Genomic DNA, 63,242 nt, shown 5'->3' on the forward strand with positions numbered 1-63,242 from the left:
CAGAGAAAATGGCGGAAATGTTCAGCCGGTCAGGCAGCATCATTGGAAAATGAGGATGGTGGTTCCCTGTTACCGAAATGAAAAATAAATCGCTAATGATTCTCGTTATGGGCTTGAGTATTAACCCAATTAGTGTTACTGCTGATAGCGACTATAAATAAATATGATTAGAAGAGTCCACTTCAATTGAAATAAAGTTTTGGAGAGCTCTGCTTTCCTAAAAAATGCCAAATTTTTTAAAAAAATCTCCGGAACCAACGCACGTTTTCACTTGCTGATATATAAACAATAACACATTTGAACTATACCAGTTTTATTTTCAACGTTGAAAATAATTTTCCTTATAAATAGCCATTAAACATTACGGGGTGGTATAAGAATTAAGGTTATTCGGTGAATCTCGATCAACGTACGGTTCAATAATCAGATCATCAAAAGCATACAACACAATATACTAGATTAAAGTTATCCACGGTTAAATTAATTGCGACGACATTTTTACTGGCCTGGGTTATATCTATTATTGCAATATTGAACTGTTATAAAAAGAGATCCATTTTAAATTGTACATTTAAGACATGTCGAATGCGAAGCGATAATGAAATTGTGCCAGGATCGTGAGGGACACAGACAATGTTTGCCTTATTTAAAAAAACACCAAGTCTGGGTGCCCTGTTTTCCGGGTAAACATTTTCCGCGCTAACCCGACATAAAATTAAGCAGCCTTTGGGAACAAGCGCAACAGATTATAAACCAAACCTCAAAAAAATGTGTCCCAGACGATTTAATAAATGGGAATGTAGAGTGCACAAGTGCTGACTGTAGCAATTTTACAACTTATGTCAGTACAACATTCCGACGGAGTTGAATGTTCCCAAACTGCTCCCGGGGTTGAAAATGAAATATCCCACAGACAGAAGCAATTCTCACTTCGCGTGACATTTCCAGAGATGTGAAGAACCACTGAAAAGTGTTCGGTGACCATTAATACAGCAAATCCGTTAAAAAAAAAACGCTGAAAGGTAGACCACTCTATTCTAAATATAACTTGCAAATAAATACATTTAAACCGCTGATTGTAAACGTATATACAAAGCTGGAATATTAGACACCAAATAAACCTTAGTTTGCCCGTAATATATAGTTACCATCCCAGCAAGTTCTCCCGTTTTCGACCTGCAGTTATATATCTACTATTTTGGAAATTAAAATATTGCAATTAAAGATGTTCAGTAAATTATTGCCTGTCTGTAAGACAGTTCCTCATTATTCGTGACATGTTTGAAATAGAATGTTGAAATGCATAGAAACCGGACAACCACCACAGCAAATATTGTCTGCAAAATAAATACATGACAAGCAATGAAGTAAACTATGCTTTTAAATATTAGAAAGCGACATAAAACTGGACGTTTTCCATCAGATGACAGGAACCCTGTATGTTTAAGTCCCAGACTGGCTAATGAACGACTGTCAGCACAAGTTTTTTTTTCATGCTTTAATGCATATTCTGAAATATATCTAATAAATTGTCATTTTTATATTTAAAAATAATCCTTTAATCTGGTTGTTAGCGTGACGTCGTTTTCCTTGAAAGAACAAGTTAGTTATGGGCGTCCAGTTGGCATTGTTTTCACCCTTAGGTCCATCCGCTCAGAATTCGGCCCTTGATCCTTCGAATTCGTCAGTGAACCATTTCATGGGGCCAGTCTGGGCCATTTTACAGACGGAATTAGCTGCCGCTTCCCCACCTCTCCCCTCTCCCCAATAAAGCGTGGCTGTTATTCCGAGTGTACTCCTTGCCTATTAGGTTCAGCATTGCCCTGCTGGTCTGGACTGATAACCCGCCAGCATGCAGGTGGTGTTGGAAGGTCATTGAACAGCAATGTTATTCACTTCCACTTTGGTCAGACTTTATAAAATGTATGTTTCAGTAGGGATAAAGTCCATGTGCTATTGTGTTTTCTTTGGCTTAGTCAATTAGTTTTTCAATTAGCTCAAGTATAAGATGAACTATTTCAGCTAAGGCAGAGTCCCCTTTGGAGTCTCTAGTTCTAGGGGTCCCTGTGGAGCTCTATTTTTCAGGGGGTGGGGTCTGGGGTTGGAGTGAGTGGTGTTACTTGCAGACGAACTGATCCACTACTTCCGTGCACTTCTTGCACTTGACATAGCAACACCAGTGGAACTTGCAGTGACACCGCTCCGTGCGCATGGTCTTGAACTGGTCGTAGCCACGGCCGCAGCACATGAGCGCACACCCGTCCATCCCCTCTGAGGTCTTGTTGCACAGGCGCCCTTGGGTGCCCAGAGAGCCGGTGCTCTCATTGCGGATGCAGTAATCAGGGCTCTGGTCGACATAAACCAAGTCCAGGGTGGTGGGCGCGTTGAAGCGGCTGTTGACTTGCACCAGTTTGCCGCGTCCATTCAATTTCATGGCCGTGGCGCTGTCGTATTTCTCCTTCAGCGCATCGCCCACTTTCCTGAAATCCGCTAGCTGCAACCAGCAGGTCTTCAGGCTGCAGGAGCCCGACACCCCGTGACATTTACACGCCACGTCCGCCAGGTTGTACACCGTCTGCAGCAAACAGAGAGGGGTCACGTTAAAAGAAAATCTTAGGCAAACACAATAAAGTGAAGGCATGAAAAATAATTTTAAATGACTGCAGATGCAGCAAATCTGAAATAAAATCAGAAAATGTTGGTAGTAAAGACTCAGCAGGTCTGGCAATGTCTGTGGAATAAAAAATGTCAATGTTTTGGGTCTGGGGCATTTCATCAGAAGTAGTTTACAGTTAACTTCAGTCCCTTCAGGACAAGGGAGATGACCTAGCTTCCTGAATTTTCAGGCTCAGGGATTTCCCAGTGATCCTCTTCCCCAGCCCTCCAAACTAAATGTGCGGATTCTATCACCACTCTGTTGACGTGTACACACCTACAAACTACGTTTGCCAATTATATGAGTGTTTTCCAACTGCAAAGGCTAAGTACTCTACCCCCATCTCCTTCAGACTCCTGCCTTTTACTCCTATGGACTCAACCTACAGAGTAGATACCACACCCTGCTGGAAACCAAGCCTTCTCCTCACCCTCCACGAGGGAAGACTTGCAGTAAAATCCCACTGCCAAGATATACACTCCCAATTCTCTCTCATCCCCAGCCAGCAGTGGCTCCCAGTCCAACAGACATCCCCACGCCGCCTCAGTCCCGTGAGGCTCTCAGCTCCACTTGTTTAGCAGTTTATGAAAGAAGGCGTCCTTTCAAAACTATTCAAAATCTTTGGATGCAGAGCTGTGCATCTGCATTGCAACCAGCTAATAATCTGCCAAAAATGTGCTGCACAAACACCTGGCTAACTTAAAGTCACTCTAGTCTGCTCAATATTTCAGGGTGGAAAGAAATACACACTGGAAGCAAAATCAAGTACAGACACAGCATTCAACTGGATATAGTGAACGCCAGGCAATGTTTCTACAGCCAATTAAAGGTGGCATTTTTGATTAAGGCGGCATTTTGGTCACTATATTATACCTGGTCACAGGTGTGTGACATACCCAGAATACTGAAGTGCAAATAAGACTTCACAGTATAACGCCAAAGGAGTCACATTGTCACGTTTTATATTTGACTTACACAGGTGATTCTGTTTAAGCAGCACACATAGAGGCATTGAATTACAGATATATTAATAAATTTACCAAATAGATTAAAACTTTGGCATAGGTATTTCAATCTAGGCAAATTAAATTGCATTTTTAGAGTTAGAAACAATGGATGTGCAGTTAGAAGCAATTATGTACAGTTCTGGTCACCTAACTATAGGAAGGATATCAGTAAGATTGAAAGAGTGCAGAGAAGATTTACTAGGATGTTGCTGGGTCTTCAGGAGTTGAGTTACAGGGAAAGATTGAACAGGGGTAGGACTTTATTCCTTGAAGCGTAGAAGAATGAGAGGGGATTTTTTTTTTTAAAAAAAGGTTTACAAAATTATGAGGGGTATAGACAGTAAATGCGAGTAGGCTCTTTCCACTTAAATTAGGAGAGATAAATACAAGAGGAAATGGCTTTAGGGTGAAAGGGGAAAGGTTTAGGGGGAACTTCTTCACTCAGAGAGTGGTGGGAGTGTGGACCGAGCTGCCATCTGACATGGTAAATGTGGGCTCACTGTTAAGTTCTAAGAATAAATTGGATAGATACATGGATGGGAGAGGTCTGGAGGGTTATGGACTGGGAGCAGGTCAATGGGACTAGCGGAATAAAGTTTCGGCACAGACTAGAAGGGCCGAATGGCCTGTTTTGTGTCCTGTAGTGTTCCATGGTTCTATGGATGCCCAAAAAGATACAAGACAAATGTGCATGAAATTTTAAAATATGGAGAGTTGCAGAAAATGATCAAAAAGACCATTTGATGATTTTCTAAAGGTCCAGAGTACAAGAGGGCAGAAGGTATTCCGTACTGGTAAAAGTCCCATTAGATCATACCTGGAATACCCTGGGCAACCCTGTAGAAAGGACATATTGGATTTGGAGAGAACATTGCTACCAGGATAATATCTAAACTCCAAAGTCAAATTAAAAGCATAAATACCAAACTAATTTGGTATTGTTTGTAATTGAGATGGTTAAAGGGTGATTTGATCAATGATATTAAGGGAAACTGATAGTATATATAGAGAAAAATGATTTTCACTGATTAGAGAATCCAGGCCTACAGGGCAAATATGTAAAGTTAGAGCCAGGCCTTAGTAGTGAATTTACAAAACTTAGAAGTAGAAGTTTGTAACTCTCTTCAGCAAAGGCAATTGATGCCAAGTCATTTGTCATGGCCCGGAATGTCCTAAAATACAGCAGTTACAAATTATGGAGATGTTTGGGATGCTCAAACAGTTTGCTTCGTGTTTGAGCAAAAGGGAAAGATAGATCATCTGATCAGCCATCTCTGATCCCAGGCGAAGTGCAGACTTCTCACAGCCCTACCACAGGAATACAAGCATCTGACTATTTTCCACTATTTAGAGAAGGAATTTCCTTTCTCATTATTGAATTCAGTTAATTGTGGTGTTTTTTCATGGTTATGTTTCCTGAATAGTTTTATCTTATTAATTTCTAGTTTTCAAGAAGTTGTGAATGCCTGAAGACATGGCTTAACTGGCCCTCAAGGCAAGTCTGGTGGTGGAATCTGTTAGTTTTTGATCAAATATGCTCTGCACTCCCCTTGGGAACTCATGAACCTGCTGATCAGAGACAGCTTCCTATAGAAAACTGCCCAGTAAACTGGTCAAAGTTAAAACAGGCTTTGAAATTATGAATTATCACCTCAGAAAAGTTACAACTTGTTGGTCATAAAAGATCCAAGTCAGTTTGTAAATCTGAGATTGAGTAAGTTTTTTAAACTAAATATATTGAGACATAGGGGAAGATAATGAGTCAATAAAGTAAAGTGAAGGTCATTGCTGACAAAACAAGATCGAGGTACTCCTGTTCCTTTCATCCTACACCCCTAAATTCTAACACTAATCTCCTATCCAATGCCTAATTTCTTATTCATATATAACTATAAACTGATTAAAATTTAAATATATATTTGCTTAATAAGGTAATACTGATTGTGCTTTTATAAATATTTTGATTCATGTGGTCAACTGTTCATCTGGGCATTATAAGCAATTATGACAAGAATTCTGCTCCTGAGCATAGTGATATTTATAACTGATTGATACAATTTTCAAATCTTAAAAAAGTGAAAATTCTTAGTTATCAGTCAAAAACTAGATAATCAATACATTTCTTTCCACATACTCAGCCCATAAAAACTTAAACCAAGTCCATATTGGATCAATAATTTTGCACAGGGACAGCAATTTAAGTGAGAGGATTCCCTACATCCACTACGTCAACAGCAATTTCAAATATAGATAGATCGGGGTCTGGACAAAAAAGACATACATTCTCAATGACCTTGAAACCAGTCTCAAAACTGTTCATCTATTTGTTTGATTAATTAAAAGCAAGGTATTCCACCATGTTTTATCAATTAATATGACGTAGCATAATTGAACCTTGGTTTAGATGCACGGAGCGAGTGTTGTGTTAATCTCAAGATTAACTTTAATAATTTCATTATTTTGTTGTTTTATTCACCTCCTACAGGTTACAAGAAGAGCACTTTGAAAATACAAATACATAACAGAGAAAGCAATACGGAAATGGCATTAAAGTTTTGTTTACAAAGACCTGATTAACTAGACGTAGCAAATTCCTAACAGAGGCGCAAAAACAGTTCATCTACAGATGCACAAATTTTATGATCAATAAAATACCCATCAGTTAATTGGTTTTGGAAAGGCAGCAAGGAACATATGACTGCCAGAAGACTGAATAATTAAGGCACTCCTGTGTACCTGAGTGAGACACATTTGCTCCCATAATATAATGCTGGAGCAGAATTAGGTCATTCAACCAATTGAGTCTTCTCTACCATTCCATTATGGCTGACGTATTATCCCTCTCAACCCTATTCTCCCCATAACCGTTGATGTCCTTGCTAATCAAGAACCTACCAACCTCCACTTTAAGCATACCCAATGACTTGGCCTCCACAGCTATCTGCGTCAGTGACTTCCACAGATTCACCACCTTTTGGCTATTTTTCCTTCATCTACGTTCCACTAGGACATTCTTGTATCCAGCAGCTGTGCCCTCTGATCTTAGACTCTCCCACAATAGGAAACATCCCTCCACCAATGACCCATATAGGATTTTCTCAATCTTTCCTTGCTAATATAGAAAACATTTGCTGTGAAAGCAATGATAGTCAAGCAATAAATTTAAACCAATTGAAACCCCACAATTATGAATCTTAATTATAAATACTTCGCAATAGTAACAAGATGTTATCTATGAAAAAGTTACAGTACTCAGTTTTCTGATCCTATATTTGAGAAGAACATTCTAAAGCTGTTCCGGACAACATTTTATAATGGACACAATCAAAAGGCAACTATTTCCTGATCAAAGAACCTAGATAAGCACAATTGGTTGCCATGTTTAGTACAAATACATTTCCTTCAAGAGTAATTTGGATGAGGGAAATTATACAGTACTGTATAAATACCAACTCCTTTCAAAATTGGAAAGAAATACGAATTAACATTTCAGCAAGCAACTCTCTAACAGAAATTGGGACCAGAAATGCTTTAAGCCAATTAGACTGAAACATTTCATGGCAATAAAATTAGTATTAGTTGCCAATTGCCTTTTCTTGCAAATCATGGTGAGAACATGGTCTGAGAAGCACTCTAATACTTTTGGATGGTTAATAAAACAATGATTTACAGTGGAGTTTTAGAAGTGTCACTTTTGCTTTCAACAGATCAACTGAAGCAGTTGAATACAACATTAGAACACAAATTGAGAAAATAGTTCATTTCCATCCTCTGTCGTGTATACTTCTAGGTAAATTCTGTTTAGGTACTACTATATCCAATATACACAATGGAGGAATTCATTGGTATGTCCAGTAGCCAAACGTGCGCATTTGAAAAAATTGTCTCTATTATGTGAATGCAGCTTAAAGTGTCTTTTATCATGAAATGGAAAGTAATATTCTTAAGAACAACAAATAGGTTTATTTTACTCAGTATTTCTTTTGAAAAATACAATATAAAACTGCTAGCAGATATATCAAATAACAAGCAATTCAATCAATGGGAGGGGGGGCAGGTGAAAGTAAACACGAATTATCTTGCTTCGCCATAACACTGGATGATGTTATTAGAAGAACATTGCTTCCAGTTCTTTGTCCAATTTACTAATTACTTTAGTGAACCAAAATATTTCTTTAACAAAATGGCCACATCTCCGCTGTTCTAAATTACAAAGGAAAGAACAGGTAACGTAGTTTTTCATTTCGTATATAAATGATAAACAAAATAGTAGCAGGTTCGATGCTTATGACACAGGGCTTGATAAGACAACATTATTTTATCTCTGCTGACATCAGTTTGACTGGCATTTGGAAAATTGGTGGGATTACAACTTCTGAGAAAAGTTGGGACTGTAAGAAATCACTTAAACCTATACTGAGAAATCTGACCAACCTCCTCCCTTCATCAGCTCCCAAAAAAACCTACACTTTGATATCCTATTATCAATGCTTTAGAATATAAATAAATTCAACATAAAATTGGCAGTTTCATTTTATGCTTAAACTATATTCAACTCTTGCACCTGATGATTTGGCTAAAAGCAGAAGTAACCCCAGTAGTACATCTTTGCAAATCATTGGTTAGGCCTATAATTCTTTCCCTTACCCAATGTTTAAATGTGGTTCATTTCGAAATGATATATCATTCTCAAAATTGGCAGGGAAAATTACAGGAAAATTAAACTTAGTGAGTGGTCAAACTGCAGAAGATGAATTGCCAATATGGAGTAGTCCACCAGGTCCAAAGGCAGCATAGGAGAGTCTTTTTTAAGGAAGTAATGGATTTTCTTTGGAGGAGTAAATGGACTTTGTTCTGCTCTTTACATTAAACATTAGCATGCAAGTATAAAAATGCTTTAAAAAAAAATGTCCTTGATCTCTAGAATGCTGGAATGATGAAACAAAGAATTTATGCTTCAACTATCAGATTCTTTAAGTAGTACAGATTTCAGTTTTATCCTCTAGGCCACAAGATACATCATGCCATATTTTGCTAGAGTGTTCAAAGCACATTTAATTTTTAAATCATTTGCCTACAAATTTGTTACATATTGAAAAACAGCACAAGAAGCCAAGGCACCTCAGGTCTTGATAAACAATGGAAGAAACAAAAGATCCTCGTAGCTAAGGAGAAATAAATGGAGGGGGGACTGAAAGGGAGGATGAATAGGGCCGGATGTTTTCACAGGACATACTTTGCTAACCAGATCCCCTTGAACCGTATCCCTGATTCACCCATATACTTACCCTCATGCAATGCAAAGGGTCTACTTTCCTGTCCCTCTGGATGACATTTGCACACCCTGTTACTGGAGTGTCCAAAACTCCAGCAATATGGCCTTTGTGAAGGCAAGGTCTTCAATGGTACACTAAGGATGCTGCATTTGCAAACCCTCCTCCACACTACCAGCCCCACACCCTCCAAGAGTTTTGACAGCAGCTAAAAGCCTGTCACAAATTTTGTCACCTGAGAAAGCTGACAGTGATTTTTAACAACCATTTTTGAGCCTCTGAAATTTGGAGATGTTCAAAATCTGTTGAAATTAAACACTTGAACAAACTAAATAGTTTTTGCTTTAAAGTCAGCTAAAATATTGAGAAACACAAATTAAGTACCATTAAACTAAAGCAGCTTTTAAAGTAAATTCACCTCCCCTCAGCTTTCCAAATCTCATTTATACAATTCCTATTGAATGCAATAGGATTTCAGATCTTGTGCCAGTAAAAGAGGCAATATTTCACTGTAAGTGCTCATAATAGTAAGTGCATATCAAAACCACTGGCAGAGTTAACTGACAGGTGCAACACTGAATGCATTAAAGTACTGGACATTGCCCAGGAAATGGATAAATAGCAAATGGTTCCATTTGGAATTGGCAAAATAATGCACCCAAATCCAGTCCATCATTTAATCAAGTCCAGAAAGAGAAATAGAATGAGTGAAAGGAAGCATGGATTAAGAGAGGGGAAAGAAAGCAAAAAAAATGTATCAGATATAATTTTTAATTTTGAAATGTCCTAAACAATGAGACAGCTCCCCTCTCCATATAGTTTACTTTCTTGTGAAAGGAAGTTGATTGGCTTATATTAACAATTGCCATGACATTAGAAGGTACTTGACTATTATTATTCACCAGAATTAACTTTGTGGGAAGTTTATGAGGCAACTGATGTGTAATTGGAGCAAATTCATGGAAATGATATTGGAAGAACCATTCTCTGAAGCTGAGACTGGAGCATCCCTACCCATCTAGCAAGTCATGGAATACCTCCTTTTTGCTACGATTTCCTGCCAGACCTCTACGTATGTTAGTGATAGCTTATGCAACAAAGATAATTTAATGTTTTCAGTAAAATGTGGTTTGAAATTGGCTTTAGAAGGGAAACATCATGGATTCACTAGAATGAAATTAGAGTTTAAACAATGATCTGCGAGGTAGATTTCATCAGCATTTTTGAATTTTCTTGACCGTCGATGGTTGAATCAGGATCTAATTAGTTTTTTTTAAAAAAGGTAAATAGTTTTTTTTTTAAAAAAGGTAAATGAATTTGATGGGATTGCGCAAGCTGCTAAAACTAATTATTTCCTATTTTAGTAATGTAATGAAGAATTACAAAATAAAAGTTAAATTATCCCTTCATGGGCCTCAGACAGATTCTCATCATTGTATGAAAAGTTTGTTAATTGGTGTGAGATATAATCTTGCTCTTCTGATAGAAGGAAATGGTGACCTACGACTCAAAAGTCTTAATTTATGCTACTCAGGACCCCAAAGACAACTTATCAAGTTAATTTTCCAAACTGTAGGCTCAAATTCTATTGCTTACTATGTCCAAATAGGAAGAACAAAATAAAGAAACAGATTAAGAACAACCAAATGTAATCTGTTTTATTTTCTCAATTAAAATTGAGTGTTGTGCTGATGTTACTATGATATACAACAGTTTATTTCATTTGTCTGAAATCCAAATTTCAATAAACCAGCTTTCGGATTCAAGTAGTCAAGTGTAGGTAGGTGAACTTAAAATTCTTTAATAAATAGTTGGCCTCTAAAATCTGGAATGTCTTTAGATTCCATGACAGTTTGAAAGTTAACACTAGAAAGTAAAATCTTGCTCAATTTCCATTCTGAACAGGGAATAATTAATTGTAATGCAGTTGTGACTTAATAATTTAATCAAGCTGCATTTTCTTTCCCCTTTTGAACATTTCGAAGCTGTCAGGGTGCCTTTCACACCTCTATAAAACGTCTACAGTCCTCCCTGGGGACACCATGAATGATGTATCGTAATCCACTATGAAAAACTGTTCCTCTATATAAAAGTGTCACAGAATTTAATAATTTTTCCAATATAAAATGTCCAAACAAAAATCCAGCAGACTTGCCAAATGAGAAGAGCTTATTGTAAATAATGATTTAGGCAAGTGTCAAAATTCGAACAGGTCAGACAGAGCGCTTTGTCTAATGAAAATCAGACAAGTATCTGCTTTTGAAAATTTAACATAACTATCACAGTTACTAGGTTTGCAAATCTAATTGTTTCCAATGCATACAATCATTCAATAATTCCATATATAGCTTTTGTGCCTCAGTGCTTAGTTAGGGAATGAGAAAGAAGTCCCACTGTTTGATTTATGAACACTGAAGTACAGTCCTGAGAGTATTGTTACTAGAATTTGAAAAAAACTCAATTGTTTCCATCATAGTGGAGATACTGTGCAAGCACAGCATCCACTTACCATGAAAGTTTCTATTAAATTCACTTTAGCACCCAGATTAATCACATCAGTATGATCAAACTGCAGAATACAACAATTAATATCTGTTAAAAAACAAGTACAATGTTCATGGTGCTGTGTTAATCCTTAGAAAATGTACCATCAAAATTCCACTTTAACCCGAGGACAGGCTTCTGCAGTCTTTTCGAAATTGTCACAATTGTAAGCACATGCTGGTACCTATAGTCAGGGATTTGGGATTAATGTTGGTATTTGATTACTCATGACATTACAGTAATGGATTTCCATACTCTAAGTGTATTGTGCAGAGTGGTTTGCAGTCTCAGAATCTCCAGGATGTGATGGGAAGTGTTGCTTAACAAAACAAACCAGCCCCTGGCTTCTTTATTAAGGTGGTATAGTGGCTCAGCTCCCTCACATCTCCAGTAACCTGCATTCAGTCCTGACCTACTGCGCAATCCATCTGGAGTCTGCAAGCTCTCCTTATAAACCCTTGGGTTTCCTGCAGGTGCTCCAGTTTCCTCCCAAATTCCAAAAACACATGGTCTGACAGGTTGGTTGTCCATTGTAAATTGTCCCTAGTACGTAGCTGACTGGTAAAATCTGGGAGCAATTGATGGGAAAGTGAGGGGAATAAAATGGAATCAGTTTAGGATTATTGTAACTAGGCGCTTGAAAGACCATACATTGTAACACTGTGACTCTAATCATTGTTGGCAAGTACTTTTATCAGCACTGGTGAGAGAAAGCTGGAGGCTGTGTTTCTTCCTGTAGTTGAATTAATAATATTCATGTTTTACAGTGCATGTAGCTGAGTAAGATATTAGAAGTTAGAAGATACATATCTGATTCAACATGTCATTATCTTTAGGAAAGGAGGCAATTAAATCAAATTTAAGAAATTTAGGAGATTAAATTGGACAGCACGAGAAAGCCCTGGGATCAGAACCTGCAAAATATTCAAACAAACAGCATTCTATTTTGCTTGTATGTTGTCATTATCTCAATGGCGAGACAATATTAACATAGCTTATTTTGCCTTACAGCATCACCACAGAGCCTGATTTGGGAGTATTTCAAGCTAGCTTAAGCTCGAAACACCTCATCTCTTAGAACATCTGCCTTTGAAGAAGATGTGGCAGTCATTATTACACGTGGTTTCATTGGAAACCAAGACTAAATATGGCCCAGTTTAGGCTCCCAGATAGTGGAGTGCAATACTGGAAGGTTTGGTATACGAGAAGCAGAAGAACAGAGGTGCCATCTGCTGCAGAGGACCACAAAACCCCCCAGGTCATGGGAGGAGTCTACAATCAAGATCAACACAAGAAGTAAAACCTCACCAGTATGGACACAAATCTTCTCCATTTATCTCACACATGTACTACGGTCACAAACAGTCCTCATCAATCACCTTTAAACATCACTCAATTCTTCACACCTACGTCGCTCACCTCACTGCATTCCCTGTCCGTAACATTTGAGACTCACCATCGAGCTGCTGCCCTGCAGGAGTGCCAGTAGACCTGTGGGGGAAGAACTTGCTGACCTCTCTCAGGTGAGCGCTCTTCATCATTCGGTCACTGGTACTCGTCAGGTGATCCCACTGATGCCCAGGGGGATACTTAGTGTAGGGTGCTCGTGGTGTAAAGGTGCAGGTGGTACTGTGTCCTTTAGAAACACAGCTGCTCCAATTTGTCCTTCAAGGCCATCTGCAATTTCCTCCACAACCACAAACCATGCTACAGCCATTGGAAAGGCAGAAAGATAGGAGATCCAGGCTAGATGATAGGCACTAAGGGCATCGGTAGGTACTTATGTACTTTTGTGACATGGTTGTATTTATGACAATAACTTGTGAAGATTTTCAGATTAGGATACTCAGATTTATTTGTCACATGTACATCTAGACATACAGAGAGTCATTTGTGTTAACAACCAACGCAACCTGGGGATGCGCTGGGGGCAGCCCACGAATGGCTCCACACATTTCAGCGTCAACTCAGCATACCCACAATGCTCAGCAAAACAACACAGGACGCAACAAACAACAACAGCAAAACCTCAGCCGCACCCCTCCAGTTCCACAATAGGCTTCCAGTGATCAGGCAATTTAGTGATAAACAACCAGAGTAAGGGAAATTAAAACAGTGGTGCACATGAGAACTGGGTTGTGATTGGTTGAAATGACAGCTAATTAATTGGACACAGATAGCTCAGATAGGGTCTTTTATTTTTCCTCTTCCTCTTTCTTCAAATTCCCAGGTTGTCAAACATACAGCTTTCAGCCAGGAGTTTGAAGTCTTGCTTTTCACAATGAAAACACTGCTGGAGTATTTCAGCCACGTGATTGACAACACTGGGGTGACAGTCAGCCACCCATTGTAGGCACTTGCTGCCCTTTTGCCTGAATTTTAGTCTGGACTCAGCAGCCAATTTGTGAGACTATAGCTCTTGGCTCCAAGTCGCAACCCTTTGTTCTGGCACGCAGGTTCATTAATACAGACATCCCACCCTGCAAAAACTCATTTCAGGGAGGTAGCACCATCAATTTGCAGGAGACTCCCGGAACTTCCGGAAGAGGTGGGATGTCTGCAATTGAGTAGCTCCTTAGCAGCTAGTCAGCTAGTTTAAATAACGTTAGCTATGCTAATGAATGAATGACACCTGTTAAACTCACCTCAACACATCTTTTATAGTCTTAATCCACCATGGGCAATAGAAAAGTCACTGTTGCAAACAGTGCAGTGAGCAACACTGTCATTATTTTTGACCCCTATTAGGCAGGGGTACACTTTAGTGTAGTCTGGGATGACATACGTTTTATATTTTCTTTTTTTGGAACACTCTGCCATGGCACGCGCTCTCTCCCTCACTCTGAAAAAAAATAGATTTTCTGGGATATTGTATACAATTTTCAGGCATCAGGAAGCCACTATTAATACGGGGGAGACTCCCGGAACTTCCAGGAGAGGTGGGATGTCTGATAATAAGAGTCAAAGCAGACTGTTTCAAAATGAAAGTGCTGTAATTTCTGCTCAGGTATTAGATAGTCTAAATTTGGTAACAAACTAGCTACATACTCAGGGAATGCAAACTTTTCCAGTAACAGAACTTCACAGGACTGATATGTGATGGCCTCATCGGAGCAGTCAAGGATTCCCTGTACAATCAGACAGCCGATAATCCAGGCAAGTCCTTGTTCTCCTGCTGTCAGCAAGAGGGGAGGATATTAACTTGGCTCCCACAAAGCTGGAAATAACTGGTGGATGTGTGACGAAAGCCATACAATGGTATTGCTATCTTCTGCATCATCTGGAAGGGTCTAGGGCATAGCTATTGATAGCTACCATGATGTGCACTGGCACTGACACTGCAGTTCTAGGCCTGCTCTGGGCTCTGCTTGGGGCTGCAGTAGAATCTCCTAGGTTAATGCATAACTGCTCCTTAGAAACACACTTGGGGGATTGGGGGTGGGGAAGTATGGAGGTTGACCTGTGGTTTATCTTCCCCTCTCCACTACTCTATTAGTTGCCCGATGCTCCTCACTTTTTCCACCATGCTGCACACTGAAAAGAATGGACACAGAGGCCCGTCTGCCAGATACACAGTCTGGGCGAAGCCAGCAAAATGTTCCAATCTGCAGTAGCACTCCATGTAGCCCTCAGAAACTCTGACAGTACTTGCAAACACCAGCAAGTATTTGACACATCAATCACCAAAAGATCTGCAGATCTTTGATAAACAAGAGAAAATCTGCAGATGCTGGAAAACACACACACACACACACACACCTCCGCTTCCCCCCGCCCCCACCTTTTAAATTCACTCATCAGCTTTTTCTCCCCAGTCCTGCCAAAGGGTCTCGGCCCAAAATGTCGACTGTACTCTTTTCCATAAATGCTGCCTGGCCTGCTGAGTTCTTCCAGCATTTTGTGTGCTTTGCCGATCACTGATGATGCACTTAAACAGAACTGGCCAGGGGCTGTGTCTCCTCTGCTGGCCCGTCAATGCAAGTTGAACACATGACACCACCTGCATCTTGGCAGTCCCGCTTCCAGCATCAGCAATAAATGTAAACAGCATTATAAAACAGATTTAAAGTGTTCACAATGCTGTGCAGCAACAGGCATAATTGGGGTGGGGGTGGAGGGCGCTAACTAAAATGGTTGATCAGATTAACTGGGGAAAGAAACTTCTCAGATGCCGTGATTTTTTAAAATTTTGTTTTAATAACCCTATAGCACTTTGCAGAAGGGAGCTTTTGGAAAAGGCAGGCGCTGGAAGGGTATTGTCCACAATACCACTACTGTCTGTTTGTGTCTGTGCGCGCACATGATACTGAAAATACAACGCAGAATGGGGCGGGGGAGGGACTACTATGCCCAAACAAATATAAAGGTATGGGAGAGGATTCAATTTATTTAACTGCAGCACTCAAAGGAAAATTTTTACTGAGCAGGCCATGCCTCATGATCATGGATTTTATTCATCCTGCTGACACAACAGAATGCTCAGGAAAATCAACAAGAATGGAATTTTCAAAGGTATGGTTGTGTAAGCAAAAAGGTAAGCAAACAGCTATTTTTTTCTATGGAAAAAATGGTTTATGGAAAAATATCTTGTGTCAGGTTATTTCCCGTACACCAAAATCTATTTTTCATATACTTGAGATTACAGACATGTATCAAGTGCAGCCTGATCCACATGAGTTGCTTAAAAGCTACTATTATAACCCACTTCATCTACTATGGATGAAATTTCTTCTATTCTAGATATAAAATTACAGCTTCAATTCAACTCTGCTGCACACAAAGCTTATACTGAATAGGAAATAAATGGATCTCAGAAAAGTTAAGACGATAATCCAATCAAAAGGTTCAGATAACCTAAAGCATACAAGAAAACAAAGCCATTTTAGTTCTCCAAAGCAATAATAAATCTTAACTCTTACAACACTGTGGCGGAGTTTACTTATTCATACGCTATCAAATAACTAGAGGTGTTGCAATTCACTTATCAGTAACATACCCTCCCCTGTTCTGAATGCCATTTTCATAAAAAGTCAACCTGAGTATACCAATATTGCCACTACACACCCTGGAGAACCCTAGCTGTCAGCTGCATGGAAATTCAGCTCTCAAATGGATTTGCAGTGCCATTATAAACATTGAACAAAAGAATTTTCTACAAACTACTTGCGTAAATATGCCTATATCATATTATGCCATATGTGATTTCCCCCCCAAAGTCTATAAATAATAAAAAAAAGCAATAGTATAACTGACTGAATAAAGCAGTTAATATTAGCTGCATTTAATTAGGTATTGGAAATAATTTTTTATGTAAAGGCCTTAAACCAGGGATTCCCAACCTTTTTGTGTCATGGACCCTTCTACCATTAACCAAGGGGTCGGTGGACCCCAGGTTAGGAAGCCCTTACTTAGGCAAAGACTAAATCTTCCAGCAACCGAAGTGCCAGCACAGAATCATATACTCTTATCTGAGGAGCAAGGCCACGTTTCAGTTTGTGAACCATGTTGTACATCGGGACTAGTTTTGTAACTGCTCATCTTCATTCTGAAGATCTATTAGCATAAAATTTATTAACATGGCCTAAGAAAGTGGTAGAGGCCATTTTTTTTTCCGAACCCGGTGTTTTCTGCATGGTGCAAGGATCTGTTGATGCGGTTATACAGCTTGCTAGATCAATTTGGAGGGTAGATACTTAAAATACAACACATGCTGATATAAAAGTGTTAAGTCACAACCCACACTGAATGTGAATCAGCTGGATCTTTACAACACAGTAACCTTGTTTTAATTTTATTGATGCTAGCCTTCTAATGCATTTTAAAAGGAGACAATTCAAATAGTGAATCTGTGTATTGAATATTAACTTTGATCCGGGATTAGTCAGGGGTTCTGGAACAGTTGTACAATCATAAGGATATATCAAAAACACTGGAATACTGAACTGACAGGTGTAGCACTAAATGCATTAAAGTACTGGACATTGCCAAGTAAATAGCCAATGCTTCCATTTGGAAGCGGCAGCATTGTCCAGTTAAATCCAGCCTATGATTTAATCAAGTACTGAAAGAGAAATAAAGCAAGCGAAACCAAGTAAAGACAGGGGGAAGAAAGAGTCAAATATTTATCATTTTATAAACTCTCAAAATAATTTGCAAGTTTAAACAGTAAGATAGCCCTTTTATCATTAAGAAAAATACTATAACAAATAACTCATAGGCCTTTATGAGCTTTAGACAATATTGCACCACCAGAGATTACGCCAGTCATTGTAAGGTCCAGACTCAATCATTACATAGTTGGTTATGCATAATAGTGCCTATTCAGACAAACTATAAACTATTTGGCTTGGATGAAAGAGAAATGTAAAAATGACTATAATATTGAGTTTGAACAATTTCTGCTCCTGCCAAATTCAATTAGATGCTCTCAGTATTTTTGTATAAAGCAATTAAAAACATCTAAAACAACTGCTATCCTCATCCATTTGGTAGTTTTGAAATCAGTGAAGTACAAGACTATTGAAATATTTTATTTGAAGAACAGATCGCTTATGGTGGGCATATTAAAAAGTCAGTATTTTTTATTATTTTCTTCCACTTTTCATATATTCTTCAATTTCAAAGAAAGAGAATATTACAACTTATGTTAGAATGTAATTGCTACTATGTGAGTAAGTGTGACCACTGAGTTTGTACCAGCAAGATGTCGCAAGCTGAAAATTGGATGATTAGTCTACTTCTGGCGTTGTCAGTTCAGAAAGAAATTTTTCCAAAAAGGGAAATATCTCAATTAATAAGATTTCCAACATCTACCTAACTCTATCTTCACTAAAACAAGTCACCACCTAACATTTCCAAATCTATGGACAGACATTTTCACTACCTCCTATTATTACCTTTTACTAAATATTATTACATTTTACTACCTCCTATATTATTCCCTGCTTCTTCCAGTTAAAATTGCTGAACCTGCCAGACGGAAACAATTCTCTCAAGCGTACTTCAAGTGCTCTCCTTTGAATTCTCTATTACTCAAGTTCCTAATCCTCCAGCCTTTCTGGTTTGCGGTTGTCTGTAATATAACCCTAAACAATACAAATAGAGACTGACATTCATAAACAATGAGCTTCCCCTCTTTTACCTCAGCACTAAGACATGTATAACAAGATTAAATGAACTTTAAATATGGTGGGAGAAATTTGCACCTGTTTTTATCAGCAGTGTTTACACCCCAAATGTACCATCCTGATTACATACTTAAGACTCCTGTTTAGAATTACTCAATCTGATATCATGGACCATATTTTTGTTACTAATCATATGTATAATCAGATGAATCACATTCATGGAAATCAAATTTGTGATGTGGCCATGATTGAATTTCCCAGGTCATCTACTCATCTTATGTACAGTCGGCCCTCCTTATCCGCGAGGGATTGGTTCCGAGACCCCCCACGGATACCAAAAAATGTGCATGCTCAAGTCCCTTATTCAATCTGTCTCATATGGTGGACCTTAGGACCCAGCGGAACCCCAGACCTCATTTAACCTGTCTCAATGCGGTGGACATTAGGACCCAGTGGCGGAGCTCTGAATCCACAGAGTTTCTATTCACAAAAATAATCACAATTGAAAATAAAGTGGAAATAATAAAGCGATCAGAAAGAGGTGAAACACCATCTGTCATCGGAAAAGTGTTAGGCTACAGTCGGTCAACGATCGGAAGAATTTTAAAGGATAAAGTGAGAAAGACCTGCCCCAATGAAAGCTACAATTATTACTACGCAACGCAGTGGTTTAATTATTGAAATACATATGTTTCTTAAGTGTTTTATATGCATAGAAAGGTAAAACATATACCATATACTAAGACAAACGTTTGACTAACTGACGCTAAACACCACCAGATGTACCTGTTCTGACTTACTTAGTAAGAGAACTTCTGGTTTTTTTTTTCCCCCAATCGCGATAACCTACGCACATCCTCCCATATACTTTAAATTATCTCTAGATTACTCATAATACCTAATATAATGTAAATACTATGTAAATAGTTGTTATACTGCATTGCTTAGGGAATAATGACAAGGAAAAAAGTCTGTACATGCTCGAACAACAAGTGCTGGAAGAGCACTTCCGGGTTTTCTTGATTCGCGGTTGGTTGAATTCGCGCATGCGGAACTCACAGATAAGGAGGGCCAACTGTACTTGCATAAAACACTACCCCATTGTTTTCCAAATTACAAAATATAATATAAAAACTATGAAAATTGCTTAGCAATACATTTTCAATCTACGTCTACAGATGAACTTTGGAAATTTATATCAGAAGTGAAAAGAAATGAAAGGTGATTTACCCTTCTTCCAGCCTCATTGTTATGCAGATTCATAAATGTCCTGGCACTATCATAGGTTCCTTTCTGATAGATCTTCTCTCTTTCCCTGGCATCCACGAACTCCTTTGCAAACCTGTAGCCATACTCTACGTTATCACCGCAGCCACCCCACAGCCAGTCACGTGGTAAATCCTTGGGCCTTGCAGTGCGACTGCAGCCACACGTGGCCAGCTCCCCCTCACGACAAGCCCGGCTGATAGCATGCACCACTCCAGCAGCAGAAATCCCGTAGGTGAAGGCAGTTTCTCGGCTTCCTAATAAAATAATACATAAATGGATTCAATGCAGATGAGTAAATCAGTCAGCTGTGTTTAAAAAAAAGACTAATTCAAATCAGTTTAATAACATACTTTCTCTTTATGTCAAAGCTATCTGTGGAGAATCTTGAAGGACTTTTAGTAGTTTCATAAATTAAAAAGTTGTACACTTTACATATTATCCAAAAAGGGAGTATGTTTTCCTGCTATAACAGAGCAAAATAACCATCTCCCGCAATTGCTTGTAGTACAATTCTGAAGTACAGTTAAGAATATGCTAATTATTTACAGTTTTAATATTTAACATTTGAACCAAAATCTCCACGTTAAGTTGAAACAACAAAAGCAAAATAAGCACTTGAGTAATTTGCAACCTTGTCCTGATAGATCTTTTGATCATTTCCAACGGAGGAAAGATCTGCACTGCAGATGTTAACTCAGCCAAGAGTTTTTGCTTTGGACATAATTGACAAACTGGGTATAAATTGTGCTCAGATTTGCCCTGCATATAAGTAGGCTATTTTTGGCTCAAATTTCTGCTCAAGTTCATTTGCATATCATCTACCATGAAACCTTCCACGAAGCAGCCGAATCAGGAAGCAGTCCAAGTCAATTATTGTAAGTTCCTCTGCATAAATTCAAGAACACTAAATGGTGTCTTTTTATTATTACAGCTAAAAATATATTTATACTGCACAAAGTGCAAGCATTTTAATTAGTCTTGTCTTCTCCCTGCAACCCAAGTTTTAACAACTGAGGTGATTGAAATTACCACAGGGCCAGTTACTGGTTACTGGCAAGTACATAGAAGGTTTAAAGCAAAATGTGTTCAAAGTATTTAACATTCGCATGCTAGATTCCTTCCAAATACAAGTCAGGTTCTTTTGGATGCTGCACAGACAGAAGCAACTCCTAGGAAGCTGCAAAATGGGTTACTCCACTGAAGGCATGTGGTCATTGTTATAGGGGAGGCTAGCCTCCAGCATGATGCATTTTCCACGAGCACATTTGAAGTAACTCCTTTTCTTACATTAGTTTAGCTGATATAGTGTGAATTCAGCTGAAAGAAATGTGCCCTATTCAACCTAGTACATAAAAACTGAAATTGAACAAAAATTCTGGAAGAGAAAGAACATAAACTTTACTCTCCTTGTGATTGGTACAGAAATATAATGCAATTTTTACTGACAAAATGTTCGAAAAGGTTGCTTGCCATTTGGGAGTAATAAAAGTCCAGATTAACTTTTCACTTGTCATTTTAACCCAAGCAAATAAAATTGAATAAATTATAGCTTTGGTGCAGGCAAGGAGTTTTCCTGTTGGTCGGAGAAGTGCTATAAGAGGCCACATAAGGATCAGATGGAAAAGAAAAGCAAAGAGACTGTGAGGGGTTCCAGATGGAAGAATGCAACTTGAAAGCAAGCTAGTTCCTATGCATTTCAGCTGACCAAAGCTGGAAAGTAATTAGCCCAAGGCATGTTGCCAGTGGTGCTGCAGAATAACTGAAACCAAAGTTTAAAAAAAAAAAGGAAAAGCAATAAACGTTCTATTATATAAAATGAATCTGAAATAAAAGTGAATCTGAGTTATTATACCAAGTTTCAAACAGGACATGAAGGACGGACAATTTTTTTTTGATGTTTTACATTAATTTCCAACTGGTCTTCAAAAAAAAGGCTAAAAGTTATTATAATTCTCAATACTTCAAAACAGAAAATTTGTTGTGTTACCAGACACTGGCTAGGAATGGACTTGGGAACTGTAGCTGTGATGATCATAGTCCTGCCCAGGATTAAGTGTGCTTTTAAGTGGTATTGTTTAATGGATTTAAACATATTGTGGATAATTTGGATGAAAATTAGTTTGAATCAATAATGTCATTCCATGACAGCAGTTTGAGATTAGAAGTAATGCTTCACACATATTATAAAAAGACAGCTTGAACTTTTTATGACTTTAGGTCATTCCTGAGTGTTTTCAGTGAATTAGTTCCTTTGTTTAAAGTTTAGTTATTGAAGTAATGTAGGAAATGTGGCAGCCAAGTTGTTCACAATAAGTTGCCACAAATATTAATGTGATAATGATTGGATAATGATATTTTTAGTGGCATTGATTGGAAGGGTAATTGTTCAATTCAATCACAGAAGCAAGCTGTTAAGCTTGAAGATGGTAAAACTGTATGAATCAAAAAATTCATTTCAAATATACATTTAAATAGCAAAAACTGGAAGATGTCAGAAATACTCAGCAGGTCAGGACACTGCACAAATGCTGAGCATTGGCAGTATTTTCCTTTTGGATTTCCAGCATTTGTAGTTTCATGTTTAATACCTTTAACTTAAATAACATACCACTCCAACTGGTTCAGTGAAACTCTCTTCCTGAGTATGGCCTTCTCAAAAACTCACTCAAAACCAGCTGAGGAGTAAACTTCACCATCAATAGCCTTCAACTTCTACAATTGTTCAGCTCCTAAAAATATCCAAATGCTCTCACCAAGATATGAAAGCCAAGTAGGTACCATAGCTTTGATGAAGGTAATCAGTTTGAAGGGGCTGGGTTTATAACAAAATTAAATTACAAGTACAAGCTTCTTTTTGCTTAAGCTTTTACAGACCTTCATCTTAATTTTCAGTGAAACAAGCATTTCTATCCAGATTCTCTTAACATTAATACTTGAACATCAAGTCTCAGAGCTTTCACAATGGAGATATCTGATGGTAAGGAATTTACAAAGTTGTAGTATAACTTGAGCCTTGCAACTACCAACAGTAATTTATACCTTTTGGTCTCAGAACACAAGGGCAACCTTTCCCTGGTAATCTTTTTCATTAAATTGAGTATTTTGAATTGTTTGACTGATTTTGTTTTACTTTAAATGAAACAAAGCAAGATGGTGAGATTTTATGATGATGGGATATAGTGGAAAAGTAAAGAAGAACTATTCCTGGATGAAATCAGAAGACAAAAATACTTCCCACACCATAAAAGAAAAAAAGTCAAATTAACTGACAAGAGTGGGAAGACTTCTGGCCCAAAACTAAATGGCAATGCTTAAAACAGATTTTAAAAAGGCTGAGGATAACTAGAATGAATACCAGTTCTCATTGGTTTGAACATGCAGGGAGGGAAGCAGGCAAATAATATGACAGACAAAATGTCGACACAATTTTTTTCCCCCAGTTTGTAGAGTTACATGAGCAGGAAAAGCAGCGATCTTCAAAAGTACACATTTAAACAGGTACACACACACACACACACAATTCCTAAAGAGACACTGCATATATCTGGAGAAAGTATACCTATCTGCATGACCCTGCCGAAGACAGATGTGTTATCAACCGTGCTGCAGTTCCACCGCCGGTGTCTGAATTGATGTTGACATTCCTTGATGCCAGTTTTTGCACCCTCTCCAATGTATTGCATGTGATCCCGGTACAACTGGCAAAGCTTCTTCTGGCCTTGAGAAAGCCCAGCCAGCTGGCTACACAAAGGTTGAGCTCCTATAATGTACACTTCAGGTATCTGAATTGGATTCATGGCTAAAGACCTGGAGTGGGGGGGGGGGGGGGGGAGAAGAGAAAAAGTTTAGAAGGTAACATTTCTATTCACAGGCATTGTGACAACTGTAATCTGTAGAAAAATGGCCCATGCATTGGGTTAAGTGCAAGATATATGAAATCTGTGGGGCATTTAAAAGGAGGACATGTGTTGGCAATTTGAAAGATCTGTTACCTGGAGAGTTGAAGTCCTCAGTAAAAGCTAAGATGAATATACGATATTGTGAAATGTTTACACAAACGTCTTGCTATTTGGAAACGATATTTACTTATTAGAAGTTACTGATTCATTATTTTTATCCTGCAATTATTCCAGTTTCCATCCATTCCTGGAATACTGCAATTTAAAGTAGAACACATCACCAGATCAGCAAATATTTTTATAGCTCAATTCAATTCCTTAGAATTATTCATCAACTGAAATTTGGTGTTTATGTAATCATATATCAGTGTACTGTAAAACGCATTTAACGCTGTGAATGCTGCACCGATGTTTATTTTTAACATAGTAATTTTATGGAAACATCGTTGTGCTTCCCCCCCCCCAGATAACAAAGATCTTTTCCCCTTGTAAACAATCATTTCAATGGTGATTTTGAGTTTTTAACATTGTTCCGTTACATGTAACAGAAATAACCTAACCATGCATTCAAATACATCGCCTCTGAGCGACAATACAGCAAGATGTAATAAAGATATGTGAATATAGCTTGCTTTATATTTATTTTGACAAGCATGGGAGAAATAGAAGATGTCACGAAATTCGAAAGAATGACAACTCCATCGCGGACCAACTCAGACTTTAACAATCAAGGCGAGTTCGATTCCCTAACGTAATAACATTAAAAACTAACAGGAAGATTCGTCTGTACGAGGAACTATCCTCTTTTTAACATTTCCTCTGAAGTCGTCTGAAACATCATGCTCTGTTTTAGGACATTGCATTAATGGGCAAGTCGCCGCAGGATCACTGGAGCTGCTGCGGTTCTACGGCAAACGAAGCGATTTCCAATTTCTCCACCTCTGAAAGAAGCACTTTGCTGTGGACTTGGACTGCGCAATTAAAACATTTCAAGGACCTTACGTGAAACGAATATTGCTTCCCGTCGAAAGAAAAATTACAGTCATGTACGATAGCTGAGGCACCGAGATAATATCGACATGTATATGTATAACATGGCTGTGTTAAAATGGATTTACCCGACAATCTAAATACACTAGAGATAAACCCGTACCCAATGACATTGAAAGCTAATTTGTGTTAGAGATAGATTCCTTTTCAGCAAACGTTTACTCACCACCACGAGCTTGCTTCTACCAGGACGTGTTTGCATCCCGATAAGAGAGTGACAGTAACCAACAGGTACCTCCAGGCCATGGTACTTTTCAAAGCTGAGTAAACCGCTCCTTGCACTGTCTCCGTTCCAATCTGCATAACATAAATCATAACGCATGCACATCAAGGAAATCAGAGAGCATAGACAAACGTTCATCAGAATTTTGACTAGCTATAGAATAACGCTAATAAGAACCTCAAGGTGAAAAGGTGGCTTCTTGTGTTCAAGGACCATCTTTAATCTCTTATTGGCTGACCATCAATTACACTGATTCATAGACATCTGGTATAATTTAACAGATGTGTTTGAATCACCGTAATTGGCGGACAATTACAATCCAGTCTTAAAAGACCATTTGTCATAAGGTTGCTGTTACGCCTCAGTAAAACAAAGGCTAATATCTGACGTACTTGGAATAATATTAGCAGGAATATTTTGATAGCGTGTTCTAAATCACCAGCAAAATCGGGTAATACGGTAACTCTGGAACGTGGAAGTCATTTTCAACATATCAATGAATATTTCGCGCATTTAAAAATTCCCTTGATGTTTGCGGACTGTTTCCAATGATCGTGTACCTATCTGTTTTTGATGGTTTTGAGTTATGGCCACAATAACGAAATCAAAAGGGAGAACTCCCCTAACTATTCTCGTAGGAGGTGATAATTTAACAATAAATACTCGCCAAGAGGCAGGAACTCCTACCCTGAGGTTTGGCGTACAAAATACAAGAATTGATCTATGGAAGGAATTTGACAACATGTTGAGGCGGGATTCTTCAGAACACCAGAATCATTCTAATCTTCTGGAAACGATGCATAATTGGTTATCATCGCGTAACTAATTTCACTCGTATGCCCGCTGGTTGTTATCTTAAATATTAGTCATGACATTGATCGTCACGAGAATAGGTCCAAGTCTATGCGAGTTTATACAAAAGAAAGACGGGACTCGGGCACAAACACTGTACCCAGACTTTTAACAAAAGATCAAATAACTGTGAGAATAAGATTTGCTGACACGGTAAGTATTCATTTCTCCTGGGTAAGAATATACTTCTATTTAGAATTTCAATTACACAAACTCGGGCAATCACTTTAAGGATGCTTTTTTGAAAGGTAAAATACTAAAAAACTTTTAACTCCACTCATTTAGCATTGTCTCAACTGACTGAACGATATTTCCCTCAGGATGAAAGGTGACAATTACTCAGAAAACTTTCAGAATCAGAATCAGGTTTAATATCACCGGCCTATGTCGTGAAATTTGCTGTATTTGCGACAGCAGTACAATGCAATACGCAATATTAGAAACAAAAGCTGTGAAATTTAAACGTTTTCCCGAACTTAATAGAAATAAAAGCAAAGGCCGCCCACCAACATTTTAGGTAGGTCAAAAAAAGACCAGCGGAATGCTATTTCATGCCAGACTGTAGCAATAGAGATCTAAAAACATAATGGTAATAGCAAACAGAGCAAGTAAGTTAATTGACTTTCTTTCACGAGTCAAATCCAAAAGAAGTCTTCGTGAAAATGCATGTCAGTAACCGCACTGTAAACTAAGGGACATTCTAGGGAACATATAATTGTTCAGCCGGATAGCCCTGTAGCTTGGCGCAATATTAAGTCTTCAACATATTTGCCTCCGCACATTCAATTTTTCAGTCTGTGTACAATTAGTGGGGTTCTGTATTGGGGTAAGAATTATATTTTCTTAAATACAACTTGCCGAGCTTCACAGCTTCCCACAATTCGCCAGGTGAATATAATGGAAATACCCACCGCAGTTCAACTAAGGCGATAAATTCCACTGCAGATACCGAGTCCAAAACACAAACTCCATTTGAAGCGCAATTCTCTAAACGACCTTTTATGTTTGGCAGCGCTAAAACGAATTAATTTTATTGACCAAGTACTCACCCCAATACAAGTTCGAACTTAAGCCAACACTTGAAGGGATCTGTATTTTGAATTCATAATTAGTTCATTCCCTGCACTTTGTCGACCCCGGCTTAACTGTCAAAGTATGAAATTTCTAAAGTATTTATTTTCTACAAAGCCATATAAATACTTCCGTCACCAATGTTTAATCAAATCCTACCACTGAAACATCTGTTCTCTATGTTACCATGCTGCAGTGTATCTGACTTGTTTTAAAATCCTAAATAGAACTGCACCGCACCCATAAATTAAAGATCCTTTCAATTTCCAGCCTAACCGTGTTCCTGTTTCCAATTCTAGACTGCAGTTGCGCAACTCCTTTTGCTGGTTTCCATTTGGGAAGCATGATATCAAATTATTCCAGAGAAGTTTCATCACAATTTACATATTGTAATTATTTCCGCTCGGCCCTTTGATAGTGACATCCTATTCTATTTTTGGCAGGCGATAGAGAAACGACGTTTAAGGATTTTTTTTCTCTCATTGAGGGGCTGCGCAAGAGCAATTATTGTCTGCAAGCCCATTAAAATCTAATCCAACGGATTTGTTTGAAAACCTGAGTGACATTTAAAATGTTTACGTTTCAGCTAGAACAATTCCCCTAATGAGAAGTACAAAAGCACCAGAGAAGAGCGATCCACATGCAACGTAAAACTTTCACATTGTTTGCCAGAATTGTGCATATGGATATGATTGAATAGTTCTACCAGTTGTGCTGTTGGCGTGAAAATGTACAAGAGCTTACTGCCAACGGACCGATGATGCTGAACACTCGTGAAAACGGTCAAACTGCATCAAAAAGGAATCCATAAATTTGAACGAAGACTAAGGTTTAGTTTCTGGTAAATAAAAAGACGAACAAAAAAAACGTTTTACTTCCAAAGACGGGTTTCTATTATCCATTGTATTAACATATAATGGATATGTACACGTTACATTAGCATTTTGTAATGTGTATACTGTAGTTGAACTCATCTCCATCGTTTAAGCATTTTCCTCGTGTCATAGTCAACTTTCTTTGCAATTATTCATAAATCGAATCTGCAATTTTCAACAGATTAATCTTATTTTACCAAAAGCTACCTATGGATATTCACATGCTAAAAGATCGAATGTTAAAGTAACAATGTTTCTTCCGCATCCCCTACAAAAAAAACGAAATAGCCATCTAATAATCAGCTTTCCCCCAGGCTAAGAAGAAATATGTATAGAAGAAACCTTTGTTTGCAAACGGGAACGCATCAGGGATTGAAGATGATAAGATTATTTTCGGTTCAGATGGAAAATAAAGTGTCTGAAAGCTAGTTATAGTCAACAGGTACTCTCACTAAATAGAAAGTTATTTAATTATGATGTTATGATACTTTATTATTGCTCTCTACCCTCAACAGACACACACACACACACACACACACACAAAATCTGCCACCAGCTTTTACAACCAAAGTTTGCCCTATTTGTTCATATGCCAGCATTTAAAATTTAGTTCAAATCTCAATCAGGTATGTTGCAAATTATTCGCCTGTTCTATAATGTATCTGCAAATGTATTTAATCTAGGACATCAAAAAGCTCAGATTTTCTACCAGGATGTACCTGAAGACAATTGGATCCCAAAACTTTAATCATGTTTCAGAAACAGATGAAGATCCGGTTGCTTGCTTGTAAAGGCAAGGTGCTCATGTCATCCTCAGTACGCAAATATATTACAAGTGAATAATTAAACATTAAAAATCTGTCACTGCATGTTTTTTTAACCACCATAGCCTTCACTTTTTCTCCAGTATGGGTATGGAGTGAAATAAATATGTGAAACTTGAGATGTTATTTATCAATTGCTTCAGAAGGTTAAATATGAAATAGCCTATGTTAAACTGGTTTTAAAATATAACACTGTCAAGAATTTAACAGTATTGAGCGTGAATCCCCCAAAGCAATTTTCAGAGAAACTGACATATCTTAAGATGAGTTTTAACAAAAAGGCATGTTCCTGGGTATTTAATAGTGATTAGAAAGCAAGATGTAACTGATATAATTTGGCATATATATAGATAGGTAGATGCAGAAAGTTAAACAGCTAATCTTAAAGGAATCTTTCTTATGAAGAATGAACTATACATGCATGCATCAATATGTCCACATGCCATAATCTACCGATCTCTACTTCCAAGCTAACTGCATTAGATATTCAAATACCATCTGTGTTTCATTATTATAGGGATAATTAAAGCTCTCGAATTCAGTGTTAACTTTAAATCGGAGCCAATGATAGTCATTGAAAACCTAATTCTGATTAAATCAAAGTATTGAGAATAAATCTGTGTAATCACACAATTGGACTGTTGGTTAGAGCGGAATTTAAAGTATACTGCAGTTCAAGATATTCAAATGCATTTTTTAAAAACGAAGCATATACAGTATACCTCTCGGACTAATTTAATCGGGTTAAGCGTTGAAATGGGCCCACAGCTAGGCTGGGATAGCCTTTCAAATTTGCGGGATCTGTGGTACAACTCCGCCAAGGACAGTCCCAACCCCGGCTGCGGAAGGAGGATTGAGCATGGGGCTAGCAACCTCATCCCGGGGGGGGGGGGGGGGAGACACTGCTACAGAAACACCAAAAACCTCATACCTGGGAGAGGGCGGATCTTCGAAGATGGGTTACACCTGGGTATAACTTGAAAGACTAGCCCAGGACAGAGGGCCCTGACGAGCTAATGTCGCGGCCTATGCCCCAGTCAGGGTGATGGGTTTAAGTGGTACCGGATATCAAGTGGTAGCAGAGAACACTGAAGCGATTTTTTAACAAACAAACCTCGATTTAAGGGGATTAAGGGTTCTATACTTTCTAGGCAAATGGACCCCATGGTTAAAAAGAACAAAATATAAACTCACAGCAGATAAGCATGAGTGGAAATAAAGGTATTTGCCATTGCCTGTACACAGTTACGGTAACGGTAAAAATCCATTTCATCATGCCCTGAGACTTTTTAGTGAGGGTATGGTTCACGTTAATTCCAGTCGTCAGACCGAAAGATAAAATAACATGTTCTGCAGGCTCTGCTTTGCTTTTCATGTTTTATCACTGAAATATTCAGACTGCAATCTGATACACTAACAGATGATAGGATTGTGTGGAGTCAACCGTCCTTCTAAGGCTGTTTGATGATAATCAATGGGAGATAAGCGCACTACCGCTAGTAGTCATAATATTTGTTTACATAAAATGTACTAAGTGCACTTAGCACATGTTAGGCTAGCATCAAAAAGTTATGTAAATATCTTCGCAAGCAGGGGGGAAAAAACTGAAACAGGAAAGAGTGTTAATCATAGAGGCAGAGTGGAGATTGCAGAAAACAGACAATACAGTCCAAAATGCGGCCAAAACCCGACATTTTCAAATTACCGCCAGTGATAGGGGGGAGATAAGACTAATGACCGATTGCAAGCCATCGTACGGAAAAACCTTCACATCTATGGGAAGCTCACTGCTATCTGGTTCACTTGGGGGGCTGGAGCTATTCAGTTTTTACTGGAAGCGGACTACAATAGAATTCTAAAACCACCGTTTTGTTTTCAATAGAGCTATAATCTAACACATCTGATCTTTCTGCTATCATTTTACATTCCTCCATTGCAAACGATAAGCATCGAATCTTATTGTGCCCGTCTTTAAAGAGAAGAGCAGAACGAACCAAGCGTCCCTTCGAAGTTAGTCCCTGTCTTATGACCAAACACGAAGGCGCACTGAGCAACTTTGCCTGACATCTGTATCCTAACATTAATCACCAAGGTGTCACAGCCTGTTCATTTATCACTGAGCTTGTCTCTAGGTAAACTTGCTTATCTGAAAATGCCAATGTCCAAAGCCAAATTGAAAAACAACATCAACACCGTCGTCTGTGCAAGGTTCTCACTAAGCAGACGTGTTCAGCGAGAAAGATATACAAGGTAGCCGCAATTCAATGCTTCAGCCAGCGACAACTCCGTGCAACACAGGCGGAAAGCAGAGGATGGATGGAGGAGCGCTTTTAACATATAAACTACATATTTCTTCGGAATAGGGTTAAACAATAAAAGATGGGAATTCAGCTAGAGCCTTTTAGAGGGTTCACAGGACATCTACGGAGATTTTTATTTAGCAATTTCTTTCATTCTTTTCGCAGCTTTGAAACAAATTATTACTTTCATAAGATTTTACTTTCAAACCGAAAAAAGGTGGAGATGTGAAAGTATAATACTGGGTAATCCCACAGGATTTAAATTTGACCGTAAACTCCCGATGTTTTTAATATATTAAACACATGCAGATATTTAGTTTCAAAGTTTCTCCCCTCCCGCCCGACTTCCACTCAAAGTGGCAAAAGGCCGCACTTTCAAACCCTGACTGGTTGCTGAGGTTCCAAAGGTCCCGTGTTCAACACTTGGGGGCTCTCTTTCCCCTGTAATAGTTGATATGAAAGAGCGTGATGTTAGAGCCAAAACTCCCCCGAAAACAAATCATCTCAAAGCCAATAATTGAGACGATCAAGGACAATGCTCATTCCCAGTTCTGTGATTCCGGAGTTGCTTCCACAGTCTCCCACATCGGCACCGGCTGTCGAGAAAGTCATCGCTAAAATAGCGAGTTCATCGCACTTCCGTACAAGCACTTCACATTCATCAGGTTTACACCGCGGAATAGATTCTATTGCTCCTAAAACACGCATCAATCAATTAAAACTACAATACGACTCTACAATCGACTGCACTTTAGTGTATCAATTACACCACATATTTCCTTGAATCTTTTTCTCTTGAAATAATTTATCTTCATCACATCGAACAATGATCCAGTTGATCTGTCCCCGCCCCCATTTTAAATGACTTAAGGGCCAACATATTTCTTTCCAAAGTTCTGGACCCTTCATTGCATAGTCAATGATAAGGCTCAAGCAAAATAATGTTTCAAAATTCTTAAAATCCCCATAGTAGTTACTGTGTAACGCCCTCCCCTTTACAAAGCTCAAGTTCCACGATAGCGATCTTTATTAAAACGCATATAGCTATTGTATTTTGGCTAAATTAAAACCAACTGGTAAATTATAAATGTGTACTTTAAAACTACTTTTGGAGGAAATTAGTCTCAAATGTTCGACTTGTACCAAAAAAAAGTGCTGGTTACTTCTGACGGTTCCCTGGCGACCTGGTTGGAGGGAATGAAAAGACCAGATAGACACTAATGCTCCCCCAAATCCCAACAGAGAGCGAATCACGTCCAAGCCTCTTCCAACTGTCACCTCTAATAGTAAACTTCACTGCACCATACGCTCTCCCCCCACCCCCAACCCCCAACTCACTTTGCTCGCCCACTGCCACGCTATTCTCCCCTTCTCTGCGAGGAATTCAGAATCGCAGCCAGATATGGCACGTTATGCTTACTAACATTTTATATTTCTGTAACAGGCTGCCTATTGTCTTCACTGACGTCCATGCATCTCCCTTATAGTGACAAACGCTTCTCATTTCAGGTTCCCGGTCACTACTGTTAACAGTACGGTTACCTTTTCCTACCGAACACCCGCAGACCGTCACCCACCCCATCCCAGCCCCAACTCACAACATTATGAGAATTTGGCTGCTTCTGCTGGTACTTACTGCCTCCATTAAAGACTGCCCCCTCTTAACTTCGGTTCTGTAAAATTCTCCGCACAATTACACTCCCTTAAAGGTCAGTCGATAACTTCAGCGATTCAGGAGCATCGCAATTGTATGAAAAAAAAACTTCATTAATTGGTTTCAGTCGCTAATATTAAATTCTTGATCTTCCGATTTTATTAGAGAAACAGCCACAGAGCTCTGGATTGTTGTGCTATCTACTGTTGCTCTTTTTATACTGTGAATTTTCCATTCACCCCAAACTCTTAGTACCATCAGTTGACCCCGTAGTAGGCGTTTAAACATAATAGGAGTGGTTTTCTGATAAATATGTAATTTGAGCAACTGAATGTCTGTAAACTAAGAAAATATTTAACTTTAAATCAGGCATTTTCTTTCTAGGTTGGTTTTCTTTCGCTTAGCCGTCTGAATATAATTTCGGCTGCAGAATATACGATTTCAAATGCACCAATTTAAATTTTATTTCTTACACTTGAAGTCCGATGGCGCTCGACAATCCGGGTCTTGCGTCTATTAACTTCGCCGAACTTTTTTTTAAGGGAGAACGTAATTTCTGAAGAGATTGGTTTTACTTGTCATCCTTTGGCAACCTCAGACCACATCTTTCAGAAGTCCTTCCTGCCCGGGTCAGCCAGCAGTGGTTGGGGTTAACAAGCCTTCAGCTCACTGGTCATCTGAGACCACTACATAGCACTAGTTTCTTCGACACTTAATTAAAATCGTGAGTTTAACAGGTTGTAAATCAAATCATATTCGTTCTAGTCACGCATTACTGTTTTATTTCGGCAGGAGATTGTACGTTCAAGTTTTACATTGGAAAAACTCAACACAGTTTCTGTAATTACAATTCTCTACGTTCTCGAAGCATCAACTCCCCCCCCAACACATACACACACACACACACACACACACACACACACACACACACTGACAGATACTTAAAAATGATTCTCCGTGCATCATTATGCCTGCTTTGATTTCAGCCTGGAGTAGAATTGGGCGCTAAGAGTTTTGTTTGCAATAATTAGGGTCGATAGTGGACAACATCGTGGAGTTAGAGCGTTGACAATAATTTTGATTAAATAGTACTTGATCTGAATTTGACTTTTCGGCTTGAGTTATTTGCGTTAAAAATGATTAACGAGTTAAACAAACGCACGAGGGACAACTCCACTAGATGGGGCTACACACCGCTTTGAAATTTGCGGTTATTACCACACGGTTCAATATTATAACATTTAATATATTCTTGATCAGGCGTCCTCTGCGTGTATTTCGTGTTATGTAGAAACAATGTACATCTGATTAAGTAATGTAAGCACAGCAATACCTGCTGTACCTTTTGGCAAAAAGCGCATGTTATCCACGTCAGAACTAGTTCTAATACGTAAGACATTTTGCTACTACTGCATCGTATCGAGCATAAGTTCGCATAAATAGGTATAAGTAGAATAAAAGACGCCGTGTGCTACTTGAAATTGTGTTAATCGGCGATGCAGAGGGTAATCAGATGGGTGCGTTAGTTGGAGACTGCTTGTTAGAAAAGCCATTTTGTTCAAGTAAAATGCTCTGCAACTTTTATCTTTGCAAGTGTCTCGACTGAAAACGGCAGCAAACAGATGCACTCCCTGGCAAAGCCTAATGTTAGTTCACTATCATGTCGATTTTGGAAATGGTCACTCTCTGTACAGCTAACTCTTTTACCCAAAAAAGTTTACGCAGAGAATTGTCGCCGAGTGCCTTGCTAATTAAACACTAAACAAAACATACATCTCTACCTAGAAAAAAGAGACACGAGCGATGTTGTATTCTCGTTGCAAACCTACCCCCATATTTCCCTGGCAAAGCGGTCGCCAAGTAATCCAAGATTACAGTATCAAGCAGGTAATTCCTCTGCGGCAATCTGGTGCTTAAAGTCTTGATCCCTACCATCAAAGCATGAAACGGGTTAAGCACGAGATGTCCTTGCAGTAAGGGCTCCTTGGATCAACGCGGTGAAAATCGAACTATTTAAACCCAGATCAATGAATTAATCGTCTCAACCGCATTCCCCTTTTTCACTGATCCAAGCGGAGAGTAACACGACTATTTCTCTTCCAGGCAATGCAGGCTGTTTACAGCAATGTCCATCTGCAATAGAAATAATTAGTGTTCCTAACAAACTGTGGGCGTGATGTGCGGAAACACTTTGGAAGAAATAAAATATTCAGGAACAAAATGCCTTTGGCCAGATCGTCAGCAATAAAGTTCCAAAGCGAAGCCCCCCATCCCCTCCCCCGCTCACACACTTCTGATCTCCGCTGGCACAGGTTTCAAACAGGCAAGCTTCAGGAAAATTTCCTTACTCAAGTCCAAATAAAGTTTCTGCTGGAACTTTGGTTGGGATTTCGCAGTCCTGTTTTCCACAGTCCTCTGAACTTCTAGCAAACCAACCTCGCTGGTAGTAATGCGTCTTGCAAACATGGTTCTAAAATTCTTGCTGACATTCTGAGGCTGTGGTCCGAAGGCTGTGTTTAAGAGCTTGGAGATTTCCCCCTGATTGCAGCCGCTAAGTATTTCCTGCGCTCCACTCTGCGGCTCACCCTTCAGCTCCGCACAAGCAACCCCAAGCCCTTCACGTAGAATCCACTCGCGTCTGCAGCAGCTGCCGGGAAGCACGGCTCAAGCGAAGCTGTGCGAGTCGGAGAGGACCATGATCCACAAGCGCCTTCCTCCTCGTCGCTTCAGTCCCTCGATCTCACCTGTCCGCTCCGATTCTCACTCTAAGTCTTCTCCTAAACTCGAGACTTTGACTCCTCCCGCAGGCAACTGACTCTGCCACTCGCGCATGCGCCACTCGCTCCGTGAGCCAACTTTTCAGCAGATTTGGATTTAATACTGGGTGTTCTGTTCCCTCCCTCCCACTCCATTAAAAAAAGAGACATCAACATTAATTTTGATTTTACTCCGGATGTTTATTGAAGAATTACAATCCATTATCAATTACTTTGCACTTTCAAATAACTTGAAGCGAACAATAAAAACTGTAACACACTGGATGGTTTTACATACCCACAAATTGGAAGAAAACTATCAAAAAAAGGTAATAGTTTATTCATAGGTTTTGGGCCACGGATAAAATGTGTGTACTTGTTCTATTCTTCTTACCAAAATCACCTAACCACACATCTATAATTTTCTTATAAGGCGGTGGAAGAAAACAAAATCAATCTAGAAGCAACGCGAGAACACTGAAAGGAACCGTGAAAGTGTCCAAATGTTCATCTTGTTACATGAATGTTTAAAGTGGCACGTGCGGATACAGAGAAATTTCGGTTCCACTAGTTTGTACTGTATGTAGGAGACAGTGATAATGTGATTCAGTATTTATTCAAAGAACGCGAAGGTAAAATCTTTACGCGAATTCATTCTGAATAAATCATAAAACAAGGCAAATAGAAATTGTAAATACAAGTCGGGCTGAGTTGCTTGGCTTGAAGGGCAAGAGTTCGTGGGTTTAGATGACATCTCAAGCAGAACCTGCACCAAGGTTCACAGTTCTTTAGCAGCATTAAGTATTTACCTAAAACGCCGCTAATTCTCGCCGTCCCTACAGCTGGGCTCACTTCAGTTGGAATAGCAGCAGAGAAAAGCCCGCTTGTTTATTATGAGTGTTTCTTTAAAGAATAAAATTGCTCAATTTCACGGGTAACGCCGCAACACCAAACGGAAGTTGCAGTCCTGCAGCCAGCAACTCGATCGATCACCGATTCTTCTTTGCATCCAGCGAGTTTAATATCGAACAAGTGAGATTAAAATGAAATAATCTAAATTAGTCTTCCTCTGCTTTTAGAGAAATGAACCTTGGTTAGTTGTGGAACTGCAAAAGAAAGAAAAAAGTCGACAGTTTCAACACACAACCGCGAGATTGAATTGAGATTAGAAGAGTCTCATATAACCCACTTCAGCATTACAGCCACAGAATGGGTGGATCTTTTATCTTTCACTAAGAGAGTCCATGTATCATGCAGTGGTGTCTCTCAGTGTCATTCAGTTCTTAATGCTTCTCCAACGCTGTAATTACCGGCGGTTTTACGTCCGGAAAGGGTGGAAAAGCGAGCGAGAGAGAAAGATCGTTCCGATATCTTGTCTGTTAGAGCCGCTTTTTCGGGGAACAGCAATAAAATGCTGTTCCTACAAGTGGTGGTATTTTACATTAATAAGATTTCCTATTAGACCGAAGATTTTCGTGGCTGTTGGAAGCCATTCCTCTCCTGGAAGACAAAGAAACACTCTGTTCAGCCTACAGTCTATGTCTAAACAGGATGCAAACCCTTGCAATTATTGGTTTGTAAGTTAGAACTCTCGAGACTTTTTGGGAAGGTCCACTGATAGCTGTTCATGTACGCAAAATTCACATAAAATGCGCAGAATGTTTGATATACAAGTCGCACTATTACAGAAAGTCCTTGTGTTGGTCGTACAAAGGCGCGAATAAAATGTCAGGAGTGATCAAGGCATTTCTCGTGTTCAAACTCGTGGGATTGAAATGCACATAATCAGTCAGCACTTCAAGCCATCTTTCTGGGGGACTACGTGAAAAATATCAAATCCTTTACATATTGCTGCACGGTTAACCCTGCCATAATAAGCATCATGTGCATGGAGAGGACTGGCCCTTAACACCACTACAAATTGGCATGTAAACCAACAAATTTTGTTTGTCTTCCTCATTTTTAAACAGGTGAAGTTGTGAACCAGGGAAGTTGCCCAACATTTGCGATCTTAATTGCGAATGTTTCAAACGTTTGTTACTCTTTATGAGGGGTAACACTAATATTCTGCCTTCCGTCATGTGGCGCAAACTCATTATGAAGAGATCTATTCATTACTTTATAAAATAGTCACCGGAATTTGTCCCAAGTTGTCATTATTGGCGGGGGGGGGGGGGGAGGCAGCAATGGCCAATCCACTGATTACCCTGTAACTGGAACATAGGATGGGACAAGGGATCCAGTGATTGTGGCACCAAAGCACAAAAGAATATTACACTACTTAAACTAAGCAATAATAAATATGAAGTCCTAAATAAAAATGTTAAATAAAGATATCTATCTTGGTTTTTACTGGTCAAGTTCTATGAAATAGAAATTGTTTTTATCTCTACATTGAGATTATATGAAATCAGTAACTTTAGATGGAAATGTCATAAATTATTACACTGGGCTGTTACTTAATCTAACATTTTCCTTGGCACTTAACAAAGTACCCCCTCCCCCAAACCCATTCTATTTAGAGACAGATTCAAACCATTAAATCTACAATCAATCATAAATCCACTAACTGAAGAAAAACAATCATAACATTCAAATGAACTGCACAGTCAGATTTACATGTAATCAGTTTGAGATATCTCCCCATAGAAGCTAACTGCCCTGCAGAGAATTTCCACTGTTATTAATCATCAAAGGTATCCAATCTAATATTTTAATTTAAGACTGCAGGTGAATAATGGGTTGGTGAAAGAACAGAATTCTATTATATCATCAGTTTCAAATTGCTAATTGAGAGGTATTGAAAATGTAATCCCCACCCATTGGCAGCTCAGTATTCTTTTTTTTCTATTGTGTAAATTCTAACATTTCTAATTTTACCTAGATAGCAGCCACGGTCTCTTATAATGGATGTATAATTGCTACAAATTATTGAATAGAACTGCAATAGGAGCAAGAGTGGTCAGTCCTTATACCCGGTCCTCTTCCGCTGTTCTGCAATCTTTCATTTACTTCTGTCAATCCACCATAACTCTAAGACATTCAAAATATTTGCTTAACAACAACTATCAGGCTCCATTTTGAGACTTTGGAGGATTGAAGCTTATCAGATTGTTGAAGAGGCACTTCTATATTTCCAATATTCCTTTAATGCAGGAGTGTTTCCTGGCAATACCGCAGAACAGCCACCCTCCAATCTCAAAGTTATAGACCTTGTTCTAGGCTCACCAACCAGAGGAACCAGTTCCTCCCTGTCTGCCTGATCAAATCCTATAATTTAACTGTATTAGTGAAATCTCGCCTGATCCTTTTCTATTCATGAAGGATGTGTCCTCATCCATTTTTACCATGGCATGTTGCTTTTGAATCTAAAGCACATGCTGCCTGCCCCACACTGCAACCCATTCCCCACCTACCCCACAAACATATCCTTCCTGAGGAAGGAACCGAATCCAGTTTTCTATTTGCTTATCTCAATCATGTATAAGTATACTCACTGGCCACTTTATTAGGTACATCCAATACTTAATAAAGTGGCCACTGAGTGTGTGTTCATGGTCTTCTGCTTCTGTAGCTCACCCACTTCAGGGTTTGATAAGTTTTATATTCAGAGATGGTCTTCAGCACATCACTTTTGTAAAGTGTGGTTATTTGAGATGCTGTCACCTTCCTGTCACCTTGAAACAGTCTGGCCATTCTCTTCTGACCTCTCTAATTAACAAGGCATTTTCACCCACAGAACTGCTGCTCGCTATATGCTTTTTTTTGTTGTACACACCATTCTCTGTAAACTAGTAACTGTAATGCATGGTAATCCCAGGAGATCAGCAACTTCTGAGATATGCAAGCCACCCCTCTGGCACCAACAATTATTCCACAGTCAAAGTCACTTTGATCACATTTCTTCTCCATTTTGAACAACAACCGAACTTCTTGACCATGTCTGCACACTTTTGTGCATTACTTGCTGAATCATGATTGGCTGATTAGATCTTTATATTAATGAGCTGGGGTACAGGTGTACTTAATAATGTGGCCATTAAGTGTAAAGTGATAAGGTCACTGAGTTGCAATAATGATCTCCCAATTTCAAAAACTGAAATGATGAGAAAGGTATTGGAGGTCATTGCCATTACATCCAACCATAAAACTGATAGCAACTTTGGGATAGAGTTTAATGTGGAAATCTTGTTTACGTACAGTGATTTATGCTCCCTTGGATGGTAGGCTTTTTATAGGCAACTCTAATAAAGTAGAATCAGCTGAGCTCTAGGTTTCTTTGCACTTTCAACTATCCTTAATGCATTATATTTTGCTGTTTCAATTCTAAATGAGGTTTCAGTGATATACAAAGCCATAATTATGGACTAACACATTCTGGTCATAATAAATAAGACAATTGCAAGTCCTTCAAAAATTAGAGGCTGTAAAATGAAATCTTTATTTGTTGAAGAGTTTGTTAAATTTAACCTTTGTTCTTATGTGTGTATTCTAATCCCATATGAGGCTCTGGAGACTGAAAAATTTGTTTTTTTCTTCTGGCAATATTTTTATTTACATTTATGGGAGGTAGGGAATGCTGGCAATACCAGGATGTAATGTCTATCCCTAAACATTGCTAAGGAAATGATGGTGAGCTATCTTCTTGCCAGTCTGCAGTACTTCCGTTGGAGATATCATGTGTACTCCAGCTGGGTATGGTTTACACCCAACAGTAATGGTGATCTATCTCCAAGTGTAACTTGGAGATGAACCCATAGGTGGTGATATTCCATGCCTCTGTTTTCTTCACCCCCTTTGGGGCTGGAGGTCACAGATTTTGCAAGTGCCATTTTTTCCCCAGTCCACTCGTAAGGCTGAGCTGCAGAAGTCTAATCAGTTCTCAGTTCTTACCAAATGTTAGACCTGTGCTCAGTTACTGCATGAATACTTGATGATCAGACTATGAATTTGATAGCAAGGTTCTAAGGATTCTGGATAGGATAAAGATTGTAAAAAAGTGATATTAAAAAGTTGTCATGCCTAAAGTAGTTACAGAGCTGGATGGGTTGCATTTTTTAATGCAGTAGAAGTATGAATGGAAATCGTGAGGGTCTAACCTAAAACTTCCAACGTCCTTGGATGGGGTGGGGTTGCAGGTGGAGGTACCAGAAAATTAGAATCCTGCAAATATTTCACCATTTTAAAACAGAAAGAGGGATAAATGTGACAATTAAAGTCCAGTTTTCTGCAAGTCAGCAGTGGAGAGGATATTGGTGACTTTAATCCAAGTCAAAATTAATTGCAAAAAGTAAGTGAAAGTCAATTTATGCTTGTAAAATCAAACTTCTTTTGACTAATTTGATTATGTTCTTTGGTGAAATAAATGTTGATAAAGGTGAAGGAATTGCACAGACACATTTTCAAATTGTCTTTCATAAAACATCATAGATTTACATGCAATATTTAAATCTACAGGGTTAAAGGGACAGTAGTCAAGAGACAAAAAAACTGAACTGTTGCTTTAGACAGGTTGATATGTGCAGGGACGTTTGCACATGAAATTCTGGAAAACAAAGAATTAAACAAAATGTTGGAAATACTGTGTATTCCAGTTCATTGGGCCCTTGGTTAACTGGGCAGCCACTTATTTGGGACAACTCTTAAAGAACAAAAACAAATCAAGAAAATAGCTGAGATTCCCACCATTTATTTGGGATGCAATGCCACTTAATTGGGACAGCAGACTGTTGCAAAGTTTTTAACTAGCATCAGTCATGAGCTTGATGTGAGACTGTTAGACACAACATTGTGCTTAGAGTGAACAGATTTTAAATAGCATCAGTTGTGTGTGGTGTGTTCACAAAGCACTGGCAGTTAGCAAGTAATAAGGAGTAAGACAATTTGAAACTGCTTTGCTCATGCAGTTTCAAGCATTCAGGCTAGGAGATGCCAGAAACAACCAGGGATGAAAATGAAACAATTTCACTATTTCAGGTAAAGGAAATACAAAGAATTTGAAGGTATCAGCAATCATCTTGAATGTTACAATGAAAATGAAGACTTAGATGATGCAATAATCAGGAGCATTGTTTGAAAGATGTCCATTATCTACACTAGTTATCTGCGCTGATTTTGTTCATTTACAGTCAACTAGATGAACAAGGCAGTGTACACTGGATGAATTCCTCCATCATTAATAGGAACTAATGTACTGTAGTTGTTCTGGTACTGTACTAATTTTTGTTCTGTATATCATTTAAATACATAATTTGTTAGTTAAATGGTAGTTTGTCTTTTTTAATGCTTTTTTAACTATATCCATGAAAACTTGCAGGAAAACACTCAGATCTCATTACCTTCACTTTTCTAATCTACACTTATTCAGACATGGATCTGTCTTTCTGGTTTTAGAAGCAAGTTTGATAATTTCACATTTATTAATGTAAAACTGTATCTGCCATACAATTGCCTACTTACCTAACTGATCTGAATCACAGTGAAGCCTCTTTGCATCAAACTCACAGCTCACGTACTCTGTCAGCTTTGTGTTGATAAAGAACTTTGCAAAGTTATATATATTTTTCTTATCCAAGTATCATGTATAGCTGGGATCTAAACACTGATCCATATAGCACCTTACTAGTGACTGCCCACCACATGGTTTCTGCTCTTTGGTTTTCTTAGTTCCACCCTCACAGATTGCACATCAGGATTTTCCAAGCCAATGTCCATCTTCCTCATTGCATTGATTGTCTTTTCTCTCCAACTCCTACCCCCTATTTGTCTGCTCGTCTTAAGTATTGATTAACCGTGGGGGCCCAGTTTTAGTTCTTGGACGTACCTGATTCAAAAGATGACTATTTCCAGTGATAGAAGGGCCAAAGACCAAAGGGCATGAAGGCAAGAATGGAGATAAGAAAGCTCATTTCTTTCAGAGCAAGCATTGTAATTTGAGGAAATGGTGGGAAAGGATTCAATAGCAATTTTCAAAAGCAAAGAAAATTAGCAATTTAAAGGAAAAAGCTTTTCAGGGAAATGGAGAAAGAGTACTGTATTAGAGTGGGTCCAACTGGACACAGTGATGTTGAGCTGAACGGCCTTATTTTGTAGGGTCATAAATCCAAGAATTAAGGTAAATGTATAGGCTAGCCATTGAGCACTTATTTACACTAATCCTAACTTCATACAATGTTGTTTTCCCCATATCCCCATCAATTCCACCCAGATTCTACCATTGATTCATTGGCCAGTTAATCTAAAACCCATATGTCTTTGGGATTTGGGAGGAAGTGTCACAAAGGGGGGCGTTGGGAATGGACCCAAACGCAAGACATAGACACCGAAGTACATGGAACAGGACTTGACTAGAGTAGGGACGTGACAGGATACAGACAAGGAGCAGGGACAAGAACGCAGACTAGGGCTTGGACCCCGAGCCAGAGACTGGACAAGGACCCAGAACCTGGGCCGTGCCTCGGGCTTGGGCCCCAGAACCAGGCATGGACATGACATGACTGCAGGACTGGAGGCTTGGAGACAGGTTTGGGGTCTTGAGGCTTGAGGCTTGGAGACAGGTTTAGGGTCTTGAGGCTTGAGGCTTGGAGACAGGTTTGGGGTCTTGAGGCTTGAGGCTTGGAGACAGGCTTGGGGTCTTGAGGCTTGAGGCTTGGAGACAGGCTTGGGGTCTTGAGGCTTGAGGCTTGGAGACAGGCTTGGGGTCTTGAGGCTTGAGGCTTGGAGACAGGCTTGGGGTCTTGAGGTTTGAGGCTTGGAGACAGGCTTGGGGTCTTGAGGCTTGAGGCTTGGAGACAGGCTGGGGTCTTGGTCTTGAGGCTTGAGCTTGGAGACAGGCTGGGGCCTTGGTCTTGAGTCCTGGAGGCTGGGGTCTTGATCTTGAGGCCTGTAGGCTGGGGTCTTGGTCTTGGGTCTAGGGTACTTTGAGGCTTGGGTATGGACTCTGAGCCAGAGACTGGGCAAGGACCCAGAACCTGGGACTTGACTTGGGCTCGGACTCCAGAACTTGGAGAGGACAAGACGAGGCTACAGGACTGGACATGGCTTGGGTATGGAACTCCTGGGTAGGGCGAGACACAAGGACAGGTAAAGGTACATGGATAGACTCGGATAGGACTGGACTAGGCACAGACTGGACGAGGGCCTTCAGGAGCATGGAGCCTTGGACTAGAAGAGACAGGTGCACAGAACACAGAGTTGGGACCCCTCCTTGGGAACAGGATGTAGGGCTGGGACTCATACACAGAACACTGAACATGAAGAGACAGATTCCAACACAAGGTGGCAGCAAACAGCCAGACCCACCTAGCAAAGGCGAGGACACAGAGACAGTTCCCAACACTAGGTAGCAGCAAATGGCCAGACCTACCTAGCGAAGGTGTGGACACAGAGAGACAATTCCACACAATGAAAGACAATTCCTTATCTTGACCTAACAAGGCTCCGGTCTTGCTCCGGCAGTAAGACTTCAGCGATACAGGCAGGGGATACAGGTGGGGTATCCAGGCTAGGTGAGCAGGTAGAGAGTCAGTCAAGGGGAAAAAGCCAGGGAGGGGAACAGGACAGTCCAGCCTCTGGTTTACAGAGGTATTTATATCTCAGCCCCAAAACGAGAAACGTGCCCGCAACAGAAACTGGGGAAAACCAGAAACCCTGGAACAAGGAACCTTGGACCGGACCGTGAACTGGAACACGGACTTCACGGACTGGACTATGACAGGAAGTGAGAGCTTTTGATTAAAACTCATGCCACCACAACGAGAAAGCTCAGACTTCACACCGACAGCAGCTTTACTAGTGATACCATTGTACCACCCACTGCACTAGATTATTCTTTTATTCTAAGATGCTATGATCCATTTGCAACATAAGTATAATTCAAATTGCATTCTCAGATACTGAGTTATTTGTTACCAAGTTCAAATCCTTAATATGAATAATGAAAGCAAGCAGTCTCTGCGGCCACTTCTACATTTCTTACTATGTACTGAATAATCATCTTTTGCTCTCTATTCCGCGATCTATTTTGTTAATGCATTTTTGATGTCCACGCAGCTTTTTGTCTTTATATTCACCTGACCCAACATATGGCAGTATATCAAGGATGATTCTTCTCCACCTCACTTTGCTTCAACAGGCTAAACTGTTTATCATCTCAGTCTGGTGACTCTTTTAAAGTTTCGGTCTCATTACTTTTCTATTAATATTTCTAATTGAAGATTTAAATTCGTGAATCCAGCATTCTTGTTTACAAGTAGTACAGCTGAAATCTGTAGTCATAGACACTGCAGCAAGTAACAATGTTGCAAGTCATTGACTGGGGCTGAGAGGAATAATCGATCAGCCATGATGAAATGGCGGAGCAGACTTGATGGCCCAAACGGCCTAATTCAGCTCCTATATCAGTCACCCCCTCCTGGTTTTCACCTTTTGTAAAATCTGAGGCGTCTCCACAGCTGGCTGATCTCCATGTGCAAGGTGGCCCCTCTCATCTCAAACTGATCACACAACTTCCTTAACTACCTTTGTAAGGCCCCTTTAAGAGGGCTCCATGTTAATGCCTGTTTCTTACTGCTTTGGCTTCTTCTTTTTGCTTTCCATGTATATTCATTACTGTCCTTACTTTCCTTATAACATGCTTCTTTGTTAAATCTATCCATAAATCTCTTTCTCCTGCTTATCAAAGGAATGACAGCCCCAAGCACTTTATTTCTATTTATCATGTATTTAACTTAATTGCCATCTAAAAATGAGTAGACGTCCTCCTGGTAGTTCAATGTTTGATTGCTAATGTGACTTCCTGAACTAATACTTTCATCTCACTTCAACTATCATATTTCCAGCCCCATATTTCAATGCTGCAATTTGTAACACATAAGGTTATTCATTTCAGCTACATATCCCTATTCAGCGCAAGGGCAGAGCTGTTGATGTGTTGGGTCATTGCAATGCATTTTCCTCCCCCCACCTCTCCCATATAAGTCAGTGCCAAGGGGGTGGAGAAGAGAGATGAACACGAGCAGTTGGCGGAATTAGCAGGAGAAGTTAATCAGAAATATTGTATTTGACCAAGAGGTCAGGAATGATATCTACATGGCAAAAGATGACCAGATAGGTGAAGGTTAATTGGGTGAGGACCAAATAGATGACACTGGATCTATACCCCTCCCAATCCCATAGTTGGAACATAGAACAGTACAACACTCAGGCTCTAACGCCCACGACGACCATGAAGTCACACATCCTGTCTACATCAGAAAACCCAGAAAGGCCCACTTGATATGTCGCTAACGGAATTAGCCATCCTGAATCATGAATGCAATTGGCTGGCAGTGGCTACATTTAAAGAAGGAAGCTTCAAATAGATGTTAAGCCATCACTTTGCATTGTGGGGAGACTAAAATCTGTTTCAAATACTGGCTCTTGATCCTGCATTTCATTCTTTGGCAATATAGAACCTACATCCCACTCCACCTGCCAACAGGACACCCCAGCATTTGTTTTACAGCGTCATCTTGGGGACAGTGCTAACTAATTAGCAGGACATTTTGTTCATTCAGCTGATGCTCCTCTATCTGGGGATCAAACGGTGTCCCATTTCATTACTTTGAAATAAATCTACCAATGCTTCTTTCCAAACAGAAGGGCAACACGTCAATTAAAGAAACAGTTCGAGAAGTATTAAAAGGATCCTGTGACCCTCAACTTGATCAAAGTATCTGTGCATATCCAATTAATCTTAATAGTCTTCTGTTACAATTTTACTGTAAACTTCAACATATTGCCCACAAATCTTAATTTATTTGTCTTATTCTGTGGTTTATAACATTTTCCAAGTATGATAGCCATATTCCTTATTAACTTTAATTCAACACAGATGCACTTCATCAGAGTACCATCAGCAATAAAAAATGATTCTTCCTACGCTGTGAGGACGTGCTTCTCCCTGAATTCATTCATGGCCTTTACTATATGACAATCACAACTGTTGCACATTTATGACTATCTGCTGAACCTCTCTCTTTCTTCCTCTTCTGAGAAATTAGACTTGCAAATCAATCATTTAATCTTCTTGGGAACATGTATTTCTGTCAGGATTAGACAGCATGTGTAAAACCTGGAACTGAAGCAAGGCCAAAAGGAAATGCATGCTCCTATTATTTCTGTGCTGCACCTACTTGCTAGGTCATTATTAAGTGAGACATCTTCCTTGAGAACATTGTCTTTTAAGGGCAAGTTCCAAATGTAACATTAATCAGCTGCAGGCTGGAATGTAGCTCTCTGGAATGATCATACATGAACTTCTGTTTGCTGATTCTAATGTCCACATAGCCTAGGCAGATCACAAGACCCAATACATCTACAGCTACATATTTGGTTTGTCACCTAATAAGACACTTGAAAACTTCTACAGATGTACCATGGAGAGCATTCTGATAGGCTGTATCACTGTCTGGTATGGAGGGGTTGCTGCAAAGGATTGAAAGAAGCTACAGAAAGTTGTAAAGTTAGTCAGCTCCATCTTGGGTACCAGCCTCCGTAGTATCCAAGACGTCTTCAAGGAGCAGTGTCTCAGAAAGGCGGCGTCCATCATTAAGGACCCCCATCACCCAGGACGTGCCCTATTCTTATTGCTACGATCAGGAAGAGGGCTGAAGGCACACACTCAGCGGTTCAGGAACAGCTTCTTCCCCTTTGCCATACAATTTCTAAATAGACATTGAACCCATGAACATTACCTTATTATTTCTGTTTTTTCACTACTTTTAATTTAACTATTTAATATACATATATTAAAGGTCACTAGTTCAAGCCTTGGCTGAAGCAACGTGTTGTGTCCTTGAGCAAGGCACTTAATCACACATTGCTCAGCGACGACACCGGTGCCAAGCTGTATGGGTCCTAATGCCCTTCCCTTGGACAACATCGGTGGCGTGGAGAGGGGAGACTTGCAGCATGGGCAACTGCTGGTCTTCCATACAACCTTGCCCAGGCCTGCGCCCTGGAAACCTTTCAAGGTGCAAATCCATGGTCTCACGAGACTAACGGATGCCTATCTATACTATACTTACTGTAATTGATCGATTAATTGTTAGATTGATTTTTCTGTATTACCTTGTATTGCATTGTACTGCTGCCGCTAAGTTAACAAATTTCACAACATATGCCGGTGATATTAAACCTGATTCTGATGTGCTTCAAGCACAGAAGGGGTAAAACAGAAGCAATATTTTGCTCAGTTCCTTGCTATCAACATTGTGCCAGCAGCTTCACAGTTAAAAAAGAAGTTGCAGTCATACAAGCACCTTTCAAAACCTTTCAACACTCCAGTGCACTTTTCAACCAGTCACATACTTTTAAAATGTGATTATCATTGTAATGCAGGAAAACTAGGATGTTTGAGTTCACCAGGTGGAACACATAAAACAAAACTGAAGTAATCACCAGAATCGCTACCTTGTTGAGGTTAGATAAAGGATTTACACTAGCCAGCATATCTATCATAATCACATAATATGTACCAATTAACACATCAACAAATGGCCATTAATAAAGGAGGCAGTGCAGAACACTTCCTGTGGGCAGATGTTACAAATTGGACAAAACACATTTAATAGAACATGGTGGTGATTTCAACTACCTTGATCAATAAAAGCGTTGCAAAGATATTCTGAAGGTATTATGGAACCTTTGCAAAATACCAAAAGAGAATTAGGAGACAGAAAGTTAACCAAGCTGGTAGAATCATTACTGATTTCCAAAGCAACCTAAAGAGATTTCTTCAAGCAATGAGGAATTTGAAATATTTTTGTTCAATTAATAATAAATTTAATGAGACATCTGTATTAAAAAAATCTGTACAAATGATCACCCACGTATATGCTTCCTACCACAGTGACAGTGCCTGACTAGAGGCTTTGGAATAAAATGCAAGACACTAAGCAAAAGGAATAAAAAAACTCGGAAACTTGATTAAGGCCAGATCACTGTGCTTCCTCATTCATCATGGCACTGATGTGGCTTTCTAAAAATTTGCCTATAGTCACATTCAGATAAGCAAATGTGGAGGGAGACCATCTGTAAGGAATAGAATTTAGCTTACAAGCAGCAAAAGAGGAAACTTCAGATTGGAAGTGCAACAAAAGAATATAATGGTTACAGGGGTGAAAAGATCGCCGGCTGGTGGCGCAGTGGCATCAGCGCTGGACTTCGGAGCGAAGGCTCCCAAGTTCAAATCCAGCCGGCTCCCTTGCATGCTTTCCATCTGTGATGGGTTGAGCGTCGAGCTAGCAACTCAGCCTCGTAAAAATAAGAAAGGCTGCTAAAAAAACGCCGTCACGACCGCGTCCCGATGAATCCACTCGGAGTTAAGGGCTTTCTTCTTCTTCTTCTTCTGGGGGGGAAGAGAACTAGAAGAGTCAATCAGCTTCAATGGGCTGGCTACATTGTTCATAGGCTTAACAGCAGACTGCAGAAACAGACACTCCATTCTGAGATTTTCCTAGAAGGATGTTACTACATGGACAAAGGAAAAGATATTCCCAAACACCTCAAAAAGGTGTAACATCTTCATTGATGTGTAGAAATCCCCTGGCCATAGAATGGGGAAAGAGCAGTCAAATAAGGCATTAACGACCTTAAGTCCCTTAGTTGGGGGAATATAGAAATTCAGCACTAAAGGTGGAAGAAGAGCACCATGTCCTTAACAACCCACCTTCTTGCCACATGAAGCACCTCCTGCCACATCTGTGGACAGAGTCTCCATCCACACAACGGAGATGCAATAAGTTGTTCTTGATCCCAAGGTGCTGCATCAGAAGATAATATCACTGAGAGCTGGAACAGGTCTGAAGAGCTGACATGTCAGTTCTTTTTCCTATATTTTCATAAAACGTTTGCATTTTTTCACAAACCACACCTACCCCACCATCGCAAGCTCTTTTTAACACAAACGTTCTACATGTCTGTGAACCTTTTTCCATTGCCTGTTTCTGCAAGGTCTTCATCTAAGTCTACTGGACGCAAAGTATTTGTGCATCCACAGCCCCTGGGGCTGCAGTGAAGTTATGAGTGCTGCCATGAAAATGCAGACCTTTGGAAGCAAGATCAAACCTCGGCATTTTACGCTGTTGGTATCATGGCATTTCCGCAAAATATCATCCAGCAGCTCATTAGAACTAATGAGATTCTCGGCTAACTAACTTAAAAAGGATCCGAGGTGGGCAGCTTTTTTCACACATAGGGTGATGTGTATATGGAATGAATTACAAGAGGGAGTGGTGGAGATTGATACAATTATAAAATTTTAAAGAATTTTGGAGAGGTTTTAAGAAAGGTTTAGAGTAGGGGTTCCCAACCTTTTTTTATGCCATGGACCAATACCATTAAGCAAGGGGTCTGGAGATCCCAGGTTGGGAATCCCTGGTTTAGAGGAATATGGGCCAAGCACAGACAAATTAACCTACCACTCCAATAATGGCCAGCACTCTCTGCTCTGCATTTTGCTGGCTTTCATGGTGTGTGTCACTTTATCTTACTTAGGGAGATGCAAGTACGTTAAAGAATGTGTTTTGGATATCTCTTGGTGATATGACTATTGCAATCAAAACACTGGAATTCTCGTAAGATATGAGACCTTGGTGCAAGTGTTGGATTTACTCTAATCCAATGAGGATGCATGGAATATGAGCTGGATATGATGTAGTCGGCAGAGACTGCTCTTAGATAACTGATGAAGATATACAGATCATTAAGCTTTCTCCTGCACCGAACCCAGGTGCATTGCCATTGCATATGTTAGCATCCACCTGCCAGCACAACATGACACACCTGGAGGTTTCCTGGACTGCTGGATCTGGAGTCTCTGCCTTATATCCAGAGTTGCAAAAGAATTATCTGGTTATCTCCTCTCTTTGATTCTCTGTTTTGCCTTGTCCATACTACCCATCAATGCTTGGAGGTTAAAAGACACCTTGAATTTGTAAGGTGTACCAGGCTTCAATTTATGATAATAGCTTCATTTGATGCTTATAACTCTCAGTACTGCACCACATAGGTACTGTATGTAGTAACACCCTAAACAGAGCAAATGCCACTACTGAAAATTCCAATCAGGAAAGGGGATGGGTCCATAAATTGCAAGACCATAAGACATAGGAACAGAATTAAGCCACTCAACCCATTGAGTCTGCTCTGCCATTTTATCATGGCTGATCTGGGATGCCATTCAACCCCATACACTTTCCCTCTCACCATATCCCTTGATGCCCTGACTAATCAGGAATCTATCAACTTCCATTTTAAATATACCTACGGACTTGGCCTCCACTGCAGTCTGAGCATTCACCAAATTCACCACTCTTTGGCTAAAAAAAATTCCTCCTTACTTCTGTTCTAAAAGTTCACCCCTCAATTTTGAGGCTGTGCCCTCTAGTTCTGGATACCCCCACCAGAGGAAAAATCCTCTCCACATCCGCCTTATCTAGCCCTTTCAACATACAGTAGGTTTCAATGAGGTCCCCACACATTCTTCTAAATTCCAGTGAGTACAGGCCCAAAGCTGCCAAATGCTCCTCATATGTTAACCCCTTTCTGCAATCATCCTCGTGAACCTCCGCTAGACTCATTACAATGACAACACATCCTTCCTGAGATAAGAGGCCCAAAACTGTTCAAAATACTCCAAGTACTAGTTGGAACTAGGACTAGTGTCTTATGAAACTTCAGCATTATCTCTTTGTTTTTGTATTCTATTTCCCTTGAAATAAATGCCAACATTGCATTTGCCTTCTTTACCAAGTAAGTGCAATCTGTGTCATCTGTGCCAGTTAAAACTGGTGTATGATTTCCATCCCATGATTCCAGTGGCACATTCGCCAGTCCTTGGATCCAGCACACACTTTATAGCATAATCCAATTTCTTCCTTCATTTCCTCTGAAGAACCAAAGGAAGATACTTTTCTAGTTTTTAGGCAAGTGTGAGATTAAAATGTAGATAGATAAAATAGCACCTAGCAGAATTATGCATCAGGTTTTGAACACTCATGTCTTCGGTACACCTTAAACACATTATGAAACAGTAAACCTTGATTCTGAAATAATAACACAGGCAACCTGTGCTATGTTGCATATCTTTAAGAGTTTTCAACTGTGGCAGTAAAACAGGAATAAGATGAAGGTACAGAAAAATAGTGATTCTGTGCCTTCATTTATGTCCATAAGACATGGGAGCAGAATTAAGCCATTCAGCCCATCGAGTGTGCTCTGCCATTCCATCATGGCTGATTTATAATCCCTTTTAACCCCATTCTCCTGTTTTCTCCAGGTGAACTTTCACCTCTGATTAATCAAGAACTTATCAACCTCTGCCTTAAATATACCCAATGGCTTGGCCTGCACAACTGTCTGTGGCAATGAATTCCACAGATTCACCACTCTCTTGCTACAGAGATGTTTACTCATCTCTGTTCTAAATGGACATCACTCAATTCTGAGCTGTGCCCATTGGTCCTAGATTCCTCCACTATTGGAAACATCCTCTCTACATCCACTCTATCTAGGCCTTTCAATATTCAATACATTTCAATGAGATCCCCCCTCATTCTCTAGTCTCCAGTGAGTACAGGCAAACACTGCTCATATGCTAAACCTTCCATTCCTGGGATCATTCTTGTGAACCTCCACTGGACCCTTACCAAAGCCAGCACATTATTTCTTAGATAAGGGGCCCAAAACTGCTCACAATACTCCGTGTGGTCTGACCAATGCATCATAAAGCCTCAACATCACATCCTTGTTCTTATATTCTAGTTCTTTCAGAATGAATGCTTACATGGCATTTGCCTTCCTCAGCACCGACACAAACTGCAAGACAGCCTTTAGGGAATTCTGCACAAGAACTCCCAAGTCCATTTTGAATTTTCTCCCCATGTAGAAAATAGTCCACACCTTTATTCATTCTACCAAAATGCATGACCATGCACTTCCCCACACAATATTCTATGTGCCACTTCTTTGCCCATTCTCCCAATCTGACTAAGTTCTTCCCCAGACATCCTACTTCCTCAACACTACCTGCCCCTCCACCTATTTTTGTATCTGCAAATTTGGCTACAAAGCTATCAATTCCTTCATTCAAATCATTGATATATAACATAAAGAGAAGCGGTCCCAACACAGACCCCTATGAAACATGACTAATCACCAGCAGCCAACTAGAAAAGGCTCCCTTTATTACCACACTTTTCCTCCTGCCAGTCAGCCAAATCTTCCATCCATGCTAGTACCTCTCCTGCAATAACATGGACTCTTATCTTGTTAAGCAACCTACGTGCAGCACCTTGTCAAAGTCCTTCTGAAAATCCAAATAAACAATATCCATTGACTCTCCTTTGTCTATCTTGCTTGTTATTTCCTCAAAGGATTCCAAATGATCTGTCAGGTAAGATTTTCCCTTTAGAAAACCATGCTGACCTCGGAGAACTTTATTATGTGCCTCCAAGTACCCCAAAACCTCATCCTCAAAAATAGAGTCCAACATCTTTCCAACTAGTGAAATCAGTGTGACTGGCCTATAATTTCCTTTCTTTTGTCTTCCTCCCTTCTTAAAGAGTGAAGTGACATTTGTAATTTTCCAGTCCTCCAGCACCATTCCAGAATCTAATGATTCCTGAAAGATCATTACTAATGCTTCCACAATCTCTTCCGCTACCTCTTTCAGAACACTGGGGTGCAGTCCATCTGATCCAGGTGACTTATCCACCTTCAGAATTTTCAGCTTCCCCAGTGCCTTCCCCTAGTAATAGCAACGACACTCAATTCTGCCCCTTGGCACTCTCAAATTTCAGGCATTCTACTAGGCTCTGTGGCCCAACTCAATCTTTTCCAGCCTTAAAGAACAGATGTCAGTGTTCTCTGTGGAGAACTAATGGGTTTCTCCACTAGACTTCAAAGAAAGAGGCTCATAATTATTTGCAACATGCTGCTGCAAATGCAGTGCGGAGTCTCTGCAGTTATCAACTGTGCTCCAGTGTGAGTTAAAATGATTGTCTTCAACTTTTCATTGCTTGCTTGGGGAAGGGGTGGGATTGGACGGTCATACCCAGGGGCAATTGGACAATTTAGATCAGGACAATTAATACCTGAGAACAACATAATTCACGGCTTCCTTATTACACATTGCTGCCCCTATAGGTTTTCTCCACTATTTTGTCAGCATCTGTTAATGACCTTATTCAACACCATTTGGCTCTTTCTTTAACAGCCTCCTGCAGGAAAGGAAATATAACACTAAAAAAGTGAAATTACTTGTATGTCTGCTGTATGGACTAGAGCAATTATAACTTCAGGCAAGGATTGCCATTTTCACAGCAGAAACCCACTGCCATCGCCATTTTGCCAAAATTCCTTTCAGCAGGAGCAAATGACTTTAAAAATCATTGCTAGGATATCAAGTAAGATATTTTTTTCAGATAAAGGATGTTTTTATTTCAACTTAAAACCTGGCAGGAGATTTGAATTCCTCATAAGTGGAACATAGCGGGGAATGAATTTTGTTTCTGTTCGGGGATTGGTGACACTGCTGGACATTAGCTGTTGTATTTGTTTCTGTGTGGCAGTCTTCCAGTCCAGACTCATGGAAGACAGAAGTAAATCATCGAAAATTCAGAACAGCCGCAACAGAATGATTAAAAGAATGAATGAGAGAATGTTTCCTGTCCTACAATCGGTAACTCCATGGAACTACTCAAATGACCCCATCACAAAATTCCAACGTGCAAACCATTTCCTGTTCCATTCTAATCCAACTATAGCAACCGAGATGAATATCCCATCCCATGCTTGCATATTTTTCCATTATCTTTTATTCATGGTCAAATATTTAGCACATTAGACTGTAGATTTTCTAGCCCTGGTTAAGTGGAGCCAGGACTGGTTAGCTGCTATCCCAAGGCTGGCCAAGGTGCTGAGGTCAGCTCATATGAGTGATTATCCAGAGATTCCATCACAGCTTTGGCCTTGTGTTGAAAGCAAGTCTAATGAGAGATATGGAAAAATATGTCTTACATGCTGCCCTAGAAAGGCAGCAACTCCAACTTGAGGGGCTGCAGCTGCTTAAAGGCAAATATCTTCACAAGAAGGCAAATATTGTTTCAATTTTGATAAAGCTTCAAAATGAATCTCAGATATTTGTCAACCTTTGCCAAGTCAGGAAAGGAGCAGGAAAAGTAAAAGGAACCCCGATTCAGAAGCATTAATCAGAGTGTCTGTGGAGGGATGGAGTGGCACAGGATTTGAGGCAATCCCCTGCATGCATATTTATCCATTATCTTTTATCCATGGTCAGATACTTAGCTCATTAGTCTGTAGATTTTCCAGTCCTGGCTAAGTGGAGCCAGGATTGGTTCCAATTGGTGGTTGCTAAGGTAAACATGAGGATGACCTATTGGTGCTCCAGAGAAGACTCCTCAGGGTACAGCAGTATTTTATGCTTGTCAGGAGGTGGCAGCCAGGCTCAAAGTTCTATAGAACATCTGTAACAACTTGAACTAGAACAATGAAGAGATGACACATTTAAAAAACATGACAAGATCCATACCACTTATAAACCCAGGAGACTAAGATATTCGAAGTTCATGGAATCACCAGATCATACCACTGATGATTCAATGCATTCACTGCTTGGACAGGTTTGGCAACTTTTTGCGGAATCTCTTGACTGATGGGATCTGCAGAACAAAAGGCTCCTGCCTGATCTAAGAATGAAGGTCCAAACAAGTGAGGATGAATAGATGTGGAGTGTTGCCCTTCCTGCCTGTATCCCATCATTCATCCTCCATAAACAGGAACTCATCCAAAACTCTACTACTGATAATTTAAGTCTTGGAGACACAAGGGACTTCACATGCTGGAATCATACCTGACTTATATATGCAGGTCAACCACGAATCCAGTTCTGATATACTAACTCCTCTGTTCAAGTATTTTCCTTCTCACTATCTGTGTTAACCCATAGTGTTTTCCTTACAAAACATCCAGCATTTCTACAGGGTAGTTCCCTGATGAACACACTGTTAGGAAACTATTCCAGGTTGGAAAAGTCCAGAAGTCAAACACTATGATAGTGGGCAGAAAACTATCTTTCCTACTCATTACACTCTAAATGAATTTTTAAAAACTGTAATTATTTTCCATAGATGCTGCCTGACCTGCTGAGTTCCTCCAGTATTTTGTGAGTGTTGCTTTGGATTTTCAGCATCTGCAGAATCTCTTGCGTTTGTGATTATTTTCAGTCTGAGGTATTTTGCATTGGTAGTGCTGGTTGAAGGCATGTCGGAGCCAATATTCTACCATCTGTACTATTCCCGTTTGTAAACTTAGTTCTTAACTCTATGTCTAACTCTATTTTTATGTGCCCAGATCCTTTGCAATATGAACGTATACACTTTTTACATGGATGGCTGCGTAAAGAGTCCTTTGGTTTATATATATCAGGATGTTTCCATTGTTCTGTAGCAGGGTACTTTTTGTTTGTTTATACTTCTTTTAAAGAACTTTTAGGAAACCACAAGGAAAAGTGAGTGGAAAGATGGAGGGGATGGTCGTAAGCAAGTGTGAGGTGAAGAGAGCAGATGCAGTTTACATCAAAAATGCAAGCTATAGGAAATGAAGAATCTTCGAGATTACTAACTGCATGTAGAGAGATGGTTCCATCTGTCCAATTGTACAGTATTATTGACTATAAATATAAGATAACAGTAAAAAAATCAAATAAATTAGGATAAATGTATTTACAGAGAAAATAGTAAGAATGTGATTGTTGACATATAGAATAGTTGAAGCAGAAAGCAGCATTAAATTTACTGGAAGGCTTCTTACCTGTCTAATGGCGAAGGGACTGCAAGGATTGGCCAGCGATGGAAGAGTGTAGAATCGGGGATGTTCGAGGCAGCACCAGGTTCCCCTTACAATGAGTTGCCAACCTGGTGAAGATGCATCAGAGAAGTGGATTGCGCTGAACAGAAATAAGCCTGTAGCAGACAGACCCGCTCCATCATCTATCCAGTAGATCAGATCACACTTCTAACTATCACAGACAGTGATGGATAATTAAATAGTATATGGGAGGAGGAGGAAAATTCAAGAACACATCCATTCTCAAAGAGGCTGGGAGCCACTAACTGATTTCTGAAGCTAAGGATGAAGAAATCGACTTTGTTATGGCCCTTGCACCTTGTTGTCTACCTGTACTGTTCTTTCAGAATCAGATTTTGCATTGGAAACAAGAGCAGGAATGAGAGTTGAAAATAAGACAAGTGATTTTGTCCGGATTAAGAGGGGAGTCAGACATAGTTGTGTTCTCTTCCCCAATCCATTCAACCTTTCTAATGAGAAGATTCTAAGAGAAATAAGCAGTATTCCAGGCATGAGAATTGGTGGATACAATTGGAACAACCTGCAATACACAGGCGACACAGTGCTGACAGCTACTTCTAAAGAGAAGCTCCGAGAAATACTGGATAAAGTTGGCAAAGAAAGTGAAAGACAGGATTGACCATCAACTGCAAGAAGACTAACTGTTTGGTTGTCACAAAGAAGAGAGAAATACAGAAATACAAACTTAAAGTGGGCAACAAAACATGGAAGGTCAATTACTTAGGATCACAATAACATCTGACAGTAGGGCTGATGTTGAAATTGGAAGAAGGACTGGGATTGCTGAATGCATGTTGGAGCCTTTGAGTAAGATACTAAAGAATAACTTAATTTCTCTGGGTACAAAACTCAGAGTATAGCAGTGCTATGTTCATTCCACACCAACATATGGAAGCAAATTTTGAGCAAAATCAAAGAAAAATGAAGGAAGACTCGAAGCTGCTGAAAAGTGTCTTTTGAGAAGAATGATGAAAATATCGAGGAAGGACCGTGTAACAAATGAGGAAGTGTTGCGAATTGCCGGAAAAAGAAGAGAGTTGATATCATCAATCAGGAAATGGCAGATGAAATTTCTGGGACATGTACTGAGAAAGAGAAGCTTGAACATCTTGCAATGACAGGAAAAATTGATGGAAGAAAATATCGCAGTCAACAGCGCATGACATTCATGAGTTACATCAAGGGACGGACAGGCAAAAGCTTTGAAGATTTTATTCTCAGATTAAACACAGATGGACGTGACACATAATGATGATGGCACTTTCTCTGTAACACTTAATTCTTTATTCACTTTGCTCTACCACATTGCACGGTTGTAATGAGTTGATCTTTGTACATGCTATGCAAGGCAAGTTTTTCACTGTAACTTGGTACAAATTACAATAATAAAATGATTTAAACTGATTTAAACTGATTTACCAATTCATCACGCATTTGCAACTAGATTTAGCCAGAAATGCTAAGGGATAATCCAGCTCAGTTTCCTCAAAATCCCAGCCATTACAGTAGGCAGACTGCAGCTAATTCAATTCATTATTGATACAGTACCACGAAACAGCTGAAAGACTTGGACACAGTAAATGCCATGAAGCCAGACAACATTCTGGCAGTGGTGCTGAAGGTCTGCACTCCAAAACTAGCTCTGCCTCTAGCCAAGATGTTATAGTACAGTTACAGCCACCAGGCATCCACCCAACAACACGGACAATTATTCAGGTATGTTCTGTTCACAAAAAAAGGACAAATTGAATCAAGTCAAGTCGAATCAAGTTTGTTGTCACATGCACAAGTACATGCCTGCACAGGTGTAATGATAACTTACTTGCAACAGCATCATGAGCACGTACCGTCAGATAAGCAGCATTCACAAGAAAAGACACAAATTAAGCAGAAATTATGTACAATTCTTACAAGAAAGAGCACAACTAGAACAAAAATAAACAAAGTCCATTTTAGTGCAAAGGGATTAAAGTGATCACAGTCTTGCTAAACTGCAGTGATTAAGGTTTTTGCTGTTTGGTTCAAACTCTGAATGGCTGGAGGGAAGTAGCTGTTCTTGAATCTGGCGGTGTAGGATTTCAGGTTGTTCTAGCTCCTCTGTGGCGGTAGCTGTGAAAAGAATGGCATGGCCTTGCTGATGGGGATCTGCAATAAAAGATATTGCCGTCTTGAGGCAGCACCTCCCACAGATACCACTAGTGATGGGAGGGGATGAGCCCATGATCTATTGGGCAGAGTCCACTACTCCGCTGCTTTATACATCCCTGTGTATTTGAATTGCTCTACCAGACCAGGATGCAACCAGTCAGGAAATTTCCAAACGTACACCTGTAGAAGTTTGTTAGAGTGTTCAGTGACACGCTCAACCTCCTTAATCCCTGAAGAAAATAAAGGCACTGGTGAGCCCCCCCAAGGAAGTAAGACACTGGTGTGCCCCGCTAAGGAAGTAAAGGCACTGGTGTGCCCCCCAAGAAAGTGTCTCATGTCATTTGCAGGGACCTGATAATGGAACTGAATATTGTGGAATCAACAGTGAACATCACAAGTCCTGCTCTAATGAAAGAAGGGAGCTAAGATAGTTGAGCCTAGGACTCTTCCCTGAGGAGTTCCTGCAGTGAAATCCTAGAATTAGAACGATTGGATAGGTGGTGAAGAAAGCTTTTGGCTTGTTGGCCTTTGTTAATTAGAGCATTCAGTATAGGAGTTGGAATGTAATGTTAAATTTGTATAAGGCATTGGTAAGGCCAAATCTGGAGTATTGTGTCCAGTTCTGGTCACCGAATTATAGGAAAGATGTCAATAAAATTGAGAGAGTACAGAGGAGGTTTACTAAAATGTTGCCTGGGTTTCATCTCCTATTTACAGAGAAAGGTTGAACAAGTTAGGTCTTTATTCTTTGGAGCGTAGAAGGTTGAGGGGAGACTTGATAGAGGTGTTTAAAATTATGAGGAGGATTAATAGAGTTGATGTGGTTAGACTTTTTCCATTGAGAGTGAGGAAGATTCAAACAAGAGGGCATGGGTTGAGAATTAAAGGACAAAAGTTTAGGGGTAACATGAGGGGGAACTTTACTCAGGGAGTGGTAGCTATGTGGAATGAGCTTCCAGCAGAAGTGGTTGAGACAGGTTCTATGTTGTTGTTTAAAGTTAAATTGGATAGATATATGGACAGGAATGGTATGGAGGGTTATGGGCTGAGTGCAGGTCGGTGGGAATAGGATAGGGTAAGAGTTTGGCATGGACTAGAAGGGCCGAGATGGCCTGTTTCCTTGCTGTAACTGTTATATGGTTATATATGATAGACCTACAGCAACTGCAGCTATTGTCCTTTGTGTAAAGTATGGCTCAAACCACTAGTTCTCCCTCATAAAACCCATTATGTTCAGTATTAGCAGGACCCCTTGATGCCACACTCAATTAAACATAGTCTTGAAATCAAATGGAGTCACTCTCACCTCATTGCTGTGTTTCAGGTCTTGTACCCCTGCTTTGATAAGAATGTGATCAGGCTGGAAGTGGAGTAGTCCTGGTGGAACCTAGGCTCGGCTGTGGTCATTGGTTAGTAAATGATTCTTGATGGAACAAAGAGCAATGTTGTATCACTTTGCTCATGATTGAGAATTGACTAATTAGGTCAGACCTGTTCAGGGCTCAGATGGAATCAGAAGGAGAGCGCACCATTTTCTTTACTTTCTTAGGAGTCACACCAGTATCTTTCCTTTCTTAGGCTAATAAGTAACAAATTTGATCCTCGGAAGTGTCAGGAGATTGCCAACTCCAACAATGGATGAAGACCATTTGCAGGTAGACGGAATTAGTTTTGACTATGGTCAGCACAGACACCATGGGCCGAAGGGCCTGTTCCTGTTCCACTTTCAATGGCATCAACATCAACTGAGCCCTTCATTAACATTCTGGTAGAAGTCATTGACCAGAAACTCAAATGTTAGAGATTCGTCATGCTAGAATTCCTGCAGACTTCTTCAGCTGCTTCATGAATGTCCTTTCCTTCAGATCAGAAGCAAGAACTTTTTTCCTGATGAATGTTTTCAGTTCAAGATCACAGTTTCCCAAACAATGAAACAGCCCATGCTTACATTTTTCATCCTCAGCTGGAGCACTGCATACTAACCACTAAATGCACAATAGCTTCTCCACTGAGCTCCCAACTCTGCTTTTCAAGATGGCAGTTCACCACCAACTTCTCAAAGGTATTTAGAGATGAGAACAAATCCTGGTCTTACAGCAACACCCACATTCTATGTGGAAATCATAGAAAAATTATTCCTATGTAGCCTTTAGCCTCTGGAAATAAATCGAATATATATAAATCTAATGGTTTTAATTGGTGTGCACTGCTTTACCGGCCTGATATTTTGCTTTGAAAGTGATGAGAAATGCAGCAGGGATCCCATGTATTCTACAATGAGTGATACATTGGTTAAAACTGGGCACAGGGGAACAAATGGTTTCACAAGGGATTCAGACTACATATGAGATCTATGGTTGTGAGCAGGAGTAAAATTGTGTGGAATACATGCTGAACAGCAAAAGTAAATTGCTTGTGCATGTGTCGAACAAATTACAATTTGCTTCAAACTAAATCTCCAAGGCAAATTCATCTTAAACATCACTTTATCATAACTGACTCAGATCACAAGGTAGCTTGTCATATACTTCTTATTAAAAGGATGATTTTCACGACATCCCTTCATTAAACTGGAACGTTGCTTTGCCATGATGAACATCTTGAATGATGTTCTGATGCACCCTAATTTTAGTAGGATTATAGAAACAGCATCATACAGCATGGAAACGAGGCCCTGTGGACCAACACGTCCATTTCAAACAAAATGTCTGTCTGAGCTGGTCCCAGTTGGCACCATTTCTGTCGAGGCATTTTCTAACCATACACAGAACTATGCAAAAGTCTTAGGCATATATATATATATAGCCAGGGTGCCTAAGACTTCTGCACAGCACTCTATTTGTCAACGTGGAGATGAGGGCGAGTTTGTAAATCTGGCGGGAGCAAAGAATGCTGGGAAGGGTGAGGGTGGAGCACTGCGGGAGGGTTGTGGGACAGGACGCAGAGAAGGAATGCCGGAGCCGGGCAGGGGTGTCGCGAATGCAGACGCACCCAGCCTGAGGCACCAGGCAAGGGGGCCTGATTCCAAACAGCTGGTTTACTGATCATTACACAATGTCTCTCTCTGGTGCTTCCCGTTCCCTCCCCTCTCCCAACCATGATTCTCCTCTCCCTGCCTCCTTCCCACTCAGTCCACAATAGAGACACATATCAGAATCAGTTTTATCATCAATTACATGTCATGAAATTTCTTTTTTTTTACAGCAACAGCAGAACAGTGCAACACATAAAATTACTACAGTACTGTGCAAAATTCTTTGGCACCCTCGCTATAAATACGTGCCTAAGAATTTATCACGGTACTGTACTTCTGTAAATGATTTCTAAACGTGGTAATTGCACATGCCTTGGCTGCATCCTCTGGCATCTTGCTCCATAAACTAGCTCTCCTCTGCATTATCCCTTTTCAATATTACCTCTTTCAGTTTAAGTCTATCTCTCTTGTTTTAGACTTCCTTATCCTAGGAAAGACAGTGTCCTCCACTTTTGATGATAGTATCTCATCTATGTCACCTCTCAACTTTCTGTACTCCAGGAAGTTATATAAGTCCTCCTGTGCCAGTAACATCCTGTATCTTTTCTAGCTTAATCACATCTTCCCTACAGCTGGATGATGGGAACTGCACACAACACCCCAGGTGCGGTCTCACCATTGACTTGAAAGGTTGTAACATGATGTCGCCACTCTTGTACTCAGTACCCTGATGAAAACAGGCACGTGAAATGCCTTCTTTCCCACCTGAATCACATTAACACAAAGAAAAGGTGTCTGAGGTCTGCACAGTGTGATCCAGAGGTATCACACCGTGGAATGGCTCTTCATCCTCATCTTCTCTTCCTAGAGCGTCCCTTAGGATTGAGCAGGCTTATTTCTTCTCCTGTTCTAGAGAGTGGAATTGTCTACATGGGAATTATTTTAATATTGATTGATTGTAGACCGGACTCCGCTGTGGAGGCTTAGCACACAAACACCTAATGCAGGAATTCTGCTTGCAAGGTCACTTAGAAAATAAACACACATACACACACACACACACACACACACGGGTTCCCAACCTGGGTTCCACAGACCCCCTTGCTTAATGGTATTGGTCCACGGCATAAAAACAGTTGGGAACCCCTACTAGCTCTTTTCCCCTTCCTCAAATGGTCTCTTCCTCTTTAGCCCTTTGCTTCTTTCTTTCACTCTCATTCCCCTGTTCTCTCATCCTGCAGCTACTGTCTCACTCACGTTCGTGGACTACTGCTCAGTTTCTTTAGGGCTGCTCTGATTGCTCCAAACCCAGTCCCAACTGCTTCACCGCCCAGAGCCAGCAGCCTGCCCTGAAACTTCTTGGAATTCTCCTGGCAAACATTAGGAGAATCTTCAGCCTTCCCGGGAAATGCCTATTTCAGCAAATTGTGGCCTCCCAATAGATGTGATTTTCCAACCTATGGAGGAGGATTCATCCCAAAGGACTGAGGGTTTCTCACTCAACTACCATAATCAATCAGGATATATAAATGGCTCTAGGCCTTTGTGTTCTACTAGGATTTTCAACTCATGGGCCCTTTTCTCATGAGCCTTTTAAACACAATGGTCACTTATCTCCTATGCTCTCGTTCATTACATGGAAGCACAGTTTCCCAGAATAATTTTAAACTTGGGGGATCACTATCTCTCTTGCTCTTCATAAACTGCGGTTCTCCAAAATGCCTCAAATACCAATATTCTTTTATCAACCAACACACACAAAATGCTGGAGGAACTCAAAAGACCAGGCAGCATCTATGGAAAAAGGTA

General features: G+C 39.9%; 1 protein-coding gene across 3 annotated transcripts; it reads right to left on the reverse strand.

Annotated features, from left to right (window-relative positions):
• Positions 1-314: 314 nt before the first annotated feature.
• wnt5a (wingless-type MMTV integration site family, member 5a) lies at positions 315-35,415 on the reverse strand. 3 transcript variants are annotated; one of them, XM_072280411.1, is made up of 5 exons: positions 34,557-35,415; positions 24,992-25,122; positions 23,436-23,683; positions 19,838-20,130; positions 315-2,575 (listed from the first exon to the last, which is right to left on the reverse strand). In XM_072280411.1, the coding sequence occupies exons 1-5, from the start codon at positions 34,557-34,559 to the stop codon at positions 2,117-2,119; spliced, it is 1,134 nt and encodes a 377-aa protein (XP_072136512.1). In that variant the 5' UTR covers positions 34,560-35,415; the 3' UTR covers positions 315-2,116. The 3 variants fall into 3 exon arrangements, with proteins under 3 accessions (XP_072136512.1, XP_072136511.1, XP_072136513.1); XM_072280410.1 differs by having other exon boundaries at positions 34,454-35,415; XM_072280412.1 differs by lacking the exon at positions 34,557-35,415 and adding an exon at positions 23,869-24,030 and having other exon boundaries at positions 24,992-25,054.
• Between the last annotated feature and the right edge of the window lie 27,827 nt (positions 35,416-63,242).

This window comes from Mobula birostris, chromosome 16, assembly GCF_030028105.1.
Source record: "Mobula birostris isolate sMobBir1 chromosome 16, sMobBir1.hap1, whole genome shotgun sequence".
Taxonomy (NCBI): Eukaryota; Metazoa; Chordata; class Chondrichthyes; order Myliobatiformes; family Myliobatidae; genus Mobula; species Mobula birostris.

Excerpts from the sequence above, each read along its gene's own strand:
- wnt5a (XM_072280410.1), bottom strand. Across the intron at positions 20,131-23,435 it reads CGGCAGGGTCATGCAGATAG|GAAGCCGAGAAACTGCCTTC; the intron begins GTATACTTTCTC and ends TTATTTTATTAG. Across the intron at positions 2,576-19,837 it reads ACAATGAGGCTGGAAGAAGG|ACGGTGTACAACCTGGCGGA; the intron begins GTAAATCACCTT and ends TGTTTGCTGCAG.